We start from the raw sequence: 72,089 nt of genomic DNA, 5'->3' as shown, positions 1-72,089 counted from the left end.
ATCTTCAATAATAACTAAAGTGTAGTTATAAATTTATGATGTAGAATCAAAAGTCATATCTGACGTCTCTAACCGTTTTCGATGGAGTATATCTTCGGACATTTTCAATTTAAATTTGTCCCATAACTCTGTAGGAGCTGAAGGAGAGCAAGTTGTTAGTATGATTCCAAACAATGCACGAATTTGACTTGGAGTTGACGTTTCTTACGCGTTATTGATGCAGTTATCCCAGTGTTGGTCATTCTCCAATAAATTCAGAGCTTTGCATGCACTACGGTAAGTGTCATGTATAGTACCGTTTACAGTTCTCAAATACTCAAAGGACGTCGGACCGGGTACATTCAACAAAAGCAGGCGTAGAAATAAGCATTCAGGTTGATTGGGGTGAATGGTGTAGAGTCTTCCTATCGTAGTATCTTTGAAGATGGTAGGTTGGCCTTCGACTGACTTACCCTCTTTTCGACGTTCAAATGATTTATTTTTAGTATTCCACGTCTAATACGAAGGCACTTCAGTATACAGCATTTTTTTGCAAAAAAATCATTTTGATATAACGAAAAGAAAGCAGAAACGTTGTATCCGGTGGATTCAGGGCTCTTTGTTGCACGTTGGGTTCCTAAAAATAAACACGTTGAACATTCTGTAAATGTACCGCTAAGTGAACAACAGCTGGACTTCGTTCATGTATCGGAAATGAAAGAATTCGCCAAACAGCTTCATTACTGCTTATGTATTTTCCAGACTGATATTTTGCGATGTATTGATATCACTGATTTCGGACTGCAAGCCGAAAAATGCAATGTCACTGCCTTTGTTGACGTATTTACATATGTATTTGATTGCCTTCACGGAGTTACAATATTCAACGTTTATGTGTGCATTAAATGTTTTTGATAATAAAGAGGAATATGGAAAAACCCACTGGTTATCTACTTCGATGGTGGTACCGTTACGCTTCTTTATTATTGCTATCTTACCAACATCTTCAGTAGATCTTCTTCTATATTGTGGGTAACCATCATTACCAGTAATTGTGTTGGGTACTAAAAGTCGAGGATATTGCTTTGTGCACCTTCCTTTGGCCATGCATAGTGATTTTTCGTTCAGCGCACCGCAAGGTCCATGTATCATATTTTTTACCACAATACCATATAAGCCCTTATCGATATTTTCATCAGGTATTTCAGCAGAAATCACATCATCAATTTCATTAGAAGTAATTTTATCATATAGCCAGATTAGTATATGTGCGTGTGGCAATCCTCGTTTTTGCCATTCAACTGAGTACATCCAGCATCGCACTGACCCAAACACTTTAAGTTTTACTATGTATTTTATCAGTGATTTAAACTTTTGTCGGAAGACACGGGTCGTAATGTCATGCAATCAGTAAGGTTTGCTGTCTTACCATCACGTGAATACCTTGTCAATTTATGAGCCATTTTGTGACCAAACACCGTATTGGTTATAACTAGGTTGTTATACCTACAAAATAGAAAAAGCCTATAGCCATTACTGTTTTCTTTTCCTACACCAGATTTACCTAGGGTAGGATACCATCTAACACGGGTAATATCACATTAAGTGACCTCTTTATCAAAATTGCTGGTATTCCATTTGTTCCTAGTCCAGACCTTCCTTTCATATTCCTGACAACTTTCCTAATTTCTTCTGATGAAACTTCTCTTACCAAATCATAATCCTTTTCTCCAATAGGGAACAAAATAAAACAGGTCCAATTTTCATTACTTAATTCTATACATTCCATTTCTCTACTCTCTAAATAACTTGACCAAGTGTCGGCCGCTGGGATATCCGATAGGGCCTTTGTTTTGTTATCATTTGATTTCATTTTTGACCAGAAATCTTTTGTATTATCTAGATCAAACTCTTGCTGAAGCTCCTTTTGTTCTTCTCTAAGCTTCTGCCACTTTTTTCTTTTTATCAACCTTTTATATTCTCTTTTCTTTAAATATCAACAATAATTCATGATTTTCCTCAGATGAAAAGTAATCTTTAACTGCCTCTAGTAAATCCTCTAAATAATTTTTCATAACTTTACACCCATTGTCAAAGAAATTTACATTTATTTTCTTATTTAACCTTTCAGACTTTTGAGCGAAATTATAAATAACTGAGCCCAATTCACTCAGAGTCGTAACTACATCCATTGATGATTTGTACATAATTTCAAGCCTTTCAATTGCCTCGGGCCTTAAAAGTGCATTTCCCAACAACTCCAGTTCCTTGCCACTCCACTCGGTCTTTAAAGGCTTCTTATAATAATTTTTTTTCAAAATCATTATTACTATTCTTCACTACATTTGCTTTTAATAAGGCCTGAACAGTTCTTATGGGTGGGGTGCTCGTCTAAATTTTAGAAAACGGTAATTTGATTAGAAATTGGAAGTTCTAGTTCCCTTTAAGAGTGAAAAGTGATTAGTGGGCAACTAGCCGCCCCCCCCCCACAACCTCTTTTCCCCAAATGCATCCGATCAAAATTTAAGATAGCCATTTTGTTCAAAATATTCCAAACTTCATATAGCAATGCCTCCAGGGCTGACAAAACCCCCCAGAGCACAGGGAAAAAAAGTCATAAGCTATATCCCGGGGGTACAAAATGATTTTATTGAATCGATGGTCTTATAAACTCTGTAGGAGGCTCATTTGATCTAGTGACCTTTTTTAAGAATTAAAGGTAATCGGGTGCACCTATTCAAATTTTACCACTACCCCAAAGCCTTTTTTCCCAAAATGCAACCAATAAAAATTCTGAAATAGCAACTATTTCTGTTCAAAATAGTGCAAAAGTGAAATAAATTTGCATTCTGGGTCGACAAAAACCTCAGAGCCTTGCAAGGGTTTAAAGTTATCCTAATTGCCCGTTATAAACATAAAAAGTTGTTTCAGAAAGAGTGGTCATGTAAGCTCAATTGATTGGAAACCAGTGACTTTAAAAAAAAATCAAAAGTGATCAGAAGGTGCCCACCCTCCCCTTTCACGCCGGTTCCCCCAACTACATCCGATAAAAATTTTGAGATAGCTGTTTTTCTCTAAAAAGTCTAAAAGTCAAATAACTATAACTCAGTGATTGGAGGGCAGCCAGCTCACGCCAATGCCCTTGATTTTCCCAAAGAATTATACTCAAAGTTTTGAGATAGCCGTTTTCTTCAGCTTTGTTGAAAGGTCTAGTAACTATGTCTTTGGAGAGTAACCCCCAATAGCCTCAATAGAAAGGGCTACAAATTATTAGTTGCCCTTTACTGACAAATAAGGTCTTGATTGAAAGGATGGTTGCATACACCTCGGAGTTGGCTTATTTCATTAGAAAGGGAACGTTCTATTGTCCTATTTAAGAGCTAAAAGTGAAAAGAGAGCAAATAGCTCATTTTTCCCAAGCCCACTTTCCCGCAAATGTGTCTGATCACCATTTTGGGGTGGGCATTTTGTTTAAAACAGTTCAACGCAAATTTAACAAGATCTCCAGGGATGAAAAACCCTCTCAAGGCTAGAAGCAAGGACTGCAAGTAATACCTTGGGGGTATATAAGGCTTTAATTGATGGGGTGTTCTTATAAACTTTGGAGACGACCAATTCGATTGAAAATTGAAGGTTTTACTTCCCTTATAAAAGTGAAAAGTGTTCTGATCGCAACAAGGCCTACAACGTCCTCTTCTCCCCAAATACATTCAGTCAAAATTTTAAAACAGGCCATTTTGTTCAAAATAGTCAAAAAATCAAATAACTATGCCATCTGCGTTAACAAAACCCCCTAAGCCCCATTAGGAATAACTTTAGATTTTGCATACGTCGAAAACCATTGGTTGGATAGCAGCCCCCCTCTCCCTTGCTCCCTTTATTACCCAAATACATCCAATCAAACTTTTAAAGTATTTAAAATGTTTCGTTTAAAATAGTCCTAAGATCATATAATAATGCCTCAAGGTTTGACACGATTTCCCAGACACCAGGAGCAAGGGTTGTAAGTAATTCTCCAGAGGTGTATGAGGTTTTTACGGAATGGATGGTTGTATAAGCTTTGGAAGGGGCTCATTTAATTGGAAATGGGAAGTTTTAGAGTTCTTTTAAAAGTCAGAAGTGGTTGGAGGGTAACTTAACCCCTCCTCCATGCCCCCTTTTCCCCAATTGTATCGGTTCAAAAATTTGAGACAGTCATTTTGTTCAAAATAGTCCATAGGTCAAATAACCGTGCTTCCTGGGTTTACAAAAACCCTCACATCCCCAAGGACAAGCAAAGTAGGTTATGCAAGTCGCCCATTGTTAACAAATAAAGTTCTAACAAATAGAGTTTAAAAGGATCAGAAAGCAAATAGCCCTCCGTCACCCTATTCCCAAAATACTTCTGATCGAAATTTTTAGATAGCGATTTTCTTTAAAATAGTCCAACGGTTATTTAACAAGATCCCCTGGGTTGACAAAACCCTCTCGACCCTAGGGGCAGGGACTGCAAGTCATAAACTGGGGGCATACAAAGCTTTAATAGAAAGGGTGGTTATATAAACTTTGGAGAACGTTCATTTGAATGGAAATTCAAAGCTCTTATTCCATTTTAAGAGTCAAAAGTGTTCAGAGGGCAACAAGCCCCCCAGCGTCATATTCTTCTCAAATATATTCGATTAAAATTTTGAAACAGCGATTTTGTTCAAAATAGTTGAAAGGTCAAATAACTATGCCTCCTGGGATGACAAAGCCCCCCGCGGACACAATGGCAAGGACTAGATTTCGTAAGCTTCCAATTGTTAACAATAAGGTTTTAATGGAAGGGCGGGTCGTTTTTTTAAGAGTCAATAGTGAATGGAGGGAAACCAGCCCCCGTTTCCAATACGTCCTTTATTACCCAAATAAAACCAATCAAAGCTTTAAGGTATTTTAAGCTATTTTGTTTAAGATAGTCCAAAGATCATATAATAATGCTTCAATGATTCACATGATCTCCAAGAGCCCAGGAACAAGAGTTTTATAGTAACGCTCCAGAATCTTTTGAGGCTTATACGGAATGGGTGGTCGTATAAACTTTGGAAGAGACTCATTCGATTTGAAATCGAAAGTTGTGATGTCCTTTTAAGAGCCAAAAGTGATCGAAGGGCAACTTGTCCTCTCCTGCATGCCTTCTTTTCCCGAACTGCATCCCCAATTCCATTGCTCATCCCCAATGACAAGGACTGTAGGTTGTGCGAGTTGCCCTCACCCTTTCCACCAAATACTTCCGATCAAACTTTTGAGAGAGGCGTTATCATCAAAATCCTCCACAATTAGATAAGAAACTACGGATGCCGTAGGTCGATTGTTACGATTCAATGTTTTTATGGAGGAGCTGGTCATAGAGACTTTGGAGAAGCCTGATTTCACTTTAAATTGAAACTTTTAGTTCCCTTTTTAAGATTCAAAATAATCGGAGTTGAACAGTCCCAGAAGTTCTCTTCTTCCCAAATGTTTTCGCTCAAAATTTCGAGATAGCCATCTTGTTGACAATAGTGAAAAGGTCAAATAACTATACCTCCTGAGCTTTTAGAAAACCTACAACCCCCAGTGCAAGGCTGTAAGTTATGTAAATTAAAAAAATAGGGTTTTAATATAGGGTGGTCGTCTGTTTAAGAGCCAAAGTGATCAGAGGGAAACATATAGGGATTTTATGCATGGGGTCGTCGTCCTTTTAATAGTCAAAAGTGATCGGAAGGAAATCAGCCACCCTTCCCCTCACACTCTTTATTATCCAAATGCATTAAATAAAAAAATCTCAAGATAGCCATTTTGTTTAAAATAGTCAAAATATCATATTACAATACCTTCAGGATTGTAACAATCCCCAGAACCCAAGGAAAAGGTTTGTAAGCTCTGCCTCTGGAGCGTATACGCTTTTACAGAATGGGTGGTCGTATAAACTTCGAAAAAGGGTCATTCTATTGGAACTGGAAATTCTAGTTTCCTTTTAAGATTTCCTAGTGAGTCATAACGAAAAATTCCCACGGGGGACTTGTCTTCTCCCTCAGTACCTCGTTTCCTCAAATTGATCCGATCAACATTTGAGAAAGTCTTTTTGTTCAATATAGCCAAAGGTCAAATAACTACTCCTTCTTGGTAGACCAAACCCCTCAGAGTCCCACAGGTAAGGACTGTCGGTTACGAAAGTTGCCAAATATCAATAAACAAGGTTTTAATGGAAAAGCTGGTCGTAAAGACTTTGTAGAATATTCATTCAATTTTAAATCAGAACTTCTAATTTCCTTTTTAAGAGTCAAGAGTGATCGGAAGGAGTTGCTCCTCCCAAAGTATTCCAATTAAAAGTTTGCGATGTCCATTTTGTTTAAATTAGGTCAAAGGTCAAAGTAATCTACTTCCAGATGTTATAATTTACTCCAGCCCTCGAAGCAAGGGCTAAACGTTATGCCAGTTGCCCGTTGTTAACATATCATGTCATAATCGAAAGAGTGGTGGTGTAAACTTTAAAGTGGGCTCATTTGATTGGAAATCAAAAGTTCTAGTTCATTTTTTAAGAGCTAAAAGTATTATAAGGGTAACAAGGCCCTCCTCACGCCTTTTTCCCTTAACATATTTGATCAAACTTTGAGACAGTGTTTTTGTCCAAAAAAGTTTGGAAGTCAAATAATATGATTCAAGGGTTGATAGCCTATGGGATGAGGGCTATAACTTGTGCAAATTGCCCCTTGCTAACGTACTGAGGATTTTATGGAAGGGTTTACTGTATAAACTCTGTTGGAGGCTCATTTGATTAGAAGTTCTAATTTATTTATTCAGTGCCCTTTTTAAGAATCAAAAGTGATTGGTGAGTAATTACCCACGTTTTCACGTCAATCAATTGGTTAAGTCGAGTAACTACATCATTTGCGCTATCCCTCTAAGAGCTTTTGTGGCAAATACTGTAAGTTATGTAACTCACCCCGTGTTTACATACAGTGTTTTTCTATTGAGAAAGGTCTGTATGCTTGACCCTCGATGTTCAAAAAGAAGAAAGGCATTAAGGTTAACCTTCGGAGAATATTGAGGAGGGTGTTGAACCATATGGGTTCTCAAAACAGCATAGCTCAGGAATGAATGAGAACATTAATTTGGAACTTTCAGAAAAAGACAGAATGATGATCAATGGACCAAAAGCTTACTATTTGCAAAATATTGCTACTACTAAAACTACTGAAACTTCTACCACTGATATTACGGTTTCTATAGCAAGTTAACCAAAGCTGAGGGCGTCGAAGCGGAAATTTGAGGATATATTACGGGGGAAGTTTTGAACGTTACTGTTTTGAACGTTAAATCCCCAAACTGTTTTGAACGTTAAATCCTCAGAGGGAAAGTAATTGGACCTTTCAACTATTCTATATAGCTTATATAGTCTATATAGCCTTCTAAAAATTATAATCGGGTGTCTTACTGAGCCGAGTCTCATCTTACGCACAGTTAGCTATAAAAACTGGTTGGAATGTTACTCCCCAAAGAAAAAGTTACCATCTAAAAATTGTAATCGGGTGTCTTACTCACTAATTTGAAAAAACTAATTTGAGTTCTAATGTGTAATTTTTGACAGTAGTACTTTAAGGCTCAATAATGGTCTGTGGATGAATGCTTTCTGTATGATGTAATAATATGGTTAATACATTATCCGCAGATAGAATGACGTATCTCTCATTTAAAATCATTTAGGATGGCATCATAGAAGTTTAAAAAACATGACGTCATCTTCCCTATATACTTTACATCCATGTGTAGAAATGCAAACAGTGTTTGTATACGTTTTTAAGTCATAGAAAGAGAACAACAGAAAAATGCCAGTTAACAGATTTTCATAAGCATCAAACTTGAAAAATACCTTATTGAAAGAGATGAAAAAAAAGATACGAAATGGAAATTCTGCAAATGCTGCTACACAATGGGGCAGACCCGAATCTGAAAGATAATGAGGAAAAAACTGCTTTGCATTATGCTGATAAAAAAGGTACACTGGATATATGTCAGCTGCTGTTGAGCTATGGAGCCGACCCAAATATAAAAGGTGGCCCACACAACGAGACAGCTTTGCACTATGCTGCTAAAATGAGCAGACTGGATGTTTTTGAACTGCTGTTGAGAAATCGAGCCAACCCAGATATAAAAGGTGACAGTTACGGGACGACAGCCTTGCATTATGCTGCTGAAGAAGGAGCACTGAATATTTGTAAGCTGCTGTTGAGCAACGGAGCTGACCCAGATATAAAAGACTTTTACAAAGAGACATCTTTGCATTTTGCTTCAGGAATGGGAAGACTGGATGTCTGCAAACTCCTTTTGAGCAATGGGGCAGACCCAAATATAACGAAACAGCCTTGCATTATGCAACTGAAAAAGGCGCACTGAATATTTGTCAGCTGCTGTTGAGCAACGGAGCTGACCCAGATATAAAAGATGACTTGTACAAAGAGACAGCTTTGCATTTTGCTTCAGGAATGGGAAGACTGGATGTCTGCAAACTCCTTTTGAGCAATGGGGCAGACCCAAACATAGAATGTATCCCGCTAAGCAGGATAGCTTTGCATAATGTAATTCAAGGGTTTTCTTGCACCTCGACAGCTTTGTATTATGCCACTAGGATGGGCAGACTGGATGTCTGTCAACTGCTGTTGATCAATGGAGCCTACCCAAACAAAAAATGTGGCTACCTCTACGAAAGTGAGACAACTTTGCATTATGCAGTTCGAAATGGCACACTGGATATTTGTCAGCTGTTGCTAAGGAATGGCGCCGACCCAAATATAAAAAGCGGCTTCTACAACGAGACGGCCTTGCATTATGCTGCTGAAAAAGGCACACTTGATATTTGTCATCTGCTTTTGAGCAATGGAGCCAACCCAAATATAAAAGGTGGCTCTCTAAACGAGACACCTTTGCACGCTGCTGCTAGATTGGGAAAACTGGATATTTGTCAGCTACTGTTAATCAATGGAGCCGACCCAAATATTGAAGTTGACAGGCAAAAGAAAACAGCCTTGCATTATGCTGCTGCAAAAGACACACCGGATATTTGTCATCTGCTGCTAAGTAATGGAGCCAACCCAAAGGTAATAGGGGGTGTCTAGACACTATGGAGAATAGTCTTCAATGACTCTGACGGTTCACTGAAATTATTGTGCCGGGATGTTGTTAGGGAGTATTTATATTATGTTCATATAACCAACAAATGTCACAGTATAAACATGCCAGAAACTTTGAGGCAATATATAATTAAATGTGTTCGTGCAACCGAACCACCTTGTAACCAACGGTCAACTGAATCCCATTTAGTGAGACCTTCCTGCAACTCAACCCCCGTTCAACTCAAGCCCATTTAACTAAACCTCTGTGTAATTGAACCACTATGACACTCAACCACCGTTCAACTCAACCGCCGTGCAACTCAACCATCGTGCAACTGAATCACCATCCAACTGACCCGCCTAGCAACTAAATCACCTTGAAACTGAACCCTTGTGTAACTGACTCATTGTGAAACTGAACCACTGAACTCAGTTTTTTAGTATTCTAAACGTTTTAAAAACGTATTTAAATTGTGTATTTGAAAAGGCAGCCTTTCAAGCAGTTAAGTAATAGCAGGGTATCCGGGTTGTCTGTGCCCAAAAGATATAGGAACTAATTAAAACTTAAATAGCTTTAACCTATTGTCCTTGAAGTAAAAGCTGCTGCATCTCGTCCCAAGATTGATTACTTGTAAATGTATTAAATAAATCTGGATGACCATAGAGAGAGAAAATACGCAATAGCATCTTGAGCATATTCATGCATATCACGGGAACTGCCAGCAAATGACGAAGGTAAAATTGTTAATCTTCCAACGTTAGTGGTATTACTGTCATTTACAACTGCATCTCGCAAATGAATGTATTGTTCAGAGTGGAGCTTGGTCTGATTCAGACGGATAAATAGCAAACGTTCTGATTCGATCTTTGCATACATATCAACGATGTATTGGTGAAACAATTGACGACATTTCAAAATATAATTATCTTCATTGTGACGAATCATTAGTCTATAGGAATAATAATTCATTTTGCTGCATTTCTTATTCGTTTGTTTATTAGTGGATGGATCTATCAATTTATTATTAAAGTGATAGCCGTCGGCTCCATCCCAAAAAATGATAGGATATTGTAAGGCATCTTAGCATCGATAAATTTTCAGCAATTCTTACCAACTGAGCGTTTCGCTTATGAAGAATAATATCTTGAGGTAAAAACTGATCACCCACCATAACGATTGCCACTTCGTCGATAGTTGGAGCATTGTATATACGCAAATGTTCACCAGTAGGTGTTTTGTCAGCTGAAATAACAATTTTATGCGTATCAGTAGGCATCAAATCGATAGCTGTTTTGAACAGATGCACTAAATCATTTTTTTCGTGGAAAAGACTTTGCAATTCGGAAACGATAGTCCTTTCAACGTCGAGAAACATTTCGCAAAGTGCATTCAATTCAGAATTGCTATCAATGATGAAGTACAGTTGTAAAAATTTATGATTCTCACCTGAGAATGGTAGAAGAGACCCTGCTCTGTGATAAATTTGCCCTTTTACTTGGAAAGTAGGCATAAATTGATCTTGATTTCAATTTGGGCACCAAACGACGTCATTTGGAAACGAGTTATATTTTCTGATGTTTGATAAAAAACGCTTAGATTCTGACGTAGTTCCAGTAAGCAAAGTCTTCAATGGCTCTGGGGATGCAGCCAGTTGAGGAAGTTTAACTTTTACTGAGGCGCAACACATTCCCATTGTTTCACCATTAAATTTCAAGGCCATGTAGTAGGGACAAATTTTAGACATAGTCCCGATTTGAACACATCTACTATAATCATCGAATGGGCTGTACCTGAATGCCATGCTTTAATTTTCATTTTCAGTTCTTTTCCTATTTTGTCTCTGTTTACTTTTTTTTTATTTTTTGGAAGTTATATTGAACATGATGTCACTTTTTATTTTTTGACGTCATATTTAATTGGGCGTGATGTCTAGTTCTTTTTTAGTTTTTTCTTATTTAGTTTTTTCTTTGTTTCTTTTTCCTTTTTTTCTTTAGTGTTTATCATTTTTAGTTTTTATTATATTTCTTTCTTTTTTGGTTTTTCTTTGTTTCATAATTTTTTTTTGTTTTTCTTTTTTTAGTTTCTTCTTTTTTTAATTTTTTTCCTTTTTTAGTTTTTTCCTTTTTTAGTTATTTTTAGCTTTTTACCTAATTTAGATTTTTTAAATTTTTTTCTTTTTTATTTTTATTCTTTTTTAGTTTTTCTTTTTAGTTTTTTCTTTTTTTCTTTTTCTTTAGTTTTTGTCTCTTGTCTTTTTTTAGTTTTCTTTTTTTAGTTTTTTCTTTTTAGTCTTTCCTTTTTTATTTTTTTTTTCATTTATAGTTATATTTCTTATCTTTTTTAGTTTTTCTTTTTTTCAGGATTTTTTAATATTTTTAGTTTTTTTTATATTTTAGTTTTTTTATTTTTTATTTTTTTATTTAGTTTTTTAGTTGCTGAAAAGCAATTAGTCAATAGATGCTAGTGTTGTATTCAACTATTACTTGTATTGTGTTAGCTTTCAGTTGATATAGACTGTTGGTTGTTCTTTGCTAAGTTCACGTCAGCTATCTCTACAACCTTGATAACCTTATAAACCTTACTTGATGTTGACAACATTCTTGGCTTTCCTATTGTCTGTGCATATACAAAGCCTTATGTACTTATAATGACGTCATATGCAAACGCTCTTTTTACAAACAAACAAACATGCATACACACAACTCGTTTTTATATAGATAGATAGATAGATAGATACAATGCAAATGAACTGCGTAAAACTTGCGAATATACAACATTCTTCGCTGTCCAATTGTCGCTGTATATAAATAGATTGTCAGGTTTACCGACCCTCGAACAAGCAACGTACAATTGTCCATGGGAAAAACAATCAGTATTAAGATCTATACCACAATTTTCTAATGAATGACCTTGAGCTTTGTTGATGGTGATTGTAAATGCTAATCGAATGTGCCCTTGAGCTTTGTTGATGGTGATTGATAACTGAACATTCCCTGTGTCCCGGTGGTCATTTATATATCCCCCCTGTGCCCCCCAGTTTCTCCGTTGTAGTTGTGTCCCTGTGTCCCGGTCGTCATTTATATTCCCTGTGTCCCGGTCGTTGTTTGTGTCCCGGTGTCCCATTCTGTAATTTCTCTTTGAGTGTCCTGTTCGTCATTTATATTCCCTGTTTCCCGGTAGTCCTGTGTGTCCTGGTGTCCCGGTCTGTAATTTCGTCATTCGACAAATATGACGTCAGTCGACAAAAAACTTCATGACGGAATAATGCTCAATCCTCATAATGACGTCAGTCAACAAACATGACATCAGTCGACACACAAACATGACGTCATTCAACAGACATACAACTTATTTTTATATATATAGATATAGATATAGTTTCTGTTTCAGTTTTTCTTTTTTTTTTAGTTTTGCGGCTTTTTTAGTTTTTTAGCTTTTTTACTTTTTAGTTTTTCACCTTTTTATGGCACTTGGTATTAGCCAAGTGACACATAGCAATCGCAAATTCTGTCGGTCTATCGGTCACTGTTCATTCTAACATTGACAGTTGGAAAAATCTTCACGTGCCAAGTACAATTTGTAGCCAAGTACAATTTGTAACTTCACGTGCCAAGTACTTAAGGTTTTCGAATTACTTTGATCTATTGTCAAAATATTTTGAAATATTTATGCAATTCCCAGTTTTTATATTTTTAGTTTCAGTTTTCTTTTTCTTCTTTATTTTTCAGACGTAAATACATATCGCCGAACCTTTGTTTTTTTAAGTAAAATCTGGTAGGCATTGATAACTTTATCCAAGTCAAAATCCCAAACCCAATCATCATCGCTATCATTTTCAGTTTTGATACTTTTTGACTCTCGCTGTCCAGGTTGATCTTCTTCTAATTGCGCGGTTTTGCGTTCTTTAGCTGCAAGCCTTTTGGCATTAACTCTCTGAGCAGCTTCCTCGGCTGTTTCTTCTGTTGTAGGATTTGGTAACATTCTATCTTTTTCAATGTTTTTCAATTTGTCAGTGTTCATTCTAATATTGACGGTTAGAAAAAATGTTACGTGCCATGCATACTAACACTCAACAATTTATAATAAACCCCAAATTATAAATATCTGTTATAACGTTTTCGAATTACTTTAATCTATTGTCAAAATATATAGAAATATTTATGCAATTTCCAGTTTCTATATTTTTAGTTTCAGTTTGCTTTTCAGTTTAGTTTCATTTTTATATATAGATAAGATATAATCGGGCGTAACGGACAGACAACTTATTTTTATATATATAGATTTCATGTTATTATTACCAACCCGTGTCAGGTGGCTTGGTGCTGTGGTGAGTAGTTAGTAGTAGTAGAAGTAGTTCCTTACTATTAACTAAAAAAAGCCGTAGGTTTTATTCAAAGTGTTATTATCTTTGAAAAAACGTGTCTTGTCAAGTATTAGGCTAGTATATATTACATTAAACATGGCTATTTGACTCTCTTTTGGGTAGGGGGAAACAAAGTGTAAGTCAATCTGTTGAAAATAGTTTCACATCAAGTAAGGTTTATAAGGTTATCAAGGTTGTAGAGATAGCTGACGTGAACTTAGCAAAGAACAACCAACAGTCTATAGCAACTGAAAGCTAACACAATACAAGTAATAGTTGAATACAACACTAGCATCTATTGACTAATTGCTTTTCAGCAACTAAAAAACTAAATAAAAAAAAAATTAAAAAACTAAAATATAAAAAAAAACTAAAAATATTAAAAAATCCTGAAAAAAAGAAAAACTAAAAAAGATAAAAAATATACCTAATTTAAACAAAATGGACATCGCAAACTTTTAATTGGAATACTTTGGGAGGAGCAACTCCTTCCGATCACTCTTGACTCTTAAAAAGGAAATTAGAAGTTCTGATTTAAAATTGAATGAATATTCTACAAAGTCTTTACGACCAGCTTTTCCATTAAAACCTTGTTTATTGATATTTGGCAACTTTCGTAACCGACAGTCCTTACTTGTGGGACTCAGAGGGGTTTGGTCTACCAAAAAGGAGTAGTTATTTGACCTTTGGCTATATTGAACAAAAAGACTTTCTCAAATGTTGATCGGATCAATTTGAGGAAACGAGGTCCTGAGGGAGAAGACAAGTTCCCCCTGGGAATTTGTCGTTATGACTCACTAGGAAATCTTAAAAGGAAACTAGAATTTCCAGTTCCAATAGAATGACCCTTTTTCGAAGTTTATACGACCACCCATTCTGTAAAAGCGTATACACTCTAGAGGCAGAGCTTACAAACCTTTTCCTTGGGTTCTGGGGATTGTTACAATCCTGAAGGTATTGTAATATGATATTTTGACTATTTTAAACAAAATGGCTATCTTGAGATTTTTTTATTTAATGCATTTGGATAATAAAGAGTGTGAGGGGAAGAGTGGCTGATTTCCTTCCGATCACTTTTGACTATTAAAAGGACGACGACCCCATGCATAAAATCCCTATATGTTTCCCTCTGATCACTTTGGCTCTTAAACAGACGACCACCCTATATTAAAACCCTATTTTTTTAATTTACATAACTTACAGCCTTGCACTGGGGGTTGTAGGTTTTCTAAAAGCTCAGGAGGTATAGTTATTTGACCTTTTCACTATTGTCAACAAGATGGCTATCTCGAAATTTTGAGCGAAAACATTTGGGAAGAAGAGAACTTCTGGGACTGTTCAACTCCGATTATTTTGAATCTTAAAAAGGGAACTAAAATTTTCAATTTAAAGTGAAATCAGGTTTCTCCAAAGTCTCTATGACCAGCTCCTCCATAAAAACATTGAATCGTAACAATCGACCTACGGCATCCGTAGTTTCTTATCTAATTGTGGAGGATTTTGATGATAACGCCTCTCTCAAAAGTTTGATCGGAAGTATTTGGTGGAAAGGGTGAGGGCAACTCGCACAACCTACAGTCCTTGTCATTGGGGATGAGCAATGGAATTGGGGATGCAGTTCGGGAAAAGAAGGCATGCAGGAGAGGACAAGTTGCCCTTCGATCACTTTTGGCTCTTAAAAGGACATCACAACTTTCGATTTCAAAATCGAATGAGTCTCTTCCAAAGTTTATACGACCACCCATTCCGTATAAGCCTCAAAAGATTCTGGAGCGTTACTATAAAACTCTTGTTCCTGGGCTCTTGGAGATCATGTGAATCATTGAAGCATTATTATATGATCTTTGGACTATCTTAAACAAAATAGCTTAAAATACCTTAAAGCTTTGATTGGTTTTATTTGGGTAATAAAGGACGTAATGGAAACGGGGGCTGGTTTCCCTCCATTCACTATTGACTCTTAAAAAAACGACCCGCCCTTCCATTAAAACCTTATATGTTAACAATTGGAAGCTTACGAAATCTAGTCCTTGCCATTGTGTCCGCGGGGGGCTTTGTCATCCCAGGAGGCATAGTTATTTGACCTTTCAACTATTTTGAACAAAATCGCTGTTTCAAAATTTTAATCGAATATATTTGAGAAGAATATGACGCTGGGGGGCTTGTTGCCCTCTGAACACTTTTGACTCTTAAAATGGAATAAGAGCTTTGAATTTCCATTCAAATGAACGTTCTCCAAAGTTTATATAACCACCCTTTCTATAAAAGCTTTGTATGCCCCCAGTTTATGACTTGCAGTCCCTGCCCCTAGGGTCGAGAGGGTTTTGTCAACCCAGGGGATCTTGTTAAATAACCGTTGGACTATTTTAAAGAAAATCGCTATCTAAAAATTTCGATCAGAAGTATTTTGGGGATAGGGTGACGGAGGGCTATTTGCTTTCTGATCCTTTCAGATCAGAAAGTCAGATCTGATCTGAAAGGATCAGATTTCGACCCGCCCTTCCATTAAAACCTTATATGTTAACAATTGGAAGCTTACGAAATCTAGTCCTTGCCATTGTGTCCGCGGGGGGCTTTGTCATCCTAGGAGGCATAGTTATTTGACCTTTCAACTATTTTGAACAAAATCGCTGTTTCAAAATTTTAATCGAATATATTTGAAAAGAATATGACGCTGGGGGGCTTGTTGCCCTCTGAACACTTTTGACTGTTAAAATGGAATAAGAGCTTTGAATTTCCATTCAAATGAACGTTCTCCAAAGTTTATATAACCACCCTTTCTATAAAAGCTTTGTATGCCCCCAGTTTATGACTTGCAGTCCCTGCCCCTAGGGTCGAGAGGGTTTTGTCAACCCAGGGGATCTTGTTAAATAACCGTTGGACTATTTTAAAGAAAATCGCTATCTAAAAATTTCGATCAGAAGTATTTTGGGGATAGGGTGACGGAGGGCTATTTGCTTTCTGATCCTTTTAAACTCTATTTGTTAGAACTTTATTTGTTAACAATGGGCGACTTGCATAACCTACTTTGCTTGTCATTGGGGATGTGAGGGTTTTTGTAAACCCAGGAGGCACGGTTATTTGACCTATGGACTATTTTGAACAAAATGACTGTCTCAAGTTTTTGAACCGATACAATTGGGGAAAAGGGGGCATGGAGGAGGGGTTAAGTTACCCTCCAACCACTTCTGACTTTTAAAAGAACTCTAAAACTTCCCATTTCCAATTAAATGAGCCCCTTCCAAAGCTTATACAACCATCCATTCCGTAAAAACCTCATACACCTCTGGGGAATTAGTTACAACCCTTGCTCCTGGTGTCTGGGAAATCGTGTCAAACCTTGAGGCATTATTATATGATCTTTGGACTATTTTAAACGAAACATTTTAAATACTTTAAAAGTTTGATTGGATGTATTTGGGTAATAAAGGGAGCAAGGGAGAGGGGGGCTGCTATCCAACCAATGGCTTTCGACGTTTGCAAAATCTAAAGTTATTCCTAATGGGGCTTAGGGGGTTTTGTTAACGCAGATGGCATAGTTATTTGATTTTTTGACTATTTTGAACAAAATGGCTGTTTTAAAATTTTGACTAAATGTATTTGGGGAGAAGAGGACGTTGTAGGCCTTGTTGCGATCAGAATACTTTTCACTTTTATAAGGGAAGTAAAACCTTCAATTTTCAATCGAATTGGTCGTCTCCAAAGTTTATAAGAACACCCCATCAATTAAAGCCTTATATACCCCCAGGGTATTACTTGCAGTCCTTGCTTCTAGCCTTGAGAGGGTTTTTCATCCCTGGAGATCTTGTTAAATTTGCGTTGAACTGTTTTAAGCAAAATGCCTACCCCAAAATGGTGATCAGACACATTTGCGGGAAAGTGGGCTTGGGAAAAATGAGCTATTTGCTCTCTTTTCACTTTTAGCTCTTAAATAGGACAATAGAACGTTCCCTTTCTAATTAAATAAGCCAACTCCGAGGTGTATGCAACCATCCTTTCAATCAAGACCTTATTTGTCAGTAAAGGGCAACTAATAATTTGTAGCCCTTTCTATTGAGGCTATTGGGGGTTACTCTCCAAAGACATAGTTACTAGACCTTTCAACAAAGCTGAAGAAAACGGCTATCTCAAAACTTTGAGTATAATTCTTTGGGAAAATCAAGGGCATTGGCGTGAGCTGGCTGCCCTCCAATCACTGAGTTATAGTTATTTGACTTTTAGACTTTTTAGAGCAAAACAGCTATCTCAAAATTTTTATCGGATGTAGTTGGGGGAACCGGCGTGAAAGGGGAGGGTGGGCACCTTCTGATCACTTTTGATTTTTTTTAAAGTCACTGGTTTCCAATCAATTGAGCTTACATGACCACTCTTTCTGAAACAACTTTTTATGTTTATAACGGGCAATTAGGATAACTTTAAACCCTTGCAAGGCTCTGAGGTTTTTGTCGACCCAGAATGCAAATTTATTTCACTTTTGCACTATTTTGAACAGAAATAGTTGCTATTTCAGAATATTTATTGGTTGCATTTTGGGAAAAAAGGCTTTGGGGTAGTGGTAAAATTTGAATAGGTGCACCCGATTACCTTTAATTCTTAAAAAAGGTCACTAGATCAAATGAGCCTCCTACAGAGTTTATAAGACCATCGATTCAATAAAATCATTTTGTGCCCCCGGGATATAGCTTATGACTTTTTTTCCCTGTGCTCTGGGGGGTTTTGTCAGCCCTGGAGGCATTACTATATGAATATGGAATATTTTGAACAAAATGGCTATCTTAAATTTTGATCGGATGCATTTGGGGAAAAGAGGTTGTGGGGGGGGCGGCTAGTTGCCCACTAATCACTTTTCACTCTTAAAGGGAACTAGAACTTCCAATTTCTAATCAAATTACCGTTTTCTAAAATTTAGACGAGCACCCCACCCATAAGAACTGTTTAGGCCTTATTAAAAGCAAATGTAGTGAAGAATAGTAATGATGATTTTGAAAAAAAATAAATATTATAAGAAGCCTTTAAAGACCGAGTGGAGTGGCAAGGAACTGGAGTTGTTGGGAAATGCACTTTTAAGGCCCGAGGCAATTGAAAGGCTTGAAATTATGTACAAATCATCAATGGATGTAGTTACGACTCTGAGTGAATTGGGCTCAGTTATTTATAATTTCGCTCAAAAGTCTGAAAGGTTAAATAAGAAAATAAATGTAAATTTCTTTGACAATGGGTGTAAAGTTATGAAAAATTATTTAGAGGATTTACTAGAGGCAGTTAAAGATTACTTTTCATCTGAGGAAAATCATGAATTATTGTTGATATTTAAAGAAAAGAGAATATAAAAGGTTGATAAAAAGAAAAAAGTGGCAGAAGCTTAGAGAAGAACAAAAGGAGCTTCAGCAAGAGTTTGATCTAGATAATACAAAAGATTTCTGGTCAAAAATGAAATCAAATGATAACAAAACAAAGGCCCTATCGGATATCCCAGCGGCCGACACTTGGTCAAGTTATTTAGAGAGTAGAGAAATGGAATGTATAGAATTAAGTAATGAAAATTGGACCTGTTTTGTTTTGTTCCCTATTGGAGAAAAGGATTATGATTTGGTAAGAGAAGTTTCATCAGAAGAAATTAGGAAAGTTGTCAGGAATATGAAAGGAAGGTCTGGACTAGGAACAAATGGAATACCAGCAATTTTGATAAAGAGGTCACTTAATGTGATATTACCCGTGTTAGTTTACATATTTAATAGAATTATTAGTGATGGAATATGGCCTTCTACATAGAGGACATCGATAATGGTAACTATATTTAAAGGGGAGATTGCCAGGGATCATGAGAGTTATAGGCTGATAGCCTTATCTCCTATACTTAGCAAAATCTTAAAGAAAATTTTAGATAGCCGGTTAAATGATTGGTTAGAGGGTATTGGAATTGTGAAAGAAGAACAGGGAGGTTTTAGAAAAGGTTATAGTACTACGGATAGAGTGTTTATTTTAAGTGGATTAATTGAAAAGCATGAATCAGGAAAAAATAAGTTATATGTTCCATTTTTGGACTTAAAAAAAGCGTTTGATAATGTCAATAGAGTTCTGCTTAAAAAAAGCCTACATGATGTGGGACTACCTTCTTGTTTCATTTGTTTTGTTGTAAAAATGTATTTTGAAACTATGCAACAGTAAGAATATGTGGGTCGGGTATTTCGAGGCCTTTTAAAGTTAAGAAAGAAGTAAAGCAGGCAAGCGCCTTGTCATTTCGACATTTTGGTCTTTTTATTAATGATATTGTTGAATTTTTAGCATAAAAAGGGCTCCAATAGTGAGATTAGGGAATATAAGCTTCTCAGTGTTGTTGTTTGCGGATGACATTGCTCTAGTGGTGAATTCGGCAAAAAATTTACAGAAGCTCCTGAATCTAACAGATGATTATCTAAAGATGAAGAGCCAGCAGGTAAATGTTCAGAAATCAAAAGTGATTATAACTAATAAGAGGAATGAGAAATGTGAAAGTAAATTTTGGTTTAAGGGGGAGGAGATACAATTTTGGATAAAATTAAGTATCTTGGATTTATTCTTCAAAGTAATGGAAGATGGAAAAACCAGGGAAGAGCAGCAATGTTTACAATTTTCCGGAATAATGTAATGGGAATAAGTAATTTGTCGTTACATAAAAGGGTCTTTTTATCGAGAATAATGCCCATTCTACATTACGGAGAAGATATTTGGCGGCATGAGAGAGGGGCTCAGATAGAGAGTATTCAATTAAGGTACTTTAAGATATTGTTTGGGCTGCATAGAACAACTCATTCCCAGTTTTTAAATGACAATCTGGTATATGGCCACTAATAAATTATAAACTAGTCTCAATGATCAAATTTTGTTGAAAGTCGTCCAGTTACCGAGTGACAGGTTGCTTAAGGTGGCTTATGAAGATTTACTCTCGCAGGGCAAAAATAGATCATGATTACTAAAATTAAAAGACATTTTAGACAAAACAGGGTTTTCCTTTGTTTGGAATGAAGGTAGAGGACCAACGGATATAAATACAAATTGAGAGAATGAGATTAAGATAGTACTAGAGAATCAAATTATTCAAAAATGGAGTGAGGAGGTAAAAAAAAAATAGAAACATTAAAGTTTTACAAGGATGTTAAGGTGGTTTAACCCATCTTAACCCAGTTAAGATGCAATTTAACTCAGTAACGGGTTAAATTGCATGGTGATGCAGAACACCGTCGTCGGAGGATCCTCTATAGGAGGACAATTGCGGCAGGGCGTAAGATCCCGATTTATGGACAACGGCCTCTGTAAACGGCTGCCTCGACCCTTTCGGGGTACCTGCAAGACTGAGAAACTTGCGGTCAATTTTTCCCACTTGGCGCCCTTGAGGAAGTTATAGCCTAGTAAACAACACAGCACTCGTACGATATTCTGATTATTGTATATTTTTCTGGACTTGGTTTGTTTTGATGGGCGTTTTCGGGCTGAAAAACCTCTTCCTAGCTAATTTATCTACTATGGGTTGTCTCCCCGTAGTAGCATAATAATTGTAGGCATGAATATATAATGAGTCGGAGGTAATAGGCTTGGGACTCTCTGTGCAGGATTTCAACTCTTGTTGATAGAAGAGCATCGTGTTGTGACCAAGATGGGCCCAGGATTGCGCAAAGCCTCCAACTATTGTAGGTCCCAGGGACTTCTTACTGTCCGGTTTTAAGCCGGCTTAAGCACTTCGGTGTACACTTGAGAAGATATGTTAGTCCCCTTCCTGCACTGCTATCCGGGATCACTGCTTTTCCTGAGGCCAAAATAATTTCAAAGATTTAAAGAACATAAAAATTGGAACATGGATTGTTACGACGATAAAAAATGACTATCGCATCGACATTTTGACTGACGAATTCAGACGGTTTGAACTGGATTTATTAGGAGTTTCAGAAACTCATATAACAGGGGTAGGAAGCATGAAAGTAGGTGACATAGAATTTGTTTACTCAGGCAGGAAGGATGTGGTACATAGACAGGGAGTAGGGCTCATGATGAATAAGGAAGCTGCTAAGTCTTGTTTATCCTGTGAAGGTATTAAATACAATACTAATTGCTCATTTTATGACTAAAAAGTTCAGGGTATCAGTTATAGTAGTATATGCCCCCGTTGAACCAACTGATGGAGATAATAGTGACTCAGATGAATTTTGCTTACAGCTACAGGAGGAAATAGACAGGGTACCAGGTGGAAATATTGTGTTTTTGCTAAGAGATTTTAATGCCCAGGTTGGTAGAAATAGGGATAGATGGTATCCTACCCTAGGTAAATCTGGTGTAGGAAAAGAAAACAGTAATGGCTATAGGCTTTTTCTATTTTGTAGGTATAACAACCTAGTTATAACCAATACGGTGTTTGGTCACAAAATGGCCCATAAATTGACATGGTATTCACGTGATGGTAAGACAGCAAACCTTACTGATTATGTTATTGTAAACAGAAGACTAGCAGGATCAAAACAAGATACTAGGGTGTATAGGAGTGCTGTTATTGATGTTAAAAGTAAAGATTACCATCTAGTAGTGTCTAAGGTTAATTTAAAGCTGAAATTTCGGAAGGGTAACTACCTCCCGGGAAGTTATGATGTTGGTAGACTCCAGGATGAAAATTTGAGAAAAAAACTTCCAGGAACAGTTGGATACTAAACTTGAGAGTTTAAAATTTGACAATGTGAAAGATGGATGGAATAATTTCAGAAAAACTATTTGTGAAGTTGCTGATGGTGTCTTAGGGAAGAGAGCTAAGACTGCAACTAGGAATATTAGTGAAAAAGCTTTAAGTTTAATAGAGAGTAGAAGAGGTTTGTATAAGAATTATCTGAGTGATAGGTCGTAAGAAAACAAAAGGAATTTAAATAAAGTGGAGGAAGCATTAAAATATGAACTAAGGAGATGCGAAATGGAGGTCATGGATAAAATTGCTGAGGATCTGGAAGATGCGGCTAGACAGCGTAATAGTAAAATATTATACTGGCATGTTAATAAATGAAAGGGGGTTGACAATCCGGACTAGTCCCAGTTAAAGATAGAAATGGTACCACAATTCGTGATAAGGAAAAATTTAAAGAAAGATGCGTGGAACATTTTGAGAATGTGCTAAACCGAGATACAGTTGCAGGAAAAGATATAGATGAAAATGAAAAAGTTTGTGATACTTTGGATGTGAAGGAATATTTGTTTAGTGAGAAAGAATTAGCGACAGTACTAAAAGGATTAAAAAATAATAAGGCTCCAGGTGCTGATAGTATAATTAATGAGTTTCTTAAATATGGTGGCTCTGAGGTTACGAATAAGCTACTGAAGATTATAAACATGATTTTTGAAAAAGGGGAAGTACCTCAGGATTTTAGGAAAACCTTAATTAAACCACTGTTTAAGAAAGGTGGCAAGAGTGAGTGTCGTAATTCTCGAGGCATTAGTCTGGTCTCTGTAGGTAGCAAATTACTCAGTAATATGATATTTTTAAACTGAGAGATGCTGTAGACAAAGTTTTAAGGGAAAAACAATGTGATTTTAGAAAAGGTAGAGGATGTGTCGACCAAGTTTTCATTCTTAGGTTAATAATTGAGAAGTCCCTTCGTTGTCAAAAAACCTTTGGTCCTCAGTTTTACCGATTATGAGCAAGCTTTCGATTATGTTGATAGAAGAGCGTTAACAAAGGTCTTATCGTTATATGGTATACCAGAAAAATACATTAAAGTGATTTGTGCTATATATGAGAATAATACTGCTGCAGTTAAGGTAGGAAATGAGGTTAGCAACTAGTTTTGTATTAAATTAGGAGTTAAGCAGGGTTGTGTTCTACACCCCTTTATATGGATCATTTTGATGGACTTCGTCTTAAGGAGCACAGGAAAGGCAATTGGAGACCATTGAATTAAATGGGGAGGAAAAACGCTCCTGGACTTAGTTTAAACTGATGATTTAAGCATATTAGATGAAAGTGTGAGCAAAATGAATGAATTTTTAGAGGTTTTGTGAGTTCAGGGTGCTAAAATAGGCTTGAAAATTAATGTCAAGAAGACTAAGTCACCAAGGCTAGGAATAAGTGAATGTATATGAAGACAAATATACTTGCCCGCTTTGCAGAATTAAAGAGAATTATTCAGTGCATTACTTAAGCCGCTTCCAGGGGCTCTCTATGGTAAGGGATGGGAAATTTGGAAATAATAAGTTGATACTCCCAGGTGTCTTAAAAAGTACGTCACCTCAGTTTATTTGTAGATCAGCAAGGTATCTGGCAATTTTGTTAAATAAAAAAATAAATAAATAATAAATAAATAAATATCAGTATAAAGTAAATGTAATGTTTTATTTATGCCTTTTTCCGAGTGTTAAGCGTTCTTTTCCATGACCCTTTTTTCAATTATTAAGTAAAAATATTACGTTAATGCAGTGTTTCATTTAATCGTTTTATGATGATCACTGATCAAATTTTATGTTATTTGTGTCTTTCCTTTATGTTATTGTACTGTGTTCAAGGCTATATATTTGGGTTTAAAATACACTTATCTATCAATCTATCTATTACCTCCGGGGTACAACTTACAACCCCTGCCCCCAGGGTCCGGGGGTTGTGTCATCCCGATGTCCTTTTTATTGTTCTTTGAACTATTTTGAACAAAATGGCTATCTGAAAAGTTTTTTAGATGCATTTGAGGAAAAGTTGTTGTGGTGGCCTAGTTACCCTCCGATCAGATTTGACTGTTAAAAAGGGCTCTTGAACTTTAGATTCCCAATCCAATGATTCCTCGTCAAATTCTTTGTGACCACCTCTTCCATAAAAAAATTTATGTAAATAATGGGCAACTAGCATAGCTTACAGCCTATGTCTATGAAGGCTATGAGCGAGGTTGACATTCCCAAAGACATAAGTACCTGACTTTTCAGTGACGCTGAACAAAATAACTACATCAAAATTTTGACTGGGTGATTTGGGAGAACTGGCGGTCATGGGGGAAAAGGGTTGTCCTCTAATCACTTTTTACTATTATATTGGGTACTAAATCCCTCAATTTTCAACCTAACAAGCTCTTCCTAAAGTTTGAACCCATATATATTGTGCCCATTTCGTTCTTACATTTAGGCAGCACTATTGAGCTGTCTATGATTTGATGTGGTTTCTTACTTTATCTGTAAAAGTTTTCTAAAAGTTATTTTTTTACTTTCAGTACAACATCCGTATGAAGTTAACTACCATCTCTTTTTATATCTCCCCCCCCCCCCCTCACTATCCACCAATATTTCAAGTAAAATGAAGTTTATTTATTTGCATTTTTCTTATGAAAAAAAAACTTAAATAAGATGAATTTTACTCTCCACTTTTTGGATTTCAATTGAAATTTTTATTAAAATGCTTAGATATTAAAAAAAATTCAAAATCATATTATATCACAATAAGATAGAAGTTTCAACCTCTCAGAGCCAATATAATATCTACCAACGAGCCTTCTAAATTAAAAGCTACGTTAATAAAGATAATATGGATTTATGTTAATCCACGCAAATTTTTAAATCTGTAAACTATAAAATATAAGCTTCCCTGACTAGACTTCTGAAATGTTCCGTGACAGTAAATAAAAACGAAAACGTTTTGACTTTACTTTCTCGTCAAACATTGACATGAATAGCTTTAATAAAAATACGTTTAAAATTCCTACTAGGTACTCACGCAAAGCCCTTTTTTGTTCGAGTATTTTCCCCCATCACAATTGCCCAGTCATGGCTTATTAAAATTTGCGGTCAACTTGAAATTGCAAGGGTAATATTTCCTTAAGGGGTATGATTCAGTCCCAATACACTTGCAATAAAAGTTCCTGAGATATTACAGATTTGAATATTCCTTCACATACTAAGTTTCACAACATTTTTCATTTTCTTCTATAGCTTTTCCTGTAATTCTATGCTTGCTTAGCACATTTTCAAAATTTTCTACCCGTTTCTCTTCAATCCTTTCCTTTTTACTAATTGAGGTTATTTGGCTATCTTTAACTGAGATTCCAGATTGACTCCAGCATCTCAATCTATTAGTATGCCAGTATAAATATTTTACTATTATGCAATCTAGCTGAATCTTCCAGATCCTCGGCAATTTTCACTTCACAACTCCTTAGTTAATATTTTAATGCTTTCTCTTATTTCTTTGCATTTCTCTTATTTCAATATTGTCTGTCACTCGGTTTATTCTTATACAAGCCCAAAGACATCTTTATTAAACAGAAAGCATTTTCACAAATATACCTAGCTCTGTTCCTCAATTTATTCTCTAAGACACTATCAGCAACTAAGAAAATTATTTCCCTTTGATTATTCCATCGTCTTCTGCGTTGTCAACTTTGAAACTCTCCAGTTTAGCATTGAACTCTTCCTGGAAAGTCCCTCTCAAATTCTCATCCTGGGGTCAACGAACATCATCACTTTCCAAAAGGTAATTACTCTACCAAAATTTGACTTTTAAATTATCAATAGATACTGCTATATGGTGATCTTAGGATTTAACGTCAATAAAAGGACTCTTATATACCCTTATATCTTATATACCTAGTATCTTGATTTGGTCTCCCCAGTCTTCGTTTTACAATAGCACAATCAATAAGGTTAGCAGTCTCATCATCATGTCAATAAAATGTTAACTTATGAGCCATTTTATGACCAAATACTGTATTAGTTATAATTAGAGTGTTATACCTACAAAATTAGAACAGTCTGTAGCCATTACCGTTTTCTTTCCCAACATGAAATTTACATTGGATTCAAACTTATAACTTCACTTTGGATTCTTATGGTAAAAACTAAAAAGATGTAAAATATTATTCTTTAAATGAAAAAGAATATGTCAATAAAGAACGAACAGAAATTAATTTAAGAATTTTTTCCACAAAAAGAGTTTTTCAAAGAAAAGAGAAGAGCTGCACTTACCAAAGAAAGATTAAAAATGAAGTCTACTAATCTTCTAAGAGTAAAACTACCACAAAGCATTATTAACTAATAAATAAAACTCAAAACGAACAGAAAGTACAATAAGTAGCCAAGTCAAACTCAAAACGAACAAAAATTAATATGAGTAGGGCTGATAGCCCCTATGCCTTCTCAAAACCAGAAAACAATTTGCGTTTTACTGGAAAAAAAAATACGTTTAAAATATATTTACTTTTGTTACTTTCATAAATAAAAATTGTCGAAACTTAAAGGAATATATATCAGTATGTGTCAATTATATTGACAATCCATGGTTTCTTTTTTTTCAGTCAAGAATAAATTGTGTTGTAGTCTTGAGAAGGCAAAGGGGTTTATCGGCCCTACTCAGTTCATTCAATGCTCTCCTCTAGTTAACATCTCAGTATCAGAGAGCGCGCATTTTGATTTATTTTATGCTAATCTTGTGAACACCTGTGAATAGCTATTATGACAAGGAAAAAGAGACGTAATGATATGGAATCCACACGATTATCTGTGCAAGATTCAACAGCCCAAGGGACAATACGTATTCGATTGATGCGCTGACCAGTTTGGTCCATCAGATTTTAGAAACAGTTAAAGCAAGACGGGAGGAGATACAAGGTTCGAGATCTGAAATATCCGAAACCCGTTCAGAAATTAGTGGTCTAAACTCCAAAGTGAATGATATTGAAATCATAAATGCGACCCACTCGGATACAATAACAAAGATTCAGGCAGAATTAAAAGATATAAGAAAGAAAGAAACCCATGGATTAGGCCCTCTCACTGATAAGGTCCTCATATTAGAGAATTTGGAAAAGAAAGACAGCATTATTGCTGAGAATTTAAAGGCTGCCTCAGTGCCGGAGGCCTCGACGAAAATGGAACATTTGCTGGTAAACTTCTTACAACTACAAATTAATTTTGAAGTTAAAGAAGTATATGAAAAATTTTTGAAAATACGACTCATGAACTCGAATGACAAATTCTCGGTACTTCAAGCGAATAAACAATAACGTGACCAGCCCTGGAAAAAAGACCTTGATAAAGCGACAAAATTTGAATACAACGGAGTTTTCTTCAGTAATGATGGTAGTAAAACCTGCAGGGAGATTCGCGCTACGCTGAATCAAAAAAAGAAAAAATGAAGGATGAAGGTTTTGTTGCATGGATCCCACCCACGGTACCACCCACATTATGCTACTTAGACCAAGACGGAGTGAAACAAAAAAAGAAGTGGTATAACGTCCCACCAGTCGAATAAACTGTGTTATTTTTTTTATTTTTTTTCATTATTAGTGATTTGTTAGGATTTTTTCATAATAGTCATTATATAAATGCGCAAATATGTGTTGGTGTGCGCACATTGTTGCCAAAATGTGCGTGTTCTCTGTTGAATGAGAAAGAATGAACATACTTCCACCGAAACACAATGAAATTCTCCGACGTATGCGGTTGTAATATGTGCTTAGGTTAGTTTTCTTTTTTGAGTGGTCTTTTGTTAAATTGTTGATTAACTGGAGTGAGGCTTTTTTGTTGATTTATGATATTGAGTTTACATAATTTACCTGATCTTGCAAGCAGAACTAAACCGTTAGAGGAAAATCCTTTTGATATACTACAATGCATTAGGGGTGTGAAGGATGATGAAGCAGTAGTTTTGGAAGATAGCCCGAAAAACAAATATTCATTTATGGATGATTCTATCCTACAAGCAGTAATGTACGTTTTTCTAGTTTTAACTGCAGAGGTTTACTTAATAGCGCTGATTTCATAAATGAAATAATTAATAAAGATAAAATTGAAGCTTTAGCGGTAAACGAAATTTTCTTAAATGATAGGAATATTAATGATGTAAAGTTTTTTGATTATGATTTTGTTCATGAGAGTAGAGAACACCATCAGCATGGTGGATTGGGATTTATCATAAGAAAAGAGTTAAAATCGAAAATAAGACGAGACCTAATGATTGTGAATGTAGAAATGATTTTTGAAACGTGTATTCTGGAATGTGAAGTTAATAAAAATCAACAACTATGATATCTTTATATCGCCCACCTTCCGGAAGCATAGATCAATTTTGATGCAATTTGGAATTCTATTAAATAAAATATCACAAATGAAAAAGCAAATATTTATTTTTGGTGATTTCAACCTAGACCTAATGAAAATTCAAGCAAAGCAAAATGATTCAAAGATAAGAGAATTTTTAGAGCTAATGCTTTGTCAAGGACTGCTTCCATCATGTCTGATTTGAACTCGAATAAATGATAATGGAGCAACATTAATTGATAATATTTTTTCTAATAGTATTTGTTTTTCAACTTCTGTCATATTAAACGATATTTCTGATCGCAGTGTGATAATTTCTGAATTTAATTTGGCCAGATCTAAAAAAATAAACGTAATGAAAAAACAGGTCGTATAATAAATGATGAATCAATTGCGCGTTTAATTATTAAACTAGGAAATATAGATTGGAAGGAAGCAGTCAGTACTGAGGATGCAAACAAGGCATTGGAAATGTTTTATAAATCATTTAATGATGTTTATAATGATATATGTCCGAAAGTTAAAAGGAAAACACCCAAGTCAATGCCACAAAAACCATGGATATCCCCAAGACTGTTAAAATGTATTAATGAAAAAAATAGACTATACAAAATTAAATGCAACTATCTTTCTGATGAAAACATCCAGAAATTCAAATTGTACAAAAATACTCTGACTAGAACTTGGAGAGAAAGTGAAAGAAATTTTTTATGAGAAGGAAATATCTTCAGCTGCGTCCCAGCAGAAAATGCAGGAAATCTTGCGTGATAAATTAAATAAAAATAAACCAAGAGCAATACCGACTTTTCTTAATAATGGAAATGAGGCTAATGAATCAACTGAAAAATAGATATCGCAAAATTATTTGCTAAGCATTTCAGTAAAATTGGTGAAGAATTGGTATGAGTCATTAGATTATACATGATTTTTGTCCCAAAACTAAGATAAATCATTGTATATGCTACCAGTATCATTTGATGAATACCAAAAAGCTATTAGTGATTTAAAGGAAGAAAATTCGGCTTCAGTAGATGATATATCGAAAAATCTTTTAAAGAAAATATCAGGAGTAACATATGAGCCTCTTGCACATGTTATAAATACGAGCATAAAAAATGGTGTCTTCCCTGATCTTCTGAAAAATGCTAAAATAATCCCTATATTTAAAAAAGGTGATGCTCAAGATCCCAATAATTACCCTCCTATTGCACTTTTTTCCCCACTGGCTAAAGTTTTTGAAAAAATAATGAAGTATAGACTTACATCATTTCTGGAAAAGATAATTTTTTTTCGAAGTTCCAGTTTGGTTTTTTAAAAGATAGATCGAGAGTATATGCCGTTGCCGCAACACATATTTTCATTAATGATGGTTTAGATGATGATTGTTTAGCAGCTACATTGTTTTTTGATATTAAGAAAGGTTTCGACACTTTATATCACAAAATTCTATATAAAAAACTTGAAAATACGGGAATAAGAGGAGAACCTTTAAAATTAATCAAATCATATTTGCACAATCGAAGGTTTGTGGTAGATATTGATGGTGAATATTCGTCTGAGACATCGAATAAAAATATCGGTGTACCGCCAGGTTCAATTTTAGGACCTCTATTATTTTTAATATACATAAATGATCTCCCTAAATCTACTCCTGAAAATGCATTAACAATTATGTTTGCGGATGATACTGCAGCAAGTTTAAAAGCACCAACATTAGATGCACTGAAAGAAAAACTGATTGAAGTTGCAAAATCCATCACAAATTGGTTCCAAATTAACAAACTTGTCCCTAATTTTGTTAAAACAGAATTTATTATTTATGGAAGATCAAATCAAAAGTTGAAAAATATTTCTCTGAATAAAATTACCATTGATACTATTCATGAAATCAAAAGAGTATACACAGCAAAATATTTAGGTATCGTTTTTGACCCTACCATGAATTTTAAAACACATATATCGTTGTTGAGACTAAAATTATCAAGAAATATAGGTTTGCTCCACCGACTAAAATTGTTATTCTCATATAAGGTTCTAAGAATCCTATATTTTTGCCTAATTGATGCACACCTCCAATATTGCTCAGCTATATTTTTGCTGACTTTTAAATCACATATTAAACCACTACAAACCCTGCAAAACAAAACTATTCGAATTCTATATAAGTTTTTACAACACCCGAGGGGTACAGATATCCACTCTGAAACACGTACTTCTTACCTGTCTCTAGACATAATGACTCTTACACAGAAATCTCATCTGCTATAATCTAGTTGGTTTTTTAAGATTCAACATGTACATAATTTCTTTTTTAACCAGAATTTACTGTCCAAACATCAAAATTCACTGATAACTAGATGTGTTAACCCGTAAAAACTACCTCTGGTGAAAAATGAAAGATCCCATTTCAACCTCCGGTATATGATCCCATCAATAGCCAAAAAATATTCATTAAATAAATTTGTTGAGTTACAAAGGATCTTTCAAGAGACGATTAAAAAGTTATATAATGGAATCCGCTTGCAAGAACGGTTGGTAAAATTGTTTTATTTTATTTTTATTTTGGCCTCACTCCACTTACTCCACCTGAAATACTCTCATTAAAGATACTGTTTTCTTATTAATGAAATAGTAGTTTATTTTTTGTTTGTTCTGTATCATTAAGGATTGCTAAACTTTGTTAATATGTCTTGAACAGTAGTAGAGCTTGTCTCTCCATTTGGGCAAGTTGAAGATTTTGATGAATATGAATTTTTGAATAAATTAATCTGAATCATGTTAATTTTTCCTTGTTTCGTCTTTAACTTGGCTATTTATTGTACTTTCTATTCGTTTTAAGTCTCATTTATTTATTGATAGTGATTTGTGGTAATCTTACGCTTTGAGGAATATTTTGCTTTATTTTTGCTAATTCTTGGCTCAATGGAACTCTTTGATATTCTTTGAATAGCTTGATTTGTGGAATTATTTTTTAACTTATTGACCTTAAAAAACAACAATTGTATCGACATTTTGACTGACGTACTAAGACTTTTCGGACTGGACTTGTTAGGATTTTCGGGAATTCGTATCCTAAAGGTAAGAAATAGTAAATTAGGTGATATAGAATTTGAATACTAATGGAGGAAGGATGGGATAATTACAAAAGGAGTAGGGCTCATCATGAATACTACTGCTTCTATTTATAATTCATCGCAGCATCAAGCCACCTGAGAACACTTCTAGGCATGTGACTCTTCCATCCCAATTTGTTCAAAGCTTCCCTCTTTACATCATCCCATAAATTTTCTATTTCCTTTCTTAGTGACATCCTCCCACCCCAGCTGTGGATGACCTGCATTCCGTTTAGCCCTAGATGGTTGGCCAAAAAATACAAGCTTCGTCAATCTGTCATCCTTCAACCACAAAACGCATTCTAGCCATCTCAGCCTTTCTCTCACTATAGCCCTAGAAAGTGAGAAAGAGCAACCCTTTTCATACAGCCTACTGTTTGAAATACGGTCAGTAGGCCACGTACCCAGAACAATCCGTAGGCAATTTCTCTGTAAAACAACCAGAAAATCTTCATCTGCTATTCTGTGTTAAGTTATGGCCCATTTTATGATCAAACACCATATTGGTTACAACTAGAATGCTGTACTTCCCAATTGCAGCAGTCTGTAGCCATTAATGTTTTATTTTTTATACCAAATTTACCTAGGCTAGGATACCAGATATCCCTATTTCTACCGACCCAGGCGTTAAGATCTCCCACTAAAAACACCATATTTCTACCTGAGGTCTATTTGTCCCTAGGTCTATTTGTTTCTATAATTGAAATTAAAATGTATCTGCGTCACTACTGTCTCCGTCACTCAGTTCTACAGAGGTTAAACTACAGTGACTAATTTTAGTCTTGTTAAGGCTAAAAAGTTATTAATAATAGAATAATAATCACTCATTTTATGACTAAAAAGTTCAGGGTGTCAGTTATAGAAGTATATGCCTTTGTAGAACCGGCTGACGGAGATATTTGTGACCCAGATGAATTTTACTTACAGTTAAAGGACCAAATAGACAACCAGGTAGAAATATGGTGTTTTATTAGGAGGATCTTTAGCAAAGACCTTATCCTTGTATGGTATACTAAACAAAACGTTAAAGTGACTACTGTTATGTACGAAAATAACACTGCAGCGGTTAAGGTAGGAAATAAGGTTACCAGTTGGTTTCGTATTAGACCGGAGTTAAGCAGGTTGTGTTCTATCCCCCTTTATATGGATTATATTAATGGCTTTTGTCTTAAAGAGCACAGGAAAGGCAATGGAAGACCACGGAATCCAATGGGAAGGATAAACTCTCCAGGACTTGAAAATGCTCATGAGTTAAGCATCCTAGACGAAAGTTTGATCAAAATGAATGAAATTTTGGAGGTTTGTAAGTTTAGGAAGCTAGAATATGTTTAAAAATCAATGTTAAGAAGACTAAGTCACCAAGGCTAGGAATGAGTGAAAAGAAAGAGGTGACGTTATGTAAAGAAAAGGTTAATCAGGTGGACAGCCTCACTCACCTTGGTAGCATTATTAGTAAAGACGGTGGGAACTGTGAAGATGTTAAAAATAGAATAGTCAAGGCTAAGGGTATTTTTTACAGGATAAAAAGGTTTGGAAGAATGGAAACATAAGTCTGCAAACCAAGATTCAAATTTTGGAATCTACAGTGGCGATAGTGGTCAAATACAGCTCTGATGCATGGGTGTTCCGAAAAGCAGGGGAAGATTTGCTGGATATTTTCCGGAGAAATAACCTGTGGATTGTTCTGGGTACTCGGCTGACTGACCATTTATCAGACAGTAGACTGCATGAAAAGGGTTGTTCAATCTCGCTTTCTAAGGCTATAATGAGAGAAAAGTTGAGATGGCTAGGTTAAGTTTTGCGGATAAAGGACCTTATTTATTGACAGTTAAAAATTTAAATTTGTTGACAGTTAACCTTTTCGAAATGACAGTAGAGCTTTAATAATTTTTTGCTGATGATGAATACTGTATATGTATTCGAAATATCCAGTTAAAAAATTTTACATCTGTTCACTGTCAATAAAAAAGGTTTCATCCAAATTTTGAACTGTTGTACTTTCGCAAAAAGCTTCAATTCAAAACCCTCATTATGGGGCACGTGCTTAATTTTGGGGGTTTTCATGCATAATATGTCTAAAAACATAGTTCTTGAACCGTTCTACTATGCTGAGCAAACGGCTATCTCAAAATTTTGACTGTATGTGTTTGGGAAATGAATGAGCTTGAGAAAAGGGCTGTTTGGCACTCCAATCTCTTGTTACTCTCAAAAAGGGCACAAAAACTTTTAATTTTGAATTGAATTAGCTCTTTTAAAAGTTTCAATAACATTTCTAGTTATTATTGAATGGTACTGTCTATGATATTACTTATATTCACTTTTGAATACCTGCATGCATACAGTTTTTCCTTTAATCGAAACTTCTAAGCGTTCCTTGAGAAATAAATATTAATGCCTTTAGCGTCATTAGTTTTATTATCCGTTGTGGTAGCATTGAAAATATACATACAGTGCCTTCTGGCTCATTTATAATCCACCAAAACTTGCCCTTAAAGGTCTAAATTACTAATAAAAGTTGACATAATGCAAGTTGCGAATGTTGGGAGGTTGGCATTCCCAAAGACATAATTACTGGACCTTTAAATAATGCTGAACAAAATAGTTCTCTTAAAATCTTCATTGGATGTGATTTAAAAAGATATCGATTCATCTCTCTACGACTTTATACGTCTTTAACTTTAAAAAATATCTGATTCATCTCTCTCAGACTTTGGTAGAAACCAAATTCACCTATTTCAGACTCTAGTATACTATTTGGTAGTATACAAGGAGGTAGTATTTTTTGTCTTATTGAACTTTGATAATATCCAAATTCTTAGGTCTCAAACAATAAAGAAAATCCGATTCCTCTCTTATTTAGACTGGTAAAAAGCTAATTCATCTATTTTACTCTCTATTTCATCTATTCCGGATAATTTCCCATTTCATATGTCTCGAACTATAAAAAAGTTCCAATTCCTATCACTTAGATTGTTGTTAAGACCTAGTTCACCTATTTCAGACTCTAGTATACCACTTATGAGCTTGTAGTATGTAATGTATCTAACTGAATCTTGACAAATTCCCTCTTTTTATGTCTTTAACTCTATAAAGAATCTAATCAATCCTTCTCAGACTTTGGTAAAACGTAACTCATTACTATTCAGACTCTAGTATGCCACTTGTGACCTAGTAATGGTTTTTGTTTCAGATTGAATCTTCATAAATTCCCAGTTCATTTGTCTCTAACTCTTAATTAAATCCAACTCATCTCTCTAAGACTTTGGTAAAAAACAAATTTACCCATTTCACAAGCTGGTATACTACTTTTGAAATGGTAGTAGTGTCTGTTTATGACTGAATATTGATAAAGTCCAACTTCACAAGTCTCTAGCCTTAATAAACATCTGATTCATCTCTCTCAACCTTTGGTAAAAGATTAATTTGTCTCTAACTCTTAATTAAATCCAACTCATCTCTCTAAGACTCTACCTTTAAAAAGAATCCGATTCATCGCTCTCAGAATTTGGTAGAAACTTATTTCACCTATTTGAGACTCTAGTAAATGACTGCTGTGGTTGTAATTGTTTTTCTGTCCAACTGATCTAAATAAGTTCCCCATCATATATCTCTAACTCCACAAAGTATCCCATTCATCTCTCTCTCAGAGTTTGTTAGAAACCTACTTCAAGCAATTCAGACTCTAGTTTACCATTTGTGAGCTGATGGTAGCTTCTATATCTGACTGAATTTGGTAAGTACCGTCTTCTTATGTCTCTAACTCTTAAAAGTAACTAATTCATCCGTCTCAGACTTTGTTAAAAAAAATAATTCAACTATTTGAGACTCTAGTATATCACTTTTCAGCTGGTTTTATTGTCTGAGTCTGTCTGAATTCCAAAAAAATCCCACTTTATATGTGTATAACTCTAAAAAGAATCCGATATCAGACACTGATAGAAACCAAATTCACACATTTCAGACTTTAGTTTCTCACTTGAGAGCTGGTAGTAGTTTCTGTCTCTGACTGAATCTTTATAAATTCCCACCTCATATGGTTCTCTAAGAACCATCCAGTTCATTTTTCTCAGATTTTCGTACCAACCTAATTCAACTATGTCAGACTCTTGTATACAACTAGCGATCTGGTAGAAGCGCTTGTGTCTGAATGAATCTTGATAAATTCCCCCTTCATACGTCTCAAATTCTGAAATAAATCTTATTCATCTCTCTCAGACTTCGTTTTAAATCTAATTCAGTTATTTCAGACTCTAGTATACTACTTATGAGCTGGTGGTAGTGTCTTTGCTTGACTAAATCTTGATAGATTCCTACTTCATATGTCTCTAACTCTAAGAGAAAACTAGTCCATCTCTCTCACACTTTAGTAAAAGTAGTATGGTAAATGTATCTTCTGGGCTACTCATCCAATCAACTAAATTTGCCCCTTTTTCAACCAAAATTTCACAATTTTAAACTTAGTTTCCAGCATTTTTTTTAATTGTCACTCCCTAAATTCAAAATGAAAACAGGTCCTTAGTCTCACTTTTAATCTTGTCGGAATTTGAACACGAGTTCTAGGCCATACCTAGATCACCCCATTAATTTATCCCAATTTATTTTCAATTGAATTAACACTATTTCAAATGGAGATTTATAATATTTATAGAATTTCCCATCATGAGCTCTAAGATCAAAACAGGTCTTGTGATATATGAATTTAATGAATTAGTGAAGTAAGAGTTTAGTTACAATTCATTTCTGCTTTACTACCGATAAAATTTGATAATTTAATATTTAGTGAATAGTTCGATATCAATATCTAAATAAGTTATATTATTTACATTATCCCTTCCAATAGCCTTTAAAATCATTATCTAATTTTTCGAAATTTTTTTTCAAAGTTGGCCTTAGAGTCACAACACTTAGGTGCAAAGAAATGAACAATTTCATCTTTAAAATTAATTATGATAACAAGTTTATTCCCATATTTAGTTTTTAACACATTTGGTTTTTGTAATCATGTATTCCGTTCCAAAGTCTAAATCTTTTTCTTAATTGTTTGATTATATTTATTCTCCATATTCATTTCACTTAAAAGTTTCTCCATTTATTAGTAAATAATTTCATTAAACATATTTCCAAATCAAAAATAATTTATATATTTACATATCATTTGCTATCAGACTTCTATGATTGCTTTTCTTTCTGAAAGTATAACGCAGTAAATGTTACATGGATTAGCGGGTACTTGATCTAGTAAAAGTATAATTTCTATATCAGCAGTTGATCCACTTCGACAAATATTCGATTAATGCTTTGAAACATCAAAACGAAATATAAAAGATATGCTGTTTTAAAATCATTGCAACTTACAATTGTTCCACTATCAACATTTGTAGGTTTATATCATAACAGTAGAAATCGTATATAAGCGTTAGAATAATCGGCATTAGTATCACTGAAATCACATTCAAAATTTTCTTGGGAATACTTGTATTCATTTACTCTCACTTTAATTCCATCAGTGTTCATATGGTCAAATAGCATATTGTTTTGCATATAACTGTTATCTTTTTGTATTGATAACTTAGAGAATAGTTATCTTACAGAATGTTATCATTCGGTAAGATAACAACAATTTTAGTGATATCCTAGTATTCACTAACTACTCTCCATGTTGATTCCTTTCCGTTTTGTTATCACTTTTATATGTATTCCAATATTCCTACCTTAGTTCAAATGAGCTGCCCTTTCCTAATCCAGCTTTGAGTTGTTCAATCTTTTTCGTTAATCCAGTTTCTAATCGAGTCGCTATGAGTAAACTGGGATGAAATTCTGGTAACATCAATAATAATTGCATTACCTCTAAATTAACATTTTGAGCTGCAGATTTCATAATAATATTTGAATAAATTGCTAATTTTTAAAATAATTTGACGTGTAACGCGTCTAGAAACACGATTAATATCTTGACAAAATCCAAATGCAGCATTTGTACGTTTTGAGAAATCTTTAACGTGGCAATCCCATTTTAAGTCGCTTGTGATGGTAAAATCCAGTAATTTAATAGTATTAATAGACATTTTGGAGGGGATTGTATTGTATCAGATTAACGACACTTCTTGACTACTAAGGTCCCTGCGTCGGCCCTGCAGTGCATTGCTGCAGCATGATTCGATCTCTGGGTCCCGTATTACCAAGCTAAGGTCAAACCCACTGCGCCACCACAGGACTTTTGGAGGGGATTGAACAGGAGAAAACTAATTATAAAAATTGTTGACATTAAAGGGTTGAATCTCATATCACTAGCAATTGTTTCATCTGATATTGATTTCAAGATGTCTATTGGGTTACTTTCTAGGTTTTTGAAACATGTTTCTAAGAAAGTTAAATCTTCAACGAATTTTCATCCATCAGGGAAACCGACACCAAGATTGTTTAACATGGTAAAAATTAATTTGGGCCTAAAAGGGTTCCCTGGGGCACACCATTATAAATTGGAGGGGATCAGAATATACATTCAGGTATTCAACAACTTGCGTTCTATTAGATAGGAAGGACGAAATTATCCTTATTAAATAGAAATCAACTAGAAAGTCATTAGTTAGTTGTTTCAATAATGTATTATGGTTAATTAAATCAAAAGTTTTTTAAATCAACTGCAACAACACTGAGCCAGGTATTAGGTTTTTCAAGTTTATTACATGAAGTGTCTAAGAGGTGAACAAGATAGTGTGCAGTAGAAGTAGACCGCAAATTTACAAATTGTCTTTGGTTAACATTTGGGACTAGTTTTAATTTCAACCAATCAGCTAAAAAGTTTTCATATAACTTGGAAAAAACCGGAGTAAGAGTAAGGGGCCCGACACCAGCAAAATCTTGTTTGCTGCCCTACTTTTCTACGGGAGTAATAAAACCCAATTTCTAACAATCAGGGAATTTTATTGGAAGGAAAATATTTATCTGATTTCATGGTAAAAATTAAAGTTAGGTTAGATTATATCGGTTTAGGTTAGGTTGTGTTAGGTCCGCTAAGGTTAGGGGTTTAACGCACCTAGGAGATAAGATAAGATTTTATTTCAATAAAGTAGCTATCACAAGCCCTAATGGGCCAAATTCGCACTTTAATTTGGGTAGTAGCTTTACTACCCAAAGTTAGAGTTGTGTCTGGGCCGCGGAAGACATAATTAGTCTTCTATTTGTTCTTTCCTATTAAATTTACTTATGATTGGTAATCCATTCTTGTGACATGATAACAAGAATGGAGGAATCTCTCCCCTACAAAAGTTGGATCAGGTTAGGACAGAAAGACATGACTATTGCATTAAGCCTACTTTTACAGGTTCTTTCCGAACGCCCATTCTGGTTGATGTTGAAAATCGATTATGATGGTGACACTGAGAGCTGATGATGACAATAATTTATAGAATCTACCCCCACCCCTAGGAGGCCAGGAATGGGCATTGGAAGAAAAACTAGAAAAATTACTCCTTTTTTCTAAGTTTCTACCCATGAGACTCACTGCAAGACACTAGATTCTACCCATGAGACTCACTTGATTCATTGTTTTTTATTGTTCATAACGACGCCATCCATTGTGCTTAGAATGATATGGCACCTAGTCGAAAAGAATAACAAACAAAATACTCATGGATAGTATTATGTGCTTGAAAAGGTCCTTTATTTTTGATTAGTTTGTGCGAAAAGAGATTATCCAACAATGTGTATCCCGTCTAAACATACGTCAAAAATCGCAATCCGACGCAGCCAACGGTCAGCGAAAAGACCTGTGAGTAAATTCAAATAAATGTTAATAAACAGAGCATCTGAGCTATTTCCTCAGTAAGAAACAACTGGTAAGGCCATAGCCCAGGCCAACCTGAGATACGTTATATGTCACAAGCTCACATCACATGCATGCGGCCTGCGTTGGAATCGACACCGACATAGTTCTTGTTATGTCGAAGCCTTCAGGAATATTCTTCCTATTTGTCTTTGAAAGTTCTTACATTAGCAAAACAGGTCGACGTCAAGCTGTCCCAGTGCCGTTAAATTACAGTAACCTTGTCACCAATAAATCAACTCAAACTAAACTAAGTGCTCCCCTCATGCAGATTTATGGATAGCTGCATCTGAGCCTACTCTTGAGCTGTATTTCTGCAAATTTCACGTAAGTGGTAGCCGGAGAGGGGGGGGGAGGATGAACAGTTTTCCATGCTTGCGTAGATTTTTAAAAGGCAGATATTTTGACGAGTGCTGTGCTCTGTTATATATGTCTTTGTTCAAAAACTTTTCTCGTGGCCTGCGTTTCACGAATCGTTGTCATAAAATGCCCCTCACTCTCCAATGAAGGAAGAAACTCCGTTCAAGATAGTATTACAAGGTCCAGTAAAACCTTGGAGCAAAAATCTGCACCTATTTTTTGCAAGGCTATCTCCAAAGATAGTCACACTTGTGAACTTGAATCTCAAAGCAGGTGATAACTCTCCTCTTCCATTACTCCGCTTGATACCTTTGATGAGCTTGCAAGAACCAGTGTCCCTCGATTTACCCAGTCCGAATAACAAACAGGTTCAGAATATCAGAGAGATCAAAGATTCAACCACCATTCAAACCATATTTTCTGATTTTATCAACTTACAGCCGATTCAGTGTGTTGGCAAGCAAATTCAAGACCGCAGTATAAAGCATCTTATTCCTCCTTATTTAATTCCCAAAATCCTAAATGCCAAATATCCTCTCAGCTATGAACCAAACAAAAGAGATCGAATTATTATTGAAAAATACACTTGTTGATATTACCTGCATCTATGAATCGTGGCCAATGACTGAGAAGTGTTTGAAGGATTTCAGATTGCTCTTTTAGACCAAGAATGATGCCTGATTACGTCAAACTTGCATGGTGTGGGTGTTTAATTCATTGACAATCATTAAACGCTCTTGCTAGTTCCTTTTTAATATATCTGAGTGTCTCCGACTACCAGATCATGACCCATATGAATTTGTATACATTTCTTACGGCTCGACGTGAAGGACTAAATTAGGACCATTTTTATTTCTTATTGTTTTTAACCGTGTTTTAACAATAATTGACAAACGTTGTAAATTTGTTTATGACTTATTACCTTAGCACTGGGACTAAACCCTCTGACTACGAAACAGACTGACTTGATGAAAAGGTTCTAATGAATTAAAGGCTGAATTAAAATAAGCAAGATCTGGCGATCATTCAGACTGAGAGTTCTGCTGTGACTTTTTTCTTCCTAGAGCTTGACAGCCACATTTCTTATAATTCCTTGCAACTTGTGAAAAAAGTGTGAAAATATTTGGAATTACAATTATGAAAATACGTTGGACAAAAATTCAAGACGGAATTCCCACGTTGACTATCTGACTAAAAAAGGTGCCTTATTTCTTAACTCTTCTTCCAACCTGAGGAGACTTGTAATGCCAAATGAGGTTTTAAAGTGTGTTTACTACAGTTACCTTTGACCTTCTCTTGAATATGTATATCTAGCTTGGCAACTTCTGTAGACTGAAGATAAATTAGAGATACTTGAGATGGTATTACGCACTCAAACAATTTGTTTGTTTGATTGCCTCAAACAATTCAAACCGAATTCCCTTTTTTATTCGTAAACAGAGTCGACCTGTCGATTTAGAGTAAATTATTGGAACTCCCAGCTCATCGTGGTCTATTATCGCAATTTGAAAACCCCCCTACCAAAGAACAAATTCTAGACTCAGACAAATCAAAAATATTTTTCCACCATTTATTCTTTACCCAGCTTCTAGCACCGATAGGTATTGTGAATCATTTGTCCTTTATCTTATTCAGCCCTTAAATGAAAAATTTCTAGGATATATTAGATGCTTTACATAGCGATTATATGGATTCCTGTGGTATTTGCCTGTGAATGTCATAGTTTTAATTGAACACGTGACGCAGTTGTGCTAGTTTTTGCTATTTTTATTAATGAAGCATCTTTAATCTCTACTATTACTTCGAACCGAATTTGAATGAAAATGAATAACCCGGTAAGGTGTATATCGTAATTGCAAGAATTTAGAGACTCAAATTCTATGAGGCTTAGAATTGATAAATACCCCCCAAAAAGGCAGTTAGGTCACTTATTGTCACCTTGGCTCAAGTTTGATAGCTACTTATACGAGGATGAGTATTTGGGAACTCTTTCTCTACCCAAACTTTGTAGATTTGGCACTGTTTCTCAAATAAAAACTACTGAATTTTTTTTCACTTCCCGCTAAGTTTGTTTGATACAAGGATTCGGGGACTTCTTCACAGAGCTAGGAACTAGCTCTTACTTCACACAAGTCCTATTGAGACCCTTCATCCCTTACGGTAGATGATCTGATGACCCAATCTTTGAAATATCCTTCCCCCGAAAGAGATTGCATCACTCATGGACCTTCAAGAAGCACAACTAGGACGTTGTTTTCTATTTTCACCAGATTTTATTGAGATCAGAAACACCCTGTGTTAGTTACACGGGTAACAAGAACTTAGTACCCCCTCCAACCCGTACAACATTTGAACTGGGTCCTAATCTCCAAAAGTGGGAAGGATTACCTCCCACTTGGTTTGGTATATAACAATCTTTTTTGCGTAAATTTCATGGTGCTAATTGTTTAGGTATCCCCTGCTCCTGCACGTGGCCAGCAGAGGCAAGATTGTCTTTTGGGTAGCCCAAAGTCACGGCTAAGAGAATAGCTTTTATTTCCTACAAGTTTAGCTAAATTAAATTTACCTCTTACGTTAGGTCTTATGAACTTCCAGCTACACCTTGTTTTCTCACCTGCCCTCCGCTCCTTTGTAGGTTGTTTTTATTAATAGATTGAATCCTTTCTTCCAAATACTCAATCACTCTGATTTCTTATCTCAGTGGATATGAAATTCACTAGATCTACCTGTACTCTTTTGATTCTGCAATTCTAAACGGTTGACACTTATTGCGAGTAGTGTCTAGGGTAGCCGATTCATGTAAGACGCTTTAAACATGGATCCTAGAGAATGTACTACAAGCAAATACAATTACCCTGCCCTTGAAACTACTCATTGTATATTTCTCGTATTGATTAAATTACAATCAACAGTAACAATTTTACCAAGTCCACCTTGGTACTTTCTGGTTGCTACCCACGCCCACATCGACCCAATTCAAGTTTGAAACTTTGGTGTTTTCTAAAAAATAGAATTTAACTGTTGATTGCAGGTATCACCATGTATATTAACAGATATGTTATATTAAGGAATGACTATAGGATTAACAGTCTTCAAATCTAGGATCATATAAAAAAATTTCTCAATTGAAGCAACCAATGCAAAAAAAGCCAAAATTCATTGTGATTCGTTATTTTCCAGAGAGTTAAGTTAGGATAAAAAAAATAATATATGCAATCATTTTCACTAACTAATAATAGTTTGGACGAAATGAATCCAAATAATAGATTTAAACATATTATTTACATAGCATTGGCAAGTTCTACTTATCCCACGAGTCTGCCCTTCCTGGTATCTTTGGCTTCTTACCACTCATCAAGGCTTTTTGTGAACTGCAAAATAAACAAAACAGATTATTTATATAAACTAAAAATATGAAAAGTAAGAAAAACAAAATATTGCTACTACTTTCCACTCAGTAGACAGACTACAGATTTTTCTTCTTTTTTTTTAAAACTGGTTAACATATCTACCTTAGCTGATTGACGGAAGCCCACAAGGGAAACAAGCATTCTCCATTAAGGCCCAGCCAAAGTCCAAGCATTTAACTCCCTAGTCAATTCTTTTTCTTATGTGGCAACTCGGTCGAATACAAAGGTATCAGTTTTCTTTATCACTTCAACTAAACAATCATAAGAAGGTTGAACTTAAGGGGTTTCTCACTCAAAATTAAGATTAGGTGTAGGGTATACTTTTTAATTCTTCTTAATCATTTTAATTCTTCTTGTTAATCGACAGTTTGATGTCTGCACGCTACTTTTTTTAGACTATGTTTAAACAGGTTACAACTAACTAATACTTGACTGAATCACTCCTGAAAAATCTCAGTGGTTAGTCCCTTGGTGTAATTTATGCATTCTCACACGCTCCGATTACAGCTGGATCTAGTCTTTTGAGGGAAATCTTTGACTTCGGAACACAAAATGTAAAGTATTTGAAGAGACTGCAACCAGGAAGTATATATTATAGAAATAAGTTTCTGATTGCTGAATAGAAGATTGTTTGCTCTATTTTTGATACCCCACAACATTGTCATGTATAGCAATCTAGAATGCAAACCCAAAACAGGTTTTATAATTATTTTGGAATTATGAAAAAATAATTGTCGAATTTGATTAGATCAAAACATTGACCAGATTTTGTTATTTCTATTGACATAAAAACCAGCGAAATCACTAATTCAGGAACATCAGGCAAACTCCAAATGTTTAACATAAGAAGTATAGGAAGATTCCTTGAGTCCTGTCTTGATGAAAAAATGTTTTTTTCTGATGACAAAATCAATGGAATATCCACTTAAATCGCATTTCGAAACTTCTTTTGGATATTTATATCCATTTACTCTCACTTCGACTCTAGCAGTAGCGACTCTTTTGCTTATAACTGTTATTTTTTTCAGATCTCTGTGACACAACAACAGTTTTAGTTGTGCTATAACGTTCACTGACTACCCTCTATGTTAATTCTTTTTCTGTTTCGTAATCAATTTTATGTGTATTACACGCTTCCCACCTCAATTCAAATAAGCTCCCCTTTCCAATTCCAGATTTTAATTGTTCTGCCTTCTTCGTTAATCCAGCTTCTAATTGATTCGCTATGAGTAAACTGGGATGTAATACTGGTAACATCCATGATAAACGCATTACTTCTACTTTAAAATTTTGAGCTTCAGATTTTACAATCATATTTGAAAAATTGTTTGGTTTTCTTATTATAATTTAATGTGTAAAGCCTCTGAAAAACGATTAATATCGGCAAAAAATCCCAATAATCGTGATAATGGTAAATACATACTAACCACGTGACTTTCCTAGGTGTTATTAAATCTTTTAAGTAAATCACGATTGAAAGCGTGATTTCGCTTTGTTTCAATGGTTCTACCACCTGCTATAGCAAGTGTAAAAGTGCCTTGAAACTTTTTTTTTTCTTTAAAGGACTCAACGGATTGGGTTTTATCTTCATGCCAAAATATTTTAGTGGCTGCGCCTCGACTATAGTCATTTGAAAATTCTAATAGATTTTTAAAAGTACTCTTTATACCAACATAATCAATACTTTCAATACATTTTCCACTGATAATATGTTCAGCATTCCTGAAAAAATTAAATCTATTATTTGTTAAAATAGCTTCATCATTATTTAGCATATTTGTTCCATCCAGTCTTGCTATTTTCACTATTACATAAAAGTATCATTTGGAAGAATCTAAGTTTCCACATCTTTTAAAATGAAATTATGATTTAATTTTTCAGATATATTCACACTGTTTCCTCTGATTTCTGTATATTCATAAATGGATGTAGAATCATCAACAATAGGCTTTTCAAATATTCCTAATAAGGAACAACAACTTGATCGACTGCCATTTATATACAGAAAACAATATTAATTATTAATGGTTAAACAGCGGAGGCTGATCTACAATTGTCACTGAGGTTGTCAACAAAAGAATCACTGGTTTTGTAGTTTAAGTCCTTTTCCTAGAATCATTGCATCCAATAAGCCTTTCCTCTGATCATCAAGATGTTCATTGAAATATCTCTTATTATTTGAAACAAAATCTTCAAGAGATTTCACATCATTTAACTCTCTTTGATTTAAAATATATCTAATCTTTTCCATATTCAAACGCTCTATTTTAATTAATTTCTGTAGAGGTTTAATCATAGTGTTATATATGGAACAAGGTTCATTTTATATTTCTTAGGGACGACTAGAATCATTGAGAATTGGAAATACTTTTAAGGAAACTACCAATCCCACTACCATACTGTCTCTTGTACAATAACTGTTTATTATTGATCAATATTTATTGTGGATAAATTTTATTAAATTATTTTTTTAGTCAGAAAATAATGAATATTCTTTCCAGTTAGATCAATTAATCTACCTAAGTGATTAGTTATTGTAATTTTTAGTGCGTTGATATACTCGTTTCGATTGATTGAAAGATAATGACTCTCTCTACAGGAATCTCACTGAGTAGTTATCCAGGTTCCCTTTTTGGAAAAAAACTCCATATCACATCAGAGGTTGTATTCCCACACACAATTAAACTATCCACTACTGAGCAGTGAATATGTGTTTTATCGACATTTCTTGTTATACTAGAAACTTTAGTATCTTTATTATATTAACTACTTAGTTCAGCTTCATTTTCCAATCCTAAAATAAAATATAAATTTCTATTAAACCGAAATTTATAATAATTTTTCAAATTAATAACAAATTTCACTGTTGCAAGATTGGATGATATATTTATAGGCATCGACCTAGGCAAGAATTGAAATAATGAATTAAGAAAGAATTTTAACCCTCTTCATTATACAGCACATTGGGTATAATAACGTTAACCTATTCATCCTGATTCTTATTCCAGTATTCAAACGTGTTGTTTCTAAACTGATCACTAATGTTAAACTATTAATACCATAATATACATTTAGTTAAATATATTTCATAATCTGTGTTTCGATCTAACGTGATTGGATTACTTGTAGAAGACTGTTTGATTTCACTTTTGTTACCAAAAATAATTTATAACTAAAATAATTAAAAGTGTTTATTTGAAAAGTATTTTTTCATAGAATTTAAATTTTGAGATTTATTGCAAATAGTGTTATAGTCAGCTTTCCTAATAATTTTATTTTCGAGTGATGAATCAAGCAGGTCAATAGCTTCATTTCTCACTTAATCAGATGTGTTTCCAGCAGCCCTTCTACCTATCAAACTATAAAATTTTCAATCATATCATTTGCATTCATGTAAATGTTAGTTCCTTGCTGAGGTTGTATAACATCAAAGCTATTTTTATTAGCTTTTAACCTTCTTCTATATATTTTTAAGAACTTAGACTTTCTCTTTATAATTCACTAGATTTCACACCTTTCATCTTTCCGCCATATATTTGATTAAGTGTTCATGATTCACGGATTACACCTTTTAAATATTGATAATGTTCTAAATAAATCGAGGCATTCCAATACAGAATCCTTGAGGACCATAGTCCTTATTTATTTATACAAAAGTTCTCCATCAATCCTAGAATCCGCATTGCCAATTAACTTTGATTTGTAGGGATAAAATAGCTTGAGTTCAGTGAGCTTGATTTCTTGCTTGAAAACATGCTGTGCTGATTAAAAATTGATCCAGTCGTTGAAATGGTCTTCTTAAATTAGTCTCATTTTTAATTAATATATCAGTAATTATGTGTGTAGTTTTTTTCTTCTTATTCAACATTTTGAGCACCCAATTTTTTAGCATAGTCACGAAATACTGCTTGCTCTTCTTCGTATTTTTATGCTTTTCACTATACTCTCTAATAGTTTATTCAATTTCATATGATTCATTTATAGAATGAAAGTTTCTATTGAATAACTTTCGAGTGTTCTTTTTCGTAAAAACCACCAATAATGAGTTCACCAGTTTTATCCCAAAGTTTATCCGTTAGTTAATAAGGGCTGTATATTCCACTGCTGCTATTAAAACACTTCAGTTGTGTAATTTGGTAGGTAGCCTTTATCAGCATTGAATTTATTTATGGAGGGTTTTTGAACTTTTATATCAGGAAATAAATTTGTGAACACCTTTTTTTCACTTCCATTTTTAATCGCTCATATTAGTTTCATGTTGGTTTATCGATGATAAGAATTGTCATAATCGTCAATGAAAGAGGGTGATACTTTTATCCAATGTTTTGTGTTGTCTTGAGTAAAATATTTCCACAATCTCTCTTTGTTTGTTTTACTAAACCGTTCAACAATTTAGCTTTCAATTCACTTACAGATGAGAACCAATGTATTTCATGACTCTTAGAAAATACTTTAACGTTTTTCATAGAAAATTACTTACTTTCATATGTTTGCAATTTTTTAGGTTTTTTATTTTTGAATAAATCCGTACACCAAGCATAATTACAAAAACAAAATCGGTGACTGTAAGAATATAATTAAAATTACTATTTTTACTTTTGTACTGCTGCTTATCAACCAAATCTGGTTGCTATTGGTCATCAACACTATGAATGTAAACGCATCTTCTTTTAAATGTATGATAATCTAGATGGTGGGAATAATAACTATTCGGACTTTGCAACATTTCTCTGATTTTAGTTTTTGATATATTAAAACGATGTGCTTTTGATTTCTATGTAAATCATAAATTCCTGAAAATTTTGAATGATAGAGTTCGAAAAGTTTGTTTTCTATGCTTCTCTTGCCAGTAAAAATAACATTTCCTTTTATCCAGGGTTTTTGCTCATTGCTTCTTTCTTTCAAAAACGATTTTTCTTGCAACCACAAAGTAGGCAAATATCTTTAATCATTGACACGTCATTTTTTTTTGAAACTGCCCGAGTTAAAGACTCTGTTTCATTAACTTTCCTTTTTCTGTTGCATTCGTATTATACATTGAATATAATAAATCTCCGTTTATTACAGATTTGAAATATTAAACAAATTAAAATTGTTAAATAAATTAATAAGCACTAACACAGTTCTACGTTCTCCGGAAAGTCTCAAGAATAGCAAATAGGAAATAATAAAATTCCTTAGCCTTCACTCTTTTTTAAGGTTTGGAATTCTATTTAATAAAATGAGCCCCTAATAAATGGCTGACATTGCAGAAGTTATTAAAACTTGTTAACAACAAAAATTCAAATTTGTCAAGAAAAATAAATTAATGTATTATAAAATTAATTAATTGCGGTCATTTGCCAAAGACCACAACATAAAAATAATTGGCCAAAAAATTTAAATATTCAATACCATCAACGATAATCCTAATAGTAAAAATATCAATGTGTGATCACTCTATTCCGTGGTTACGAAATGTAAAAAGAGAAAAAATCCAAAAGCAGCATAACTAAAATATTGAAACTGAATCAACAGTAAAACTAGAAAACGAAATCAAGGAAAACAATAAAATCATTTCAAATTTTAGACTCTAATTTATTATTGAACGAAATAAAGATATTAGTAAGCTTAAAAAATGTCTAAATCATAACAGACTTCCAGTGCTGGAAATTAAAATGAAGTAAAGAATAAAGTAAAAAGTTGTTTGAACAATGAAACAGAGATCAATAAAAAGATAATGATAAAAAACGACAATCCACTCGATATGTAACTGGTCGAGAGATTTAAAGAAGAATAGAATATAGAAATTTCGAATTTATTTATTAATAAGACAAAACGAGAAGTTCAGGATATCCCAGAGTTTATGCTTAAAAGAACAAAAACACGATAATAATCGAAGTATTTAATGGATTAAAGAAAATTTTCATACAGTTAATATTTCAATAAATGCAAATGGAGCTAATTTTGGACCACTTTTTGACTGTGTTCATGGAAATAATAAATAATAATTTTCATTTAGATCATGACTATATGACTGGTAATATATATGGATATACTCATGCAGAATGTAATAAAACTTAAGAATTTCTAAAGATATCCCTATTTTAATGAATAATCTCACAAAATATGACTCAATTATTCCTTAAAGAATTAGTACCTGAAAATAGTATTTTTGATTCAGCAGAGAGCTTCATATCATTTTATGAAACAATAAATATTATTGAAACCTAATAAAAATACGTTTCATAGTTTCAGTCCATTTTAGGGCTTTATCGTTAGGTCGGCTAGGTTTATCCAAAAATTTAGATAAATGTGAATGTAAAGTAAGTTGAAACTGTTCAATGAATAATTTTAAGTATGCTTCTGATGTATTTCAAATTACTGAAGAATTAAAAAAAAACAATAAAGAAAGGGATTTATCCCTATGAATATATTGATAGCTATGAAAAAATAATTAATACAGAATTACATTCAATAGACAAGTTTTATTCTAGATTAACAGGGAATATGTTATTGAAGAAGGATATATAAGAGCAAAATCTATTTGGAAATTCTTTAAATGTAATACACTATTCGATTACACTAAACTATGCCTAAAAATGATGTTTTAATTTTATCAGATATCCTTGTAAATTTTAGAAATGTATGTGTAAATAATTATAAGCTAGATCACTGCGCTTCTTCTCAGCACCAGGTGTATCACAGTATATGAAAAGATATGTTAAAGCAAATGATAAATAGATAAAAAAAACTTCAATCAAAAACAACATTCAAACTATTTAATGATTTTGATGCTAAGAATTTATATGGTCGGGTAATGCCACAAAGTTTACCTGAAAAATACTTTACCTTTACTAATATACCTGACGATTTAAAATAAAACAACCCCTCACACTATAGCCAACCCTTAAAATATTGCGTTCAATCAGAAATGAATAAAGATAATTTGAGAGACATTTACGAAGTTGATTTAGATTATTCATAAGGCTATACAAAATTTACATAAGGATTTACCACTAGCTCCTGAAGATTTTCAACATAAATTAAGTACAACTTTAAATAATAAAACAAATTATGTTATACATTGTAAAATTTAATTTTTTATTGAAAAAGTACATTGAAAAAAATACTTAATATTGAGAAAAGTACATATAATACTTGCATTTACTGAGTCACCCTACTTAGTGTATTAATCATAATACTAAAATAAGACAAAAGCGAACGAACGATTTCAAGAAAGAATTTCTTAAATCATGAATAATGAGTTATCAAGAATTTGGGAAAATATAAGTAAATATAACTTGAGATCGGATATAATCTTTATCGAGAATTCCTCGGTAGCCAGAATGGCCAAGTCAAAAAAAATCTAGATAAACATGTTTATATTGGATTCGCTGCATTGGAGTTATCCAAGTTACTGATGTATGAATTTCATTACAAATACACGAAACCAAAATACAGTGAAAAGTTTGACTTATGTTATATGGATACGGACACCTTTATTTACGATACTCGAACAGAGAATTTTCATTAAGATATTAAAGCCGACCCCAAAGGAAAATTTGACACTTCAGATTATAAAAAATGAGAACCCTCAAATCTTCCCAGCAGTCAATAAATAGTGATTCGTTTGATGAAGTATGAATTATCGGGAGCAAAAATATCTGAGTTTATAAGTTTAAGATCCAAAGTATATGCTTATTTAAAAGAGGGTGAAGATGAAACCGAAGAAAAAAAATTGAAATGTATCAAAACGAATATAGTTGAAGATAGAACATTATTACAGAAATAAAAAAGTGTATTATTCGGAAAACTTGAAAGCTTATTAGAAATTCAGTATACTTTAAAAACAAACAAACATAGAATGTTCTCAGAAAAACAAAATTGAAAGGTCTAGACCCAAATGACACTAAAAAATATTTTGAAAAATAAAGTAAACACAGTACTTTTGAGATAAAATTAATATCAAAGGGTAATTTGTCATGATTCAGTCAAACGGAGACACTAGCACCAGCTCAGAAAAATTATATTAGCGTCTAAAATAGGTTAGTTAAGTTTCTACTAAAGTCTCAGAGAGATGAATCGGATTCTTTTAGAGTAAGATACATATGAAGGTGAAATTTTACAAGATTCAGACACAGATACTACTACTTGTTAACTAGTGCTTTAACAGAGTATGATATAGATGAATAAGCTTTTTACCAAAGTCTAAGAGAGAGTTAAATTGGAAATATGTGAATTATCGTTTTAGTGTTAGAGATATATGAAGTTGGAATTTATCAGTATTTAGTCAGACAGAGACACTACTACCAGTTCAAAAGCTGTGTATGATAGCCTAGAGCAAAATAGGTGAATTAAGTTTTTACTCAAATGGTGAGAGAGACAAATTAAATTTTTTACAGTTATAGACAAATGAAGCGGCAGTTTATAAGGATTCAGGCAGACAAAGACAATTCAACCAGATCAAAATAGTATACTAGATTCTAAAATAGATGAGTTAGGTTTTTCCCAAAGTCAGAGCGAGAGATGAATTGGATTATTTTAGAGTTAAAGGCATATGAAGTGAGAATCTATCAAGATTCAGTTAGACACAGACAGTACTATCATCTCACAGCTTGTATACTAGAGTCTTAAACAGGTGAATTAGGTTTCTAACAAAGTCTGGGAATGGGAATTGAATGAAGTGGAAATTTACCAAGTGTCAGTCAGATATAGAAACTACTACCAGCTTACAGGGGTAAACCAGAGTCTGAAATAGGTGAATTAGGTTTCCACCAGATTCTGAGAATGATAAATAGGATTTTTTTTACGGGTAAGAGACATACCAAGGGGAATTTATACAGATTCAGTAAGACGCAGACACTAGTATCAGCTCAAAAGTAGTATATTAGAGTCTTATAAAATCTATTTAAGTTTCTACAGAAGTCGAAGAGAGGTGAATTGAAAGAGCTAGAGACATATGAAGGTGAAATTTATTAAGATTCAGTTACAGATACTACTACCTGTTAATAAGTAGAGTATGAATATGATAAAAGTATGAAATTCAGTCAAATTTTTTTTTTTACCAAAGTCTGAGAGAGAGAGTTAAATTATATTCTGTTTAGAAATAGAGACACATGAAGCGAAATTTTATCAATATCTAGTCTGACACAGACACTACTCCCATCTCACAGTGGGTATACTAGAGTCTTAAACAGGTGAATTAAGTTTCTACCAAAGTCTGCGAGATTTGAATCGTGTTCATTTTAGAATTTGAGATACAAGAAGTAAGAATTCATCAATGCTCAGTCAGACAAAGACACTACTACCGGTTCAAAAGAGGTATACGATACTGCGAAATACAGAATTAGGTTTTTACTTGGAGGTGAGAGAGACGAATTAGATTTTTTAAAGTTGGAGACATATGAAGTGGGAGTTTAGTAAGATTCAGTCAGACACAGACAATACAACCAGCTCAAAATTGTATTCTAAAGTCTTAAATAGATGAGTTGGGTTTTTACTAAAGTCCAAGAGAGAGATGAATTGGATTATTTTTAGAGTTAGAGGTATATTAAGTGAGAATTTATCATGATTCAGTCATACAGAGACAGTACTACCAGCTCACAATTGGTAAACTAGAGTCTTAAATAAGTGAATCAGGTTTTTACCAAAGTCTTAGAGAGATGAACTGGATTCGGTTTAAAGTAATAGACATATGTAGGAGTCAAGATTTATTTAGATACTAACGCTACCACTTGATCACAATCTGAAACTAGTGTCTGAAATAGGTTAATCAGGTTTTTACCAAATTTTGAGAACCTTAAATCCCATTATTTTCAGAGTTAGGGACATATGAAGTGGAAAATTATCAAGATTCAGTCAGACACAGATACTACTACCAGCTCATAACTGGTATACTAGAGTCGGAAATACGCAAATTAGGCTTCAAACAAAGTCGAAGAGATGAGAATCAGATTCTTTTAAGAGTTATACACCTATGAAGGGGAATTAATCAAGATTCAGTCAGACACAAAACTACTACCTGCTCACCACTGGTATGCTAAAGTTTGAGAAAGGTGAATTAGGTTTTTTAAAAAGTCAGAGAATGATGAATAGATTTTTTTTTAGATTTTGAGACATATGAAGCGGGAAATTATCACGATTCAGATAGACTCAGACACAATTGCCAGATTGCAAGTGGAATACTAGAGTCTGAAACAGGTGAATTAGGTTTTAACCTAAGTTTGAGAGGGATAAATCAATTTCTTTAGAATTAGAGACATTTAAGTGAGATTTTATCAAGATTCAGGCAGATTCAGAATCATTTATCAGATTCAGGCACAACTACCAGCTCAAAATTGATAAACCATAGTCGGATATAGTTGAACTAGGTTTTTACCAAAGCCTGAGAGAGATGAATTAGATTATTTTAGCGTTGGATACATGTGAAGAGGGAATATATCATGATTCAGTCAGACAAAGACACTACAACCAGCTCAAGATGGTAAACTAGAGTCTTAAATAGGTGAGTTAGGTTCTTACCAATGTCTAAGAGTGATTAATTGGATTATTTTTAGAGTTAGAAAAATATGATTTGGGAATTTATTAAGATTCAGTCAGACACAGACAGTACAACCAGCTCACAATTGGTATATAGAGTCTGAAATAGGTGAATTAGGTTTTTACCAAAGTCTGGAAGACATGATTTGGATTATTTTTAAGGTAAAAGACATGTGAAGTGGGAACTTATCATGATTTACTCAGACACTAACGCTACTACTTGCTCAGAACTGATATACTAGAGTCTGGGATAGGTGAACGAGGTTTTTACCATGAATTGGATTCTTTTTAGATTTAGAGACACACAAAGTTGGATTTTATCAAAGTCCAGTCAGATACAGACGCTATTACCAGATCGCAGCTGGTATGCTAGAGACTGAAAGAGGTGAATTAGGTTAAAAGAAGTCTGAGAACAATAAATCAGATTCTTTCAAGAGTTAGAGATATATCAAATGGGAAATTATCAATATTCAGTCAGACAAACACACTACTACCGGCTCACTAGTGGTACAATAAAGTCTCAAATAGGTGAATTAGGTTTCAAACAGTCTCTTAGACACATTAATTGGATTCTTTTTAGGGGTAGATATATTTGAAGTGGGGCATTATCAATATTTAATCAGACACAGACACTACTTTCTGTTCACAAGTAGTATGCTAGTGACTAAGATAGGTGAATTAAGTTTTTACCAAGGTTTGAGACGGATGAGACGGATTTTCTTAAGGTTTGAGACATATGAAGGTGTAATTTATCAAGATTTAATCTGACACAGATGCTACTACCTTTTAACAAGTGGTAAACTAGAGTTTGAAATAGATGAATTAACTGTTTACCGAAATCTGAGCGAGATGAATTGGATTCTTCTCAGAGTTAAAGACATATGATGCCGATATTTATCAAAATTCAGTCAGACAGAAACACTACTAACAGCTCCCAATTGATATACTAGAGTCAGAAATATGGGAATTTATCAAGATTCAGTCAGAAACAGTGGTAAAAAGTGGTAATTGATCAAAATTCGTTTCTAGCTATAAAAAGAATCTAATCCCTCTCTCTTATAGTTTGGTAAAATTGACCTATTTCAGACACTAGTATACAACTTTTGAGCTGGTAATACTGTCTATGTCTGACTTAATTTTGATAAATTCCCACTTCATATGCCTCTAACTATAAAACAATCCAATTCATCTCTCTCGAACTTTCGTAAAAACCTAAATCACCTATCTGAAACTCTGGCATACCAGTTGTGATCAGGTAATAGTGTTGTTGCAGACTGAATCTTGATAAATTTCCACTTCATATGTCTCTTACTCTAAAAGGAATCCAATCCATCCCTCTCAGACTTATGAAATAGGTGAGTTAGAAAAAGAGACATATTTATCAAGATAGGTCTCTAGCTATAAAAAGAATCCAATTATTCTCTCTCATATTTGGTAAAAACCTTATTCACCTATTTCAGACACTAGTATACAACTTCTGAGCTGGTAATACTGTCTATATCTGACTGAATACTGATAAATTCCCACCTTATATGCCTCGAACTCTAAAAAAATCTGATTCCTTTCTCTCAGACACAGGAATCTATGAAAAATTTCAGACTCTAGTATACAAATTGTATACTAATAAGGTAAACTAAATTCACCTGTTTCAGAATTTAGTATACCACGTGTGAGCTGAGAGTAGTGTCAGTGTCTGATTGAATCCTGATAAATTCCCACTTCATATGTTTTTAAGTCTAAAAAATCAGATTCATCTCTCTCAGACTTTGGCAAGAACCTAATTCATCTATTTTAGATTCTATTATACCATTTGTAAGCTGATAGTAGATGTTGTGTCCGACTGAATCTTGATCAATTCCCGCTTTTAGTGTCTATACATATTTCTATATATGTCTATATATATTTTAGATAGATTCATCTATCTCAGACTTCGGTAAAAACCTCTTCATTCTGTTTTAGACTCTAGTATACCACTTGAGAGCTCTTAGTAGTTTATATATCTGCCCGAATCCTTATAAATTCCTACTTAATGTGTGTCTAACTCTAAAGAATCCGATTCATCTCTCTCAATCTTTGGTAAAAACCTAATTCATTCGCTTAAGGCTCTAGTACACCACTTATGTGCTGGTATTAGAGTCTGTCAAAGACTAAATTTTGATAAATTCCCACATTATATGATTCTAACTCTAAGAAGGATCCGATTCATCGCTCTCAGACTTTAGTAAATATCTAACTCACCTATTCCAGACTTTAGTCTACCACTTGTGAGACAGTGGTTGTGTAGGTTTCTAACAGAATCTTGTTAAATTCTCACTTCATGTGTCTCTAACTATAAAAAGAATTCGATTTTTCTTTCCAAAAATTCTGATTCCAAAAGTTGAAAGTTCAAAAACAATTCTAAGCCCCCAAAAAAAATAAATCCTAGTCTAAACCCCATAATCAGAAATTCATTCTTAAAATTATCATATTATTTTCGAATATTAAGTATTATAATAACTGTTCGTTCCTCTTACTCAGGGAAGGTCGAATTTAAGTTAATCATGTCCTGACAGAAATTTATGGGTCATTGACCCAAATTTTCATCTAGCATATGTTTTAATTTTATCCTCTTGTAAGTAAGCCAATTATATAGCTGTCAGCCCTGTTAGACGAATACTAACTGGTTATGTTAATGAGGTATTCATTTGAGTGCCTACAACCATACTACTAACTTCATACCATATGTAACACAAATGTAGCACTAAAAAGTACCTTGGTACCTTGATGATGTACTTGATGAGTGTACCAGAGAATGATGTAAACAAATTTAGAATGAATGCGTTCCCTCTAAAAGTTTGAGAAATAGAAGTCCGTTAGGAAATATCTGGTGTGAATATCCAATTCCCATGAATTAATGATGTATCTAGTTCTTCGACAAAAGTAAAGAAATTTAAAACACAGGAAAAAGATTTGAAACGAAACTAAAATAGAGAGATTTAGTTTAAGGTGGCAGACAATAGAGTCCAATTTGCATTTGCTGATGAATTATTTTTCATGACTGAAAAATTGCAGAAAGTAAAAGAGAAAATAGAAAATGAAAAAATCCACATAATTTGCAAATTCATAAAGCAATTTCGATTAGTAATCATCCTTGAAAAAAATTTATTTTAACTCTAAACCATTGAAGATTAATGAGCTTTTGGAGATGAAGGAGTTCTCCGTCCTCTTGGAGAAAACAAGAGATGATCGAAAGGTCACTCAACCCACAGCTGTTACGCCACTTATGATCCATTTACCAAGTCAGAGCCTTTCCAAAATATATGAGAAACACTCCCTTCAATTAACAATCAGTAGCTTTTCTCCGCAAACTCTCAATTTACTTAGTAGACCCATAGCCAATTCTTAGCCTGTACTGGCATTGACATTTATTCCCTCCAAAGGTTTTTCCTTGAAGTATGTATCTACTTGCTACCTTCATTCGGTATTGACACTTGTTCTTCATTTATCTGTCCCATTAGATGGGACAAAGAAGGAGTTTTCTTATTCAGATTTTTACCCAATTTTTCTATGCCTAAGTCATTACCGCGAACTTTTCAATTTTTTATCAAGAGCAAGTTTAAATTATGCCACGAGCAAGTCTTGTTCTGATTCAGACTTGGAGTTGTTACTACCATTGGAGGTTAAGATGTTAGTTGAACCAGTCCCTCTTAAAGCTGTTATGTGCCAGAAAAATATTTTTTGATTCTTTCAAATGAAAATTCAAGCCCTGTTTTGTGATGACCCCGAACCCAAGCAATTATTGTCCGTTTTTGCTTCTCCATATTACTGGTGGGTTATTGAATATAAGAATTCCTCGCAGGGTAGGCTCGAGGAACTTACCGCTGTACAAGGATGATTATTTCCCGTTACACTTTGGGATTCCTCTCTTTAACATAGCAGATCTGTTAAAGATGAACACACAGCCAATAATTCCAATCGTTCGTGAGACACGTTTTATGACGGTGGATTCTAGGTCAAGCTGACGGTATGAAAGTAGAACCTACAGCCATGTCGCTTTGTAGCTATAGTGGATATTGGTCAGAGAAGGAAGACTAAAGTATTATCAAAGATTTTGAATTTAATGTTCTGTGTACTTCTAAGTCCTTGGAGGTTCTAAACAGTTTGGCGCTGTGGCTGCCATTTATTTTAGAAGGAGGTGTTGGGCCCATGACTCTAATTATGAGGTATGTACTATTTTCTCAGCTTAATTATTTTCCTATACTTATTGTTCGTCCCTAGCCTTCGCTGTAAATTAAAGTATCTTTTCCCATAATTCGCACTTCATTCGCAGAACAGATCTAGTTTGAGTTTTATGGATTTAATGCTAAGTTTCTTACCTTTTATTGTGCCTATAATTTATGATGCTCAATGGTACGGTGCTGTAAGTGATTCCTGTGATATAAGGTATCTTCCAGGATGGAAATTATCCGAGCATAGGCAAGAGTACCGTTACTTGGTCAGCTATAGGGGTAAAGCCTCACTAGAAGTAATTTATTTATGTTATTTCACGTTTAGAGTGTAGAGAGGGAGTCCCAGCAAGACCCTTGCCCAACTTCCTCCGCCATCAATTATTGCTGACCACCTCTTTTGATCCCTGATGCCCCAAAAGGGGTCTTTTTTCTTTTTTTTCTTTTCTTTTTTCTGTCTTCTAGAGGATTGCATTTTACAAGGCATTCCAAGAAAAGCCCAGGTAGAACTAAAAAAGCTAATAAATTGCAGATTGGGTGTATCAGTATGTAATACCTGCTACTTGGCCAACAAAGGGTATTTCGCAGATTAGCTAGAGCTCACAGGGTGTTTAGAGAGGAGCAAAAGGATTCAATGACGATAATAGCTATGGAAAAAATTGGATTAATTCGTCCCTTCCAAAAAAGGATCTTCAGAGCCAATAATTATCGTGAAGGTTTTTCATTTTCATAGCTTAAAAACTAACGTATTGTTATTTACTTTTAAACTTTTGCTAAATGTGCTTATATAGCGAAATTAACTAATCAATTATAGTTTATGCAAGAGTGTTTTAGTTTTGTTATGAATCTAAGCTGGATTGGAATTTAATTCATATGGATTGGGAATCTACATGGATTTCAGTTTCGCCCGATTCACAAAGTTTAGGCAGGGAGGGTAAGTATTTTCTTTGATTTGTTTTACGAAGATGAAAAAAACAGAACAAAATTGAGCAAATATACTGAAAAGATGCGACAACCATAGGTCTTAATTCACTTAATTAGCAGCAATTGCAACAACTGATGAAAATCATTTCTAAAAATTATTTTTTGTTAATTACAAAAGGCACTATGTGTCACAATTTCCTTAAAAATAAGCCATTAAACAGCTCTCTATTATGTTTCAGTGTCCAGCTAGCTGCGGAGAAGGAGAACTGAAAAAAAGATGATTTAAATGTGGAATATCGTGGTTACAGCCACTTTCCTTATTTTTCAAGCCAATGGGTTTTCCTTGTTATTGAGGCTAAAGGACTGCAAGTTTCCTCTATAAGGTTTTCGGAAGAGGTGGTTCTTTTGGTGTACTTTTTTCCATCTGACATCATTTTCAGGAGGACGGTGCTATTTAATAGCTTAGAAAAAACGAAGCACGTGGGGTGACAAATAAAACGACTAGTTAGCCAGCCTCACTCTTAAACATAGCGTATATCTAAAATAGGAGATTCCAACTTATATAAATAAGAAGGTATTTTCAAAGTTTACGGGAGAGGGACAATTGCCCCCTCCCCTACTATCTCCTAGTTAGCAAGGCTGACGATTTTTGGTCTTCTTAGTCTAAATCCACAACTTTTTTAAAAATATCTTTAATGCTCTTTTTTCACCTATTTGATTGCAAATACATGGCGAGTTGTTTACAAAAGTTGTATTTTATTATCAAAAGAAAAGAAGCTGTCATTATTAATCAATACAAACAGATGTGTTTCCCTAAGTTCTTGTCTTAACTACGGTTTTGTTGGCTCTGTCTGAACGCATTGATATTCTTAAGTCGATCAGCATTAAAAAAAAAGGAGCTAACAATATTTTTCCTCGAAATTTATTATCCTCATTAAAGTGTCCTTGATCAAAACTACTTACTCTGAAATTCTAAGACCAAATAAAAAAAAAGGTGGTCAGTGCGTAAAAATCAATACACGGTAAAGGATTTTCAAAATCTTCCAGCTCCATGGTTTGCTTGACTTTAGTGCCGATTCAAGATGCAAAAATTATAGTTTTGGTCTTTGCCACGTCAAGGATAACACGACTAAAATATATTTTCTAGTGTTTCCAAAAGGGGGGCTTATTTCTTAAACCACATTGGTCCACGATAAGAAATGGCCGAACGAAAATACTGAAGAAACACAGAAAGGGAATATTTAGCCGTTCTCTCGCGAGGCGGTTGTTCTCTCGAAATACAACCCCCATTTTTAATCGTTTTCTTTCTTTATGAAAGGGGGCTGAAATCCCCCGGTAAAAAGTTATTAAGCCCTGTTCTTCTAATTGCAATTTTTATTAATCGAAGAAATTAAGGTCCTATCAATGGTTATTAATTGTCATAAAATACGCAACCTATGAAGGTATGAAGGTGAAATTTTCCGAGAATATTTCTGTTGCAAGTTTAGGTGGTTTTCTAAAATAGTTTTCTTTTTTTAGTAACCAAGAGGACTTGGAGGAGGAGGAATCAAGATAAGGAAAACTGAGCAGCTGTATAATGGTTTTGACCATTGTGATTTTAACGTTCCTAAATTAATTTGTTTTATCTTAATACATTAATATCAGCCTAGATGATAGCTACATATCTTGGATCAAATTTAAATAGAAAATTCTCAGCAAAAAGTTTTTCAAAACAAGTTCTAATGGTCGTGGGTGATATAGGCCGGCATTTTAAATCCACAAACATACCAGTCACTTCTGTGTAAACAGAATTTCTCTGGTTTTTTGTTGTTTTTTGTAAAATTCAACTAGCTTAGGTGGTTTCTCATTATTCACGTTTAGCATAATGAAAGCTAGAGTGTCGGAGTTGTCTCGCATGTACATCACAATATTTTCATCACAGGCTGAACACAGTCTTTAACCTGACGCACATACTCTCCATGTAATTTTTACGAGTTGAAAAATCCATGTTTGGCATCATACTTGCGCCAGTAGTGCAATTGTCATAAGACCAGATCCGTCAAACGTACTATTACCGAGAACATGCATCAAGCAGTTCTTCATATGAAAATAACTTGAAGTAAATAATCTACTATTCACAATACAATGGAAAACCCTGTCTTATAAACCTCTTTCTCTCCCATGCCCACATTTCTATTGGTCTTTTTTTAAAGAAAATGTCCTATAGCGTATTCCCTATTTGAAAAAAAGAAATTTCATCTGTAGAATTTTTATTAGCAAATGTACAAACCCAAAATTATTTGTCTCGTCGTTACTTTAATAGATGATCCGATCTATTTTTATCTATGTGATTCACAACTGCATGTAATCTTTCTTGTGTGGCACATATATTCATTATATTCACTTTGGCAGAGAAACATAATTAATCATCCCTCTTGAATCAATGCAATGATCTATATATATAAAAATAAGTTGTCTCTCTGTGTGTCTATCTGTCAGGTGACGTCATGTTTCTGTGTCGACTGACGTCATGAAGTTAGTTGTCGTCATTTTTGTTATGACGGTGACGTCATTAATGGTATTTAAGACATGCGTTCACGGAAAAATGTTTAATTGTAAAATGACTGAAGAACCTACAATGGCAACAGCCGAGGAAGCTGCTCAAAGAGTCTATGCCAAAAAACTTGCTGCTGATAGAGAAAGTAACAAAAGAAAGCGTGGATATAACTGGGAATATAAATGACGACCGGGACACAGGGACACAACTACAACGGGGACGCCGGGGGCACAGGCGGGATATATAATTGACGACTGAGACACAGGGATTGTTTGAATAGAAATTACAGACCGGGACACCGGGACACAAATGACGACCGGGACACTGGGACACAGGGAATATAAATGACGACCGGGACACTCAAAGAGAAATTACAAACTGGGACACCAGGACACAAATGACGACCGGGACACAGAATATAAATGCTATTTATATGCACAGACAATGGGACAGCGAAGAATGTTGTATATTCGCATGTTTTACGTAGTTAAAAATATATATTTATATCTATCTCTATTCACAGGTGGGACACAGGGACACAGCTACAATGGCGTGTAACTAATATGGTGCGTAACGACTTACGCGCGCGGGGGGGATTGGGGGGGCGCGAAGCGCCCCACCAACTAGGTGTTGGGACCCCAACAGCTAGTATTGTATATAAGATAGAGCTTCTCATCCCATTCTGGAAACAGTCGACATGTCACTGATATTTCTACTGAAGACTTTGCTGCTCTTATTTTCGCTTCCTTCTCCTCCTTCTTAATGTCATAATTAGAAATAACTCATTTTTGTAATAAACAAAAAGGACACAGAATCAAGCAAAGTCTTATTATAACTTTCAAATTACCTGAAAAAAAGGTGATCTTATATGTATTAATAAGAAATGGATGTTCATTCCATCAGTGTTTCTAGTACATTGACTTTTGGAATACCATATGCTTATAATAAGATAACTCAAAGTCATAATCAGTTGAGTTGAGAGTCATTTGCAAATTCATTTAGAAAGTTCATTGGCATCAGGGGCTTAATTTGATATCGGGGCAACTGCCCCCCAGACTCCAGTTTTCCCCAGACCCCGCAGAAATTTAGTTTCTTCAAAATCTTGTCAAAACTAAGATAAGCCTCATATCTCAAACATTCACAGAAATAAGTTGGTTTTCCTTAGCTTATCTTTCCTTTGTGGCAATATATGGCTTGTTTTTAAGTTTTCATTTTCAGTTTTACTTGATTTGAGAAAATTGGCTCCAACTTTGCCTCCCCCCCCCCAAGATTTTGATGAAATTACGCCACCGACCGGTTTGGTCCCATAAATGACGTTTAGATCAGTTTGGTTCAAACCCTTATCCTATTAAGGTCATTGCTTTTCAAGTAATTAGCTCAAGGTTTCTCCTAGAAAAGTTCACTGACGTCATACTAGAAGTTTGTTAACCGTTCATTTAAGACAGAAACTTGTTATTTCGAGAGGGACTCCATGCATTCTCCAAGAGTGTTAATCTACTAACACTGCCCATTGTAAATGTTAATCTCGGCACGGTTTAACTTGAAAAGGGATAAAGTTTTTCAGATAACTTTTTGAGCTAAAAGTGCCTTATAAGACAATTATTCAATAAAAATGTCTGTCTCCCTTCCCATAAAACACAGATGCTATCATGTGTGAAAACTTTTAGAACACAGTTAAAACCATATATTTCTTAAGAACACACTACCACACTTAAGAACTGGTGGGTACAATTTTTGAAAGTAGCTAGCCCTTCCAGCCCTTTACTCTGAACTATTATGGAAAAAATAATGTATAACGGAAAGCTTAAAATAGCTTTTTTTCCATAACAAAAATTTTGCTAACAACAATTTATTTTCATGAAAACAAAACTCCTTTTTCATTACAAATTAATTAACAATGCTTGCCTGAATTTCTACCAAGTTGAAAAGAATATGGTTAATAAGAATCCAATTTGAGCCTATAGAGCTCAGGTTACCTCAGTCTAGTGTCAATAATACTGTCAGAAAATAAGATAATTTCCTATTCCTTCTATCGAATTACAAACAGGTCAGCCTCCTTTGGAATGAGAGATTTCAGTTGCGAATTGAGAAAAAGTGATACAAATACAACTTGAATTGTTATTCGAAAGTGATACTCAGGTGTAAAATGTTCAATTGGTGCACTCAGTTGTACTCAGTTGGTGTAAAGACACACTACGACTAAAGGGTTTAGAGGTAAGAATCCACGTCCAAGTATCATAGGCAGTGCAATAGTGCTGCCATAGGGTTGCCAGGGTATATACAGGGAAAAAGAGTGATGAGGTTACCTCAGTCTAGTGTCAATAATACTGTCAGAAAATAAGATAATTTCCTATTCCTTCTATCGAATTACAAACAGGTCAACCTCCTGTGGAATGAGAGATTTCAGTTGCGAATTGAGAAAAAGTGATATAAATACAATTTTTATTGTTATTCGAAAGTAACACTCAGGTGTAAAATGTTCAATTGGTACACTCAGTTGTACTCAGTTGATGTAAAGACACACTAAGACTATAGGGTTTAGATGTAAGAATCCACGTCCAAGTATCATAGGCAGGGCAATAGTGCTGCCATAGGGTTACCAGGGTATATACAGGGCAAAAGAGCGATGTGAGCACAAAGTATTTTTTATTTTGTTTAATTTTTTATAGTACGGCACTTTTTATCGAAATATGTGTCATAGAAACTTCAAAAAGGACTCATTCGATAGAAAATTTAAAGAGCTAGTACCCTTTTTAACAGATAAAAGTGATTGGCAGGCAACTAACCGCCCTCCGATGCCCACCATTTCCCCAAACACATCTAATCAAAATTTTGATTGAAATTTAGTCTTTTTGTTAACCTTAGTTAAAATATCTGGAAAATATGCCTTTGAGGATGTTGACCCCACATAGCCCAAGGATTGTAAGTTATGCCCCTGGAGGCTTATAAGGTTTAGGGTGATCGTATACACTTTGAAGGGGCCTTATTGGATTGGTAGTCAGAGGTTTAATGCCTTTTATAATATTAGTAGCTTGATTGTATGCCGAAAGTAAAAATTTAGTTCACCCGGGTATATTTGCTTATTTAAAGTTATACATTATCACTGATGAAAGAGATTATGGAGAGCAACAGTTGCGGAAACTTTTTCATGATGACATTGAACCATGAATCAATGTAACATCTCGTGAGACCATTCTGCAATTGATTCTGCTAAATCATCAATAATCAACCAAAGGCTTGCTTCAACAATAATAAAAACGTCAAGCTCCTGTTTGAACTTTATGTCTGATGCAATATTATTTATGTTATAATAGGACTATTGCCATACACTATAGCAACAAATGGATATTTTTCGGATATTCTAAAATCAATTTATCATGATTTTGCATTATTTTCGTTAAAAATGTTGTTTTGCCAGACATTGATGGTCCGCAAAGTCTGCATGTCAAAATACAACTAACCGAACCTAGCCCCAATCTGTTAAATAAATACTCAAAAATAGGATACATTTTTATTTAATACATAAACAGAATCACAGCAAGTAAAACTGAAAATGAAGCGCAAAGAAGTATGTGGTTAAAGGACGGCAAAGAGGATCACAAAAAACTAAAAAATAAAATGAAGGATTAAGAGTTATGAGCTTAGAAGAATTGTGACAACGACAATCATAACAAGTCAAAAAAAGAAATGAAGAACAAAAACATACTATTGGGAGACATGCGACAATGAGAATCACATCGAGGCAAAATGAAAATTAAGCACAGAAAAATTTTCAATTAGAAGACAAACCTTGTTGAAAGGACCAACACCGTCACAATTCTTGACAAGAACAAGCTATGGCGCACAACCCATAATTAACCTATAAAGATGCTGTTTACTAAGCAAGTGCTAATTAAAAGTCATTGGATGCCTTCAGCGTTGTACATATTCACTTTAGAGCCCTCTAAATCAGCAAAGGATGAGTAGCAAACAAAGGTGATATATTTGGAGATTGTTGCTGGCATGGTCAAATTGTTTTGTCACCTCCACAGTTCCCAGATGAATTGGTTTGCTTTTTTTATGATCTCAGTCGCTCTCTAGTAAATTCCACAGACGGACCCCAAACTTAAGGGTATATTTTTCTTTATTTTCATTCAACGTAAGCGATGATCGAACCATCAATAGGTGCAAGGTTTATAGCTTCAAAACAACTGGACGAACCTATCACAGAATCAATTTGGTGGCACATCCAACACAAACCAGTCAAGGTAATTTTGAATCACCTTAATGCAACCAAATTTATTTTTCAGCCCCTAATGAAGCCGTTGACGAAGCCCGTGCAAATCCTTGAAATTATGGGATACCTCACAACTTAATTTATATGTTTGAAGATATATTACGAGACACAAACAATTATACCAAAGGTCATATGAGAATGTAAGAAAATGATAAGGATAGAAATCTACATGGTCGTTCAATGGGACAACAATATCCGAATTTGCGGCTCATTTTGCTGTGCCAGATGGTGTAGATTATAGATGGTTCAACCAAACTGCATGTAATGAACGTGTTGTTCTTACTCTCATTACTTGCCATAGTTTTCTGTCAAATGAATTGGTTGTAAAACGACTTGGCAAAAACTGTGTCATTTTAAATAATAGCAACCATCTTGTGGAGTACTTTACCTACCCATTTTCTTATCAAGCAGGACTGTCAAAATGGATTGTAGATATGCCACTTAGAACACCTTATGTAAGTGGGCCACATCTTGTATAGCTCAAATTAGCGCAGTATCGTATCGCTTTTCAACCTACATACGTCAAAAGCTTTTCTCTGTAAACTGTAACGCCTGACCTGCGTCAAACAGCTTTTTAATGCTTTACATTTTGATTACTGACTTTTCCAGCAATATTTTATCCATACATTTATTCGTGTTGAACGTGATCGCATACAATAGATAAGATCAAACCAGAAAAGTATTTTAGCCGGTAACTATTTAGATGTTACATGACTTATCGGCAACTTAGCTGCAAAAAGGAATGTAGTTGTTGGTGAAAAATTGATGCTACCATCATCATCCACCGGACCAACACATTGGTCTGCTGGACATTTTGAACGCACATAATGGCTTTTGGTTAGTTCCAAATCTGCCTTGGCATTAATAGCATTTTGAAGATATGATTGTTATTGTTTGTCACCTTGAAAAATCACATTTCTTAATAAAAAAAAAGTTTTCGCAATCCTGATTGGCCAGAAATAATAGAAGTTGCACAGTTAGCACATGATGAAAACGAAAATATCAAAGAGCAGTCCAGACAAGATCATCCAAATTTCGATTCTCAAATTATGAAGCAAAAATTGTATGTAATAATCAAAGGTTTTGATAAACGACACATAGTTTAAAAGATGGCAGTATATGCGTATACAAATGAACTTTAAAAAGACCCTGAAAATTGTTACAAAATTTTGTGCTATCGAACTGAAAAATACACCATTGGAATTGCAACTACTAGAAAAACCATAGATTTGACAGCCCCCTCTACTCCCTTTGAACAACAGTCCCTTTTTTGCATGTGTAGAACTGATGTGTACTGTTTTATTTTTTTTGGTTGTTTTTTTTTTCTTTTTCGCCAATGCTAGCAGAATGCTGGAACATCATAGACAGCTCTTTAAGGGTGTATTTAAGTCATGTATAGATGTTTACCGTCTTTATACCCCGTGTGTCCAAATTTGATCATACAATACTTAATACAGAGCAATAGCGTCCTAAATGAGGCTTTTAGGTCATAATTTAACATTTAATAGTTTAACCTCGAAGCATAAACGATATGTTTTGAATGAATTGTGATCCTATAAGAAACATAACTACAAAAAAATCTGCAAACCAATATTTTTAGGTTATCATTGAATTGATGGGGTGTATCAGAACTTTATCTACCACCAGTTTGGTTCTTTTTGAAAAAGAAAACAATTCTTGTAAGAAATCGTTGAAAAAATGTCACTGTTAATTTTTGCAAAATTTGTGCTTTGAAGCACTTTGCTAAAGTCACTAAACTTACCCTGCTAAATTTACAAATTTATTTTTGACTGACTTTTTTGGAAATTACTTGTTTTTTCTTTAAATTAATTGACCGATGATTGTAAATCTTTTTTTTCGAAATGTTTATTTTGCAGTCGTTCCCATTTGGATTGGCATGAAAGACAGAACATACTTGAGTCAGAACTTACCTGCAAATCTTACTTTTAAATTTGGCTTAAAATGTAATACCAGCCATTCTTTATTATGAATTGAATTGAAATTACTGAAAATAAAACAAGAATTGTTTAAATACTTAACAAAATCAGACAAAAGAATAACCGGGGACAACTCAATTATTAGCAAGAAATTCTCTAACATACGTTTTACTACCAAACGAGTGGCAGCCACGTGTAGCCTCCGGTAAAGTGTTCCAAATCATCTGACAACCTATCAGAGGATTAAAGTCAAACCGTATGGACAGAGCATACGGTATTTGTAAATTATTGGAAATGCGGATATAATAAGTGGATTGCTCAGAAATAAAAGACATATTACTGCATTGGGCAGCAGGAAGCTGGCCATGTAACCTCGAAAAATTGAAAGGACTAAAGAGTGTACGAAACCGTACAGTATATACGATATACCCTGAAATTCGATTCTTATTTTTTAATTCTGATTCGATAAGCACTAACTGGAAATCTAATTTACTAGCTGACTACCGAAGTGATGAATTTTGCTTGTTCATGTCATATAAGGATCCCATCATCCGGGATCTAAGATCAGGAAAAAATGTTTTCTTATTTGGGCACCCAATAAATCGAAAGGTAAGTGAAATCTGATGTTTAGCCTACTTATTCCTGTACCCTAAAGCTAATAAATGTGGCACTTGGAGACCAGTTGTTTATTCCCTTGGACTAGACTATCACTGTATGCTTCATAGTTCAAATAATTACAAATTTTGATTCTTTCTGCCATTTGATTCTCAGCGTGAAGAACTAGCACTTCAAGCAAGATTTTTCCTGGGTTTTCAATAATCCATAATCTTAACCTCCATTTCGATAGGTTGATGACATTAGTAGGTAATTATCTTATTTCTCCCTTTTATGAGGGAAGGAATAGTTGAGGATGTATGTGTTTTTATTGTTTATCATTATTTGTTGGGTGTACGTGATCTAATCTATACATCGATATGCTCAAAGAACTCTGATAGCATAAATGCCATATTATCTTCGGGGGATGGGTGGTCACATATCCATAAAAGTGCCAAAAATGGGGAAATATTTCGGGGATAGCATGAATCTAAACTAATCACCCCTCTGCTTACATTCAAGCTGCAGTCACCTGCATCCTATGCATATCAAGTTATTATTAAGGCATCTACGCTATTTTACTTGTATTCGTATGAACAGGAATTAGAAAGCTATATCCTGAATTTCACATAGGTTTGAATTTCATGGTGTTACAATTAGCAAGCTAGTTCTCTCACTGTTGGTCCTAAATCTTGCCGGCCCATTGCCGAAGGACCTAATCTACTTCAAATGTAGTGGTAATGATCTATTTCGAATGAAGTTTCCTGATCAGCAAATTTTTATATCAAAACTGAACAACTAAGACGGGTCACGTGTATTATACACTAGGCTTTTGCGCTAAATGAATTCCGCAACTTGGTTACTGAGTTTGGAAAGAAATATTTTTTGCCTTATCGTTGGCTTCAATTTGAAACAAATTCAGAATCTAGACTCTTCTTCTAAAATGACATTCGTAAGATGTGCTGTCATTTACTGACATGAACGAATGTAGATTACCTGATCAGAAGTTTTACACTTCCCAAAGCCTATTAATTCTTAACCATCACCGATACTATTTCACTTCCAAAGATGACATTTATTACAAAACAGTTGCATGCTGTAAAAGCAATTAGTTTCAGGATAAAACAAGCCTTTGTTGCAAAATGTGTATCTTCTTCCTCAGAGAACAGTAATTGTTTCCGAGAAGTTTAGTGTCCCATCTAAGATAAAGAGATACCAAGTTTGTTTAGGGTACTATGCATGAACTCTTTGATGTCTTAAAAAACACTATAAGAAAGATGTGACAAGAACTAAGCACTTTCTTTGAATATCAGGAATATGTTTTGTTCTTGAAGCAACAGAATGAAGGCTTTTTATTACATTTGACTGGGTTCCCTAATTGCTTTCCCTGGTTGCTTGCATGTACTAAATATATATTGAAGCCAAACGTATTTCCTTATGACTTTTGAGTTCCAAATAAACGCAATGTCATTGTGATATGTTTCAAAACCTAAATATATTTGTAGTTGAGAAGTGTTGGTAATTAATGATGAAATTACCGAGAGGGAAAGAGAGAGAGAGAAAGAGAGAGAGAGAGAGAGAGAGAGAGAGAGAGAGAGAAGTTTATTAATATTAAATAGAAGTCAATACAAAATACAATTCAAAATCGAATTACAATACACTTAATTCCCCTCGAAAGGCTCCATGGCTAGAGATACAAGGAGGATAACAACAAAAAAATAATATCCAAGCAATAAATTCAATATAGGCAATATTTTTATGGGGGATGGGAGTCAAGTGCAGAGAAGACAACCAGACACCACGAACAGAACACAGGGGACATCAACTCCTCACAGGAAAAAAAATATCATTCTATTTGATTCTTTATTAAATGATCCTTAAGAATCCCTTTAAAAGTCCCAAACGAGTGGCATTTCTGCGCTGAAGAAGGTAGAGAATTACAGACCTGTTGACAAGCAATGAGGGGATTGAAATCTGATCAAATAGCAGTGGTAGACGGAATGTAGATATTATTTGAAGAACGAAGGCTATATGGAGCTGAATCAGAAATAAACATAAGAGTTTTCCGAAGAGGTTTTGGAGGATTGCCGGGAAGTAGATCAAAGACAAAAGAAGCACAAGAAATAATGTAAGAATACCGTAGACTTAAGAGCGGTGTTGGTGAAGAGCAGTTGGTGTCCATAACCAGACGCCATGCTTTATTATACATGACAGAAAGTGACCGTAGCGTAGTCGGAAAAGTAGACATCCATACAATGGGGCAATAAGAAACATATGACTGGACAACACAGAAAAAAAGAAGTTTCAGAACAGATCCAGGAAATGTGTATCTAAGTCTTTGAATGATACCCAAACTCCGTGAGACCTTAACCCTAATCATGGCTACGTGGCTTCTGAATGAAAGGTTCTCATCAAGCAGGATACCAAGATCAAGCAGGTAAAACTAATGTAAAATATATATATATATATATATATATATATATATATATATATATATATATATATATATATATATATATATATATATATATATATATATATATATATATATATATATATATATATATATATATATATATATATATATATATATATAAATATATATATATATATATAATATATATATATATATATATATATATATATATATATATATATATATATATATATATATATATATATATATATATATATATATATATATATATATATATATATATATATATATATATATATCCTTAACTGTCCCCGCCCTGGTAGCAATGACTTGCATTTAACTCTTTACAACTACAACCTAATAGTCAATTACAGGTAAGTGATATCAAGATAACAACTAGATCCCTAGAAAAAAGGAAAGCCTTGGTTCAAGTTGAAGCGAGACTTAGGTCTATGCCTATTTCATATATGATATATATATATATATATATATATATATATATATATATATATATATATATATATATATATATATATATATATATATATATATATATATATATATACTAGATACAACATGATTATTTTGCAAAAAATCCTTTTGCAAGAGCCAATGCATTAGGACTGTAAAAACAGTACAGATTGTTTTATTTTCATATCGAAAATAGAAAGAAGTTAAAAAAAAAATGGCATCAGTATCTATTTTACGTGTGTAAGCTGTGGGAGGGAGCAATTAAAGAACTTAGTAAACAAATATTCGATTCTTTCAAGATCAAAATACACCTCCTTATATTCAAGGAAAGGGCTTCGCAATTTTCAAATGACTTTCTGAATGTTTTCAGAACATCAAAGATTGCATGGTTGGTACCCTAAGCAAGCACTGTTTCTATCTTTTTCTTAGTGTAAGTACCACTAATTGTGCCTGGATTAAAAATTGTCGAAAAAGTTTCTCAGAAATACAAATAGCGAGCGAAACTATACAATTGTAGAACAGTTTTCTTATAGACGACTACATATTTCTTTTTTGTATATTTGTTCTATTTTTATAGAAAAAAAAAAACAAAAGATATAAAGTAGTATCATTTTTTTCCATGAAAAAGAATATAATGAAAAAAGAAATCTTCAATGAAACAGCACAAACACATAAAAAAAGAAAAAAAAAGGAAGACAGAAGGAGAAAAGGAAGACAGTTTTCCTATATTAGTAATTAATATAGATCAGTATTTGAATGAGGCTTTAACCCTACTCATCCATACAATCACATAGGTCAAACAGCACAGCCATACACAATCAACCATAAAGAATAATCTATGGACAGGCAGTCGTGTCGTATAAGTCGTCATTTACCAAATATTAAAAACAGTAAAAAAAGACAAATAATTCAGAGGCAATAACCCAACACAAGGGCTCATCAGAGAATACACACTTGCCTATAGGATTTCGGCACTTTAAATTCCCTAACCAGGCAAGTGCCGTGCCTA

The sequence above is a fragment of the Artemia franciscana genome, chromosome 1, assembly GCF_032884065.1.
Source record: "Artemia franciscana chromosome 1, ASM3288406v1, whole genome shotgun sequence".
Taxonomy (NCBI): Eukaryota; Metazoa; Arthropoda; class Branchiopoda; order Anostraca; family Artemiidae; genus Artemia; species Artemia franciscana.
This window is presented reverse-complemented; position numbering follows the sequence as displayed.